The sequence below is a fragment of the Sminthopsis crassicaudata genome, chromosome 3, assembly GCF_048593235.1.
Source record: "Sminthopsis crassicaudata isolate SCR6 chromosome 3, ASM4859323v1, whole genome shotgun sequence".
Taxonomy (NCBI): Eukaryota; Metazoa; Chordata; class Mammalia; order Dasyuromorphia; family Dasyuridae; genus Sminthopsis; species Sminthopsis crassicaudata.
In genome coordinates, this window is record NC_133619.1 from 363,923,391 (window position 1) to 363,995,479 (window position 72,089).

General features: G+C 38.2%; 1 long non-coding RNA gene across 1 annotated transcript; it reads left to right on the plus strand.

Annotated features, from left to right (window-relative positions):
* The first annotated feature begins 24,513 nt into the window (after positions 1 to 24,513).
* Positions 24,514 to 58,742, plus strand: LOC141561779 (uncharacterized). The gene is made up of 3 exons (XR_012488158.1): positions 24,514 to 24,678; positions 57,696 to 57,790; positions 57,927 to 58,742. It is a non-coding gene; the product is annotated as an uncharacterized LOC141561779 (long non-coding RNA).
* Positions 58,743 to 72,089: the final 13,347 nt, after the last annotated feature.

The following is a 72,089-nucleotide window of genomic DNA, read 5'->3' on the forward strand; positions in this document are numbered from 1 at the left end:
AGTGGAAGAAAAAAAAAGAAATTTACCTGATAACTTTATTATATATTAAAAGGAATAGCAAGTTGTACATAATAAATTTGTTCTAAATAAATGGTTCTCTCTGATCTCCTGGATCAAACATAAAATCCTCTGTTTGGCATTTAGAGACCTTCATAACCTAACTCTTTCCTAACTTTCCAGTCTTCTTAAACTTTATTTTTCCTCTTCCCTCTACCCACCCACCCCTAAAACCTATGTGATCCAATGATACTGGCCCCCTTGCTCTTCTCCCTGACAAGATACTCCATCTACCAATTCCAGGCATTTTCACTGATTGATTCTCATGTTACAAATGCTCCTCCTTCATTTCTCTGCTTCTTGTCTTCCTTCAAGTCCTACATAAAATCCCACCTTCTTCAAGAAATCTTTCATAGTCCTCTTTAATCTCAATGCCCTCACTCTACTGATTATATCTGATTTATCCAACATAAATTGGTCCTGGGTAAGTTGTTTGAATGTTATTCCCTTCAGCCCTTTAGATTTTAAGCTCCTTGAGGACAAAGACCATATTTTTTCCTCTCTTTGTAACCCTAGTGCTAAGCACAATCTGGCATATAATAAGAACTTAATGAATGTTTGTTGACTTATTTGTGTTGTTGGCTTATATATATTCTTATTGTGTCTTTAGATTTGGTTCATAATTTCACACCATTCCATAAACTAAAATTACACCTTTCTTTTATAAATTTGGTAAGCCTGACAGTCTATATGCATTTATTAAACATTTACCAGTACTAGGTAATGTGGTTCACACTGAAAAAACAAAACAAAACAATACAAGCAAAAAGACAGTCCCTGCCTTCAAAGAATTTACATTTTAATGGGAAAGATAACATATGGATGGAAGATGGTGGAGTTGTTGTCCCTCATGGGAACTTGATCAAGAAGTCCAGGAACCAGTCTAATGAGAAATGAGGAGGTGGCTAGAACCTTCTTAAATGGAGGTTCTAAGAGAAGTTCTCCCAGTTAGAGGGAAGGGACTTTAGGGATAAAAATAACAAGTATGACTTAGTGATAAGCCTTAAGGGTTACATGTCAATATTCTACAGGCTCTATGATCTCTTTTATATGGGTACTTTGTCTAGGGATTCACTTGTAAAACACATTCATGTCTGTTGGTCCTGTGCAATCATTGTACACGTTCTCACATTAGTTTGCAGGAGGTGTTCACTCAATGTCCTGGGGTCTTCTTTAGGTTTTCTTGATACCTTGAAGATTCCAATGACCTGCCCATGACTTATTTCTCACTCTCACCATGCTATCAATCCATCTTTTTTTGGTAATGGATTTCTTTGACTAATATCCTCATCACAGACCCTTTTATAAGATTTCTTGTTTGCAATGTGCTGCAGCTTGTTCACATGTACTATGTTCCTCTCCACGCCTCTCCATGAAAGGACTCATCAACAATCTAATCCAATTTAATTCATTACATATGCATTAAATGCTTATAATATACAAAACCAGCAATGGACACTAGATATGATAGTTCAACTGGCTAAGAATCCATTTAGCTGTACAATTATGACTACTGGACACAATGTCAGAAGATCTAAGTTAAAATCCTAACTCTGTCATTTACTAGCTGGATGAGCCTGAACAAGTTATTTTAATCTCCTGAACTTCAGTTCCCCAAACTGCAAAAGGAGAATGATAATACTTATACTACTTACATTAAGTGTTGTTGGGAGGGTATTTTGTATGCTGTAAAATGTTAAATAAGTGAGAGTTATTGCCATTAGGTAACCTAATTTCCTTCATCTTCCCAAGAATATTGTGAGAGACTTTTACAAATATCTTGGATGACATCAAACTGCATTGTGCCTACAACATTCCTTTAGACTACCAGTCTCTTAACTCCATCTGAACATGAAATGAGGTAAATTTGCCATACTATATTCCTAGGGCAACCCATGACAGCTCCTAGTGATAATTTTTTCTCTTTCTAATTTTCTTCAGAAATCAGCTGTTAAGTGATATATTTGATAATTTTTCCAGGGATCTCTCTCAAGTTCCCAGCTATGTAATCTCTGGAATATACCCTTTCCTCTTTTAAAAAAAAATAGAATATTTTTCCATCTTCAGTCTTTTCCCATTCCTTCTTCAACAGTTCCTCAAAAATTACTAGTAACAGTACATTTACCATAATTGAAAGTTCTTACAGAAAAGCACTTCTAGAGAAGAAAGCTTAAATTCATTTAAAACAATCTGACTTATGCTGGATTTTAACCTGCCTTGCACTCTTTTGAATTATGTCACTCTTTTTAAAATTTCTTGCTTACTCTTCTTCCATCTCTTGTATAAGTTCTTTTTTTTTCTTTTTTCTTTTTTGGAGGCAATCAGGATTTAGTCATTCACCCAAGGTCACAGTAAATATCTGAATCTAGATTTAAACTCCGGTCCTTCTAACTCCAGGTCAGTGCTCTACGTACTGCATTAGATAGCTGTCTCTTGTGTGCGTGTTTTTAAATTCTGAATTCATGTTCTGTGGAGATAGTGCTAGATTTGGAATTAGAGGATCCACATTCAAACACCAGCCTTGCTATCTATTGCCTTCGGGAAGTCACTTAGCCACTCTATATCTGAGGTTTGCCATCTGTAAAATGAGAGGACTGGATTAAATGGTTTGCCAGGTCCTTTCGATATCTAGCACTTGATTCTTGAGAGCCTTCTATGCAGCCACATTAGTCACATTAGGTATCATACCCTTTTATTCCCCACAACAGGCTTCTTCACAATATTATCAGGATTTATTTTTTGAGAGATTTCTATTCCTCAGGCTATTTCCATTTTTTCTGTCCCTCTAGATATAGAGCCATAAGTATTTTATCATTGAACTTTTTGAATTCTGCTTTTCCAAAGTCAAAATAGCATTTTGAACTATGCCCAATGTTCTTTTTCATAACTAAGATAGAAACAGCTATTTTCTTTCAAGGTTTTTATTTGCTTCTGTATCATCAACCTACTTCTCTTTATTGGACAAAAATCAAGATTATTGGAACACTCCTTATTGCTTCCTCCATTTTCTATGAGGTACAACTCAAGAATGATTAGAGAACTTTAAAAAGAGTTTGAGTGAATGTTAGAGATAAATGTTGTTCAGTTCCCTCATTTTAGTATTAGAAAACCAAGATCTAGAGAAAACTTGTTCCAAGTCACACAATTAGTTCATAGAAAAACTGACATTCAAATTCAAGCCTTAGACTCCAAATCCACTGCTTTTATCCCAACACTGTGTCCCAGATACTTATTAACTGATTATGCAGCATACCCAGAGCTCCCGCCCCAGCCTATTTCCCAATATGGTTATTTCCAACAGAGGCAGAAAAATCTCCAGAAATGAGAAGTTCAGCAAGCAGCAGATGATGAGAGAAGCAGCCAATTCCCTGTGATCTCCTCTCTCTCACACCCCTTACCAAGAGTTGATCCCTAAACCTTCTTTTGGGAGCAGGCCAGTAGTAGATGGAGGAGGAAGTCTCCCTGTGAGTGGTTCTGAAGACAAGGCAAGAATTCATCAGCTGCTCTGCTTTTAGTATAGTGAGATTTCCAGCAGATGTCTGCATGGTGAGAGTCCCCCATCACTACTATATTTTGCCGCCATGCCAGTCTTGTGATGTGTGTCAGGAACTCATCATCCATTTCCTCCATCTCCAAGGTCCCTTCCAACTTTAAAAGTATATGTCTATGTTTCTGGATCTGAGAGCCCAGCTTTCCTGCATTCTTGGCCCCTAACGCATTATTATCTTTTACAGGCCACTTAAGATTTCAGTGCCTGTTTCCTCTTTGATAAAATTGATTTTGCTGGTATAGAGCTACCCCCCACCAGAACAAGGGATAGCTAATAAATGATTACAAAACACTTTGGAAAAAAATTCTGTGCCCTGGAAATTTTTAATGAATGATGTCTGAAATCCTTCAAAGTTACCTTCCAATCCTCCACCTCCCAGAAGAGTCATTGCTGAGACTGGAGAAGGTACAGATGCACAACTTAATTCAGCACAGTTCAACAACAGTATATTATGTACTACACTGAGGGAAAGCACACACACACACACACACACACACACACACACACACACACAGAGCATCTTCCTTCATGGAGCTTATAATCTCTTGGAAGTGACTTTAAGTCTTTTCATTTGTATCTAACTCTTTGGGAACCCATTTGGGGTTTTCTTGGCAAAGATACTAGAGCAGTTTGTCATTTTCTTTTCCAGTTCATTTTACAGATGAGGAGACTGAGGCAATCAAGGTTAATGAGCTAGTAAGCGTCTGAAGCTAGATTTGACTCTGACTCCAGGTCTGGCACTCTATCCCCTGTGCCACCTAGCTGTCCCCAGGAAATGATAGGAATAATTAAGAAGGGATTGTAGAGGTCATTTAGTCCATCCCTCTCATTTTACAAATAAGGAAAATGAGGATCATTGAGGTTAATCCAAAGGTCACACAGGAAATCCCTACAGATGGAAATCAAACTCAGATCACATAACTTCAAGTTCAGCATTCCTTTCTTTTCATGGGGTTGTATTGGATCTTATCAGTAGCCAAGGTTTATTGATTCTACCTTCATGACATCTATCCCCTTTCCCTCATTAAACATTTTGTTGTTGGATAGCTAGATAGAAAGAGTACGAGATCTGAAATCAGGAAGATTCATTTTCCTAAGTTCAAATCTGACCTCAGGATATCTACTAGCTCTACTGACCCTGGGAAAGTCCTTTAACCCTGTTTGTCTCAGTTTCCTCATCTGTAAAGGAAATGATAAACCACTCCAATATTTGTGCCAATAGAATCCCAAATGGGGTCACAGAAAGTTGGACACAACTGAAAAATGGCTTAATAACAACAAATTGTGTCTAAAATAAAATACAATATCCTCATCCCTGGAAACTAAGGTCCTCTGCATTATAGTTCAATTTTCCTCCCTCAGCTTATTTCACATTATTATTCTCCATTCCAGAAAAACCAGAATGCTATATCTTCCCCATATACAACATTTCATCTTCCATTTCTGAGGTGCTTCCTTCCTAGCACACTCCTTACCAGGTCAGAAAACAACCCCTCCTCATTTAGGCTCTTTGAATGTCCGAATTCCTTTCAAGACACAGTTTAGATACATACAACTGTTCCTGATCCCACCAGATATTAATGCTTCTTCTTGAAATTTCTGGTTTTATTGATAGTTGGTTCTTACCTCTCTCCATTCAGTGTTATAGCCTGCTAAGTAGAATGTAAGTTCTTTGAGAGCAGGGACCTTTCTTTTTGTCTTTGGACTCTCAGTGACTAACACAGTCCCTAGATATACCAGATGCTTAATAAATGCTAATTGAATTGAATTTAAAAAGTGCAGTTAGTGTTTAAAGAAAAGAGTTCTTTGTGGACTGTCATAATCATGGAAGGTTTCACGGAGCTATTGGGACTTTGGCTAGGTTCTTGAAGGATGGGGAGGATCAGGATAGTGTGAAGAGGAAGGAAGAGAACATTCCAAGCAAGGGAACAGCATGAGGGAAGATATAAAGATAGGAATGAACATATGATATGTGTGGGAGACAGTGAGAAAACTAATATGACTGGAGCAGATAATTTATATTAGAAAATAGTGGGGAGAAATACTGGAAAGGTAAAGTGGGTCTAAATTGTAGAGACCATTGAATGTCTACACCCCATCTCAGGTATTGTCCTTTACCATCCATCCAATGGGCAGATTCTTTTAAAACTGTCCTCAAATCTTTGGCTCCTTTCACTGAGAGGAACACTGGAGAGATTTTAGATAAGACTTGGGGATATGGGAACTAAAAGAAGAAATTTAAAGGAAATTACCTTAATGGTCATCTAGCCTAACTTTTTTTTTTTTTTTTTTTTGCTATAACAGGATTCTCCAGAGAAGGTAATTTCACACACACACACACACACACACACATATATATATATATATATATATATATATATACACACACACAGATAGATGTACGTACATACATGTGTATATGTATTTGTGTATGTTGAAAGAGACAGACTGAGAGAAGGGAGAGAGACAAAAAGAAGAGACAGACAGACAGAAGAGAAAGACAGACAGAAACACAGAAAGAGAGACAGAGAGACACAAACAGACAAACAAGCAGAGAAGAGAGACAGAAAGACAGAGACAGACAAAGACAGAAAGACAGAGAAGAGACAGACAGAAGAGACAGACAGAGATAGAGGAGAGAAACAAAAACAGACAGAGAGACAGAGAGGCAGAGATAGAGAGACAGAGACAGAGAGATAGAGAAGAGACAGACAGAGACAGAGAAGAGAAACAAAAACAGAGACAGAGAGGTTCAGTGAGCAGAGCACTGAAGTCAGACAGATGTAAGGTCAAATCTGGCCATGGCAAACTACTGCAGTATCTTTTTCTAAAAAAAACCCCAAATGGAGTCATGAAGAGCTTAGACACTACTGAAATGTCTAAGAGGACCAATCTTGAAGACCAAAGGAATCAGGTACAAGCTTGGGGCAAGTCTGTAGAACTGATGGCTCAGGCGTTAGCACTGTAAGGTGATGCAAGATCTTCCAATGGGCCATAGAGGCAGAAGAGCTGATGGCTCAGGGGCTGCTGAGCCAGAGCTAAGTGTGTATCCAAAAGGGACAACCCCTCTGGGTCTCACTTGTTTTCCCTTGTGGCTTCAGATGAGGTAATGGTCCTTTGAGCAGCTTCCCCAAGATTTCAGTGGGAGGAAGGGAACCTTGCCACGGCTGCCCCTGTTTCTTTGGGTTTACTTGCATGATTTGTTGCCGGAGCAGCAATCTTATGAGCATTTCAAGGTGATGAGAGCTGGCATCTTCCCCTTTCCAGCATCCAGATAAAAATGCAAAGTGAGTGCCTGCAGCTATGGGATGTCCCAGAGGCAGAGCGATCCATCCAGCAAGATGCCATGACCTTCAAACTGACTCCACTGCCCATTGCCGTGACTGGGTGTCCCCAACGTCATGGCTAGGATCCTCCGCTGAGAATCGAAGGGACCTCAGAGGCTAGCTAGCTAGAAATCGAGCCTCAGAGACACTAAGTGACTGGTGGCCACTTTTTTTAAAAGCTAGAAAGAACTTTATTTATTCAACTTTCTCTTTACTGATGAGAAAACGGGGTCCTCATTTAAACTGAGATTAGCATGAAGGAATGACCAGATGCAAGGACATGGTGGGGAGGCGGGGAGAAGAGAAAGTAGGGAAGAATTCCTGGGGTTGGCTAAAGAAACTGTTATGCAAGTCTGTGCTTACAGAATAACAATCAGAGTATCTATCAAAGAGTCAGCATCTAGCAGAAGCATCCAGATGTTCCAGGACCAGTCCAGGTGGCAAATGAGCATTAGTCATGAAATGACTGTCAGCATGCCTGGCTTCCTGATCTGCTTAGCAACCCTGACCAGAATTAAGGGATGTCCTTGCAATGACTCCTTCAGCTAGTCCATTTAACCTGAGCCAAAACCATGGGCATGGTCGACCACCTTCCAGAGGCTGGCCACCACAGAAACGTGGTTCTGATGTGTATGTGCATGTGTGAACATCTGTGTGTGTGGATGAAGGGAAAAATAACTTGGGGATGAATAAACCCTCTTAATTTGGATTTCAGAACTGTTGGTGTTTTTCCTAAGCTTTATCTCCACCAGAGTTGGTCTTATAAAATTTAGCAATAGCACTCCCTCTTAAATATCAATTATAATGACAATTAATATAAGTATTGTCTCTTAATGTTTGCAAAACATTTTAAATAAATGGCCTCTTCTGCACTTCACAACTGCCCCATGGAGCAAAGGCTGTAGTTATATTATCATTCCCATTTTGCAGGTGAAGTAACTGAATATGAGAAAGGTCACATAACTTGCCTAATGTCATGTGGTTAATAAGGATCTGAAGTAAGGCTCAAAGTCTGGCTTTACTAATCTTTACTACGCCTTCTAACCACTGTGATACTGTGGTTCTAGAATCCAAAGACCTGAGTTCAAATCTTAATTCTGACATTTTTTATCTATGTGACCTCAAGGAAGTCTTTCCATGTTTTGTTGTTGTTGTTGTTGTTATTGGGTTTTTTGGAGGGGACAAATTGGGATTAAGTGAATTGCTCATATTCACACAGCTAGTAAGTGTCTGAGGACAATTTGAATTCAGATCCTCCAGCTTCAGAGCTGGTGCTCTATCCACTGTGCTTGGGGAAGTGTTTTGGCATTTTAAATGAATAAGCAAACAAATGAATAAATGGGTGAAAATAAATGAATGAATGAATAAATAAATAAGTAGACAGATAGATAAATAGATAGATAGATAGATAGATAGATGAATAAAAGGTGCAAATCTCTTGAAGACCTTAGCTTTAAAAAGACCAATGTTTCTCATTACCTTCAGGGCCATCTCAATCATCCTAATCTATATCTGGCCACAGGCCTAGATGACTCTGGAGGGGAAAGTGAGGCAGGTGACCTTGCACAGCCCTCCCTCCCTTAAATCCAATTCACATGCATGTCATGACATCACTTGCCCAATGTCATGGTCATCTTCCAGAACAAAGAACAAATAATAACAGCAACAACTTTTGACCTTCTCAAGACTCAGTTTCCTCTTATGTAAACTGAAGCTGGCGAATTAGATGGCCTCAATGACCTATTCTAATTCTAAGCCTAGAATATCCACAATACCGGTCTGCTAGTAGAGCAGATTGAAAAGCACTACTTTGGGTCCTTCTTGTAAAAGAGGTTTATGAGATGCAGAAATTCCCAAATCAATCAAAAGGGAGAAACCAGAGAAAGCATTTCCATTAGCATCCCCTATGTAAGCTATACCATGAACCTAGGTAGAGGGAGGGAACAGGCTGAAGAGACAATGAAGTATTACTATTTTCAAGTTAGAAACAAGGACCTTTGATAGTAAACATTTAGTAGCCTAGCGCCAGCCAGGTCACAGATCAGAAATTGGTAAACATTGATTTGGTTTAACCTTCCTGTTTACAGAAGGGTAACAAGGTCCTATGGGGGTTAATTTAATAATTTTTTAAAATTATTTTAAAATAATTTTAATATGGCTTACTATATTTTCTTCTATTTGTGTAGATGCCTTTTAAATACTAATAATTATATGGCCCATTAAATAAAGTGCTGGGACTGAAATCAGGAAAATGGAACCTCAACTCTGGTTTCAGATATTCACTATGCTGTTTGCCTCAGTTTCCTCATAAGTAAAATGAGCTGGAGAAGGAAAGGCAAGCCATCCCTATATCTATACCAAGAAAATCTCATATAGGGTTATGAAGAGTCAGACATGACTGAAAAACAATTATAATTATACTTTGAAAAATTTTCATCCTATGATCTCTATTATGCACAAATGAACTGTGTCAGTTTGGTTCTTGAAGATATTCTTAAATTCCATCCCTTCTGGTATTTTAAGTGACTTGCCCAAGATTACTCAGCAAGTTAGTAGGAGAGCCAGAGAATCTCCTGAAGCCTAGTCCATTTCTCTTTCTATAATATTATTACTGCCTCTCTTGCTGCTCCCCATTTCTATCCTGAATACATAGAGCCTTCTACCTTCAAGCTTGTTAAAGAATTGAAAAAGAATAAGGGAAATCACAGAGAATCCTTCCCTAAAGATGCAATACATGAATGATCACCATGACTAATCAGCAACAAGTTTTGTGAGAAGCAGTGATTCTCTCTCTTTTTTTTTTTTTATTAAAGCTTTTTATTTTCAAAATATATGCATGGATAACTTTTCAACATTGACTCTTGCATAACCTTGTGCTCCAAATTTTCCCCTCCTTCCCTCCACCCCTTCCCCTAGATGGCAAGTAATCCAATATATGTTATACATATTAAAATACATGTTAAATCCAATATATATATATATATATATATATATATATAAACAAATTTATACAATTAGCATGCTGCACAAGAAAAATCAGATCAAAGAGGAAAAAATGGGAAAGAAAGTAAAATTCAAGCAAACAACAACAAAAAGAGTGAAAATGCTACATTGTGAATCACACTCAGTTCTCACACTCCTCTCTCTGGGTGTAGATGGCTCTCTTCATCACAAGACTATTGAAACTGGTTTGAATCACCTTATTGTTGGAAAGAGCCACATCCATCAGAATTGGTCATCATATAATCTTGTTGTTGTCATGTACAGTGATCTCCTGGTTCTGCTCATTTCACTTGGCATCAGTTCGTGTCTCTCCAGGCCTCTCTGAAATCATCCTTCTGATTATTTCTTATAGAACAATAATATTCCATAGCATTCATATACCACAAGTTATTCAGCCATTCTCCAGTTTGATGGGCATCCACTCAGTTTCCAGTTTCTGGCCACTATAAAAAGGGCTGCCACAAACATTTTTGCACATACAGGTCCCTTTCCCTTATTTAATATTTCTTTGGAATATAAGCCCAGTAGAAACACTGCTGGATCAAAGGGTATGCACAGATTGATAAGTTTTTGAGCATAGTTTCAAATCGCTCTCCAGAATGGCTGGATGTATTCACAACTCCACCAACAATGTATCAGTGTCCCAGTTTTCCCACAGCCCCTCCAACATTCATCATTATCTTTCCCAGAAGCAAGGATTGTCCAAGAAGACCCATTTAATTATGAGCCAGCTGATTTCAGAAAAACCTGAAAAGATCTACATGAATTGATGCTAAGTGAAGTGAACAGAACCAGGAGACCATTGTGCACAATAACAAAAAGATTATGTAATGATCAACTGTGATGAACTTGGCTCTTTTTAACAATGAAGTGATTCAAGGCAATTCCAATAGACTTGGGATGGAAAATGCCACTCGCATCCAAAGAGAGAACTATGGAAACTGAATGTGGATCAAAGCTTAGTATTTTCTTATGGGTCTTTTTTCCTTTTTGGTCTGATTTTTTTTTCTTGTACAACATGATAAATATGAAAATATGTTTAAAAATATAGCACATATTTAACTTGTATCAGGTTGCTTGCTCCTATGGGGAGGGAGGGGAAAAATTTTGGAACAAAAAGTTTTACAAAAATGAATGTTGAAAACTATCTCTACATGTTTTTGGAAAAATTAAATACTATTAAGAAAAAAAGAATTTAGAAAGAATTTCAGAGTTTGCAAAACTTTCATATAAACTAATTAACTCATTGGAACAGCTATGACTATCTCATTTTATGGCTGAAGAAACCAAGATAGAGAAGTAAAGTGACTTGCCCAAGATCACACAGTTAATTGGTTCATTGTTGTCCTTCATCCTTGAAGAGGACCAAAATGAATCACTATGTTGGAATGACAGAGCTGGTAAGACCAATATGAGCTTGGAAAACTCTACTGTAGATCAGGCACAAATAGTCCATAAGAGTCCTTACAAGTCTCTCTACTCCCCAGAGCTGGTTGTTAAACATTTACTAATCTTCCACTGTCACCCCCCAGTACTGGGCTAACATCTTCCAGTGGCATCCCAGTGCTTGATACATAGCATTATTATTGCCTTTTAGTTAGGTCTGACTCTTCATGATTCTATATGGGGGTTTTCATGGCAAAGATAGTGGAGTGGTTTGCCATTTCCTTCTCCAAGTCATTTTATAGATGAAGAAACTGAGGCAATCAGATTGAAGTGACCTGCCCAAAGTCACACAGCTACTAAATGTCTGAGGACAGATTTGAACTCAGAAAAATGAATTTTCCTGAATCCAGACCCAGCACCAAATGTGGCCATCCAGTTAATAAGTTTTAGGGGTAGATTTAAATACAGGCTTTTGATTCCAAGTATATTTATATTATCTCTTTACTAAGACTCCATTTAGGTCTGGAAGTTTATAATTTATCAGTAATTGTCAATTTTAAAATTCCTTCCAATCTCCCCATTTACCCATGTCATGCTTCACCCCTGCAGAAAGCAACTGGGTGGATGGATTACTTTGATTTGTGGTTTTCAGATTAAGATCATCAATTATGGAACTGTATTCTGTCTCCTCTTTTTATAGGACATGCACTCAGCTGAGAGAATGTGAGGAAAAAGTCAGGATGCTCTGCCACAAAGGGGCCTTTGCTGAGTCTGGACACTAGCTCACTACTAGGATTGCAGTGGATGGAATCATTCTAATAGAAAAATCTAATAAGGAAGAACTCAAAAAAGAACACTGGGATTGGAAAAAGTCCTGGAGTCATATTTTTTTAAGTGCCTTTTACCAATTAAAGTCATTCCCAGTGATCCCTGAGCCAGTGGAGCATGGCAAAGAAACAATGACTTTATTAACTACATTCTCTGGAGGTCACCAGAAACTTGACCCCATCTCCCTCTGGCTTTGGGAGCTCTGATGACTTTTGTGAGCTGGAGGCCATGATTATCCCCCTTTCCCAGAAAAGGAAGCTGAGGCTTGGAGAGAATTGGAAGGAAGCTAATCAGAAAATCACCTAGTCTAAAATATTTAATTTATAGATGATGAAACTAAGATCCAGAGGGAAGAAGTAATTTACCTTAAGTCACAAGTATCAGGGGACAAGTTACATGGCCAGGATTTGCACCCAAGTATCCTAAATTCAAATTTAGGAGCTTCCCATTATGTCCCATACAATGCCTATTAGCCAAAAAATGAATAGGATGTACTTTTCAGTGATGGGGAACAAGAATACCTTATAATGAGGTCAGTTTTGACTCCCCCAACTCTGAATGCAGCCCATCATTTTTCCCCACCCATTTCTCTTCTTCCCATTCTCCCTTCTGCTTTTAACCCACCTCCTTCTTAATGCCCCCCCTTTGTTTTCCAATTTCCTTTTCCCCAAAAAAACTAAAGTATTGAATAAGGAGGAAAGGTTAAAGTCCAGGTTTTTGTCAGCAAGGTCAGAACTGAAGAGAAATGGTATGGCTGTGGAAAAAGTGAGGTCAAGATTAGTATTGAAGGTAGGGGAAGAGATGAGGGTTGATAGAAGAAGGGAGAGGATACATTTGAGGCTGTTTAGGAATAAGCAAGTGTTGGGTGGGAGAAGACATTCCAGTTCCTTTTTTTTTTTTTTTCCACTCTTAATAAGATCATAGTCAAACCAGACTGAGGGCAATTCCATTCCTACTGAACACCAGAGAGAGCTATCAATCTGTCAGTCCTTGCTGGGCTGGGGCCAGGTTTCTTTTAATGAGTCAAGTTAAGCCGAAGGCTCCAGCCCTGATGATGCCCTCCTGACAGTTACTTTCCGTTTCTTTCCACCCACAGATTTTGGCTTCCTGGATACTGCACTCATGGAAGAGGACCCAACTGTTATTCCCAGGGGCATCAGATTCAACTATACTCCATTCAGTTAAGAAGGTGGGGCAAAGCAGCCAGGTAGCCTCCCCACAAGATACCTTGGAAGGCCAATATACAAAGGAGGGCAAAGAATCAGACTCAGAAGTTCTAGACTCAGTGATCTTCCAGACCAGAAATAATCACTCCAACACCCCAATATACACACATACAGCTTCCACCCTAAATTCTAAACTTCAAGTTGATTACTCTGTGCAGAAAGTTTTCAGGTTCTGGGAATACAAAGCTGAAAAATGTCATCTGTGCCCTCAAAAACTTCATTTTTTAGTAGTAAGGGAGGAGGAAATAGGAAAAGCACAAAAATCACTATAATTACTAGTTAAAATAGGATGAAATGTACAAAAGAAGTCCAAGACAAATGTGTGGAGAGATCATTTCTGTCTAAGGGAATCGGGAAAACTTCATGCCTACCCCTTCCATTATCCTCTCTGAAATGCCTGCTCCATAATTAACAAGCTTCTTTTCATCCTAAATCTTTTCCTTTCTTGCTCTTTCCATCTTCTGGCAACTCCTTTGGTTCCCTCCTGAGGACACTGTGTCCCTAGCCACCTTTTCTGGGACAGTTTGCATTTTAACTAATACCCTCCCTTCTAAATCTTTGAATTTTTTTTGCTTTTTTTGGCCATTTCTTGACTGTTCTTCTATTACTCAGCAACATTCTCTCTGAGGTTCATGCTATCAAAATTTATCACCCAATCCCAGTATTTGCAGCCACTAATTAACTTCCTCTCCTCCCCAGGACATTCCTCTTTCTTCCTCAAGGAGTTTTATGCCTTTTTCACAATCTTTTTCTCCACTCCAGCTCCTACCTTTGTACTAAGAAACTTTAACATATATCTTATTGCTTCTTCTAAGTTTCTCAATTTACTCAGTTGTCATCACCTTGTCTTGCATTCTATCTCAATTATAGATACATAGAGATGTTTATAACTTTGATCTTATTATCAATCACTACTGGTCTGCTTTCGTGTTTCTTTTGTTGCTATTTCAGAGTTTTTGTGACCCCATTTAGGATTTTCTTATTAAACAGTGGTTTCCATCTCCAGATCATTTTATAGATGAAGAAACTGAGGCAGACAGGGTTAAGTAACTTGCCTAGAGTCACACAACTAGTCTGGGGCCAGATTTGAACTCAGGAAGATGAATCTTTCCGATTTCAGGCTATTCTATCTGATTATATTTTATCATTCCATTTTCCCCTATATCTTATGACCTCTACCTCTATACTTCTCCATCAACATAACCTCCAATCTCTAAAAATCCCTTACCTATTTCCTAGGCCATTTACCTTTGCACTGGCTACACTACCATGCTTTCCCTATCACTGCTTTTTGGTAAATCAATTCAACTCTGCTTTAAGCCCTACAGTAGAATTCCATTAAATTGCCCTCTCTTCTTATAAATGATAATACTTTGCTCAACCCAAACTGTGCATTATTCCCACCAATCACTTTCTTAATTTTTATTCTCATGTTCTTAAATGGACCTGGAGAGACAATGAACCTTAGTGATTGGGGTGTACTAAAAATGTATGTTACATAGCTTCAAGTAAACTTTTATATTTATATACATTTGTATTCTATATATAATTAAATATTGATGTAATTAATTAGTCTTCCACCATCTCCCCACTCTCTCAGATTTCTAAGTCATATTTCACACACACACACACACACACACACACACACACACACACACACACACACCAGTAGTCACACTCCAAGACCCTCCTCCTTATTCCTCCTCTTCTCACATCACTCAGAAATCTTCATTCATTCCTGCTTCCTTCACTTCTATTCCTAGTGATGACATGGCCTTTCTCCTTGTCAAAGGCAAAACCATCCACATGTGAGCTTCCTTTCTTTGCCAGCAGATTGCCCCCCATTATCATCCCCACTTTATTTAATCCCCAATCTCTTCCTATTTATTGGCTCCTTACCTATGACTTACAAACACACCCATATCTCTCCCCATTCTTATTAAAAACAAAACAAAACAAAAAAAAAACAAACAAAAAAAAAAAAAAACCTTTCACTAAATCCAATAATCTTCGGTAGCTATTGTCCTGTATTGCTCTTGACATTTCCCTGGCTAAACTCCTTGGGAAAAAAAAAAAAAAAAAAAAAGCTTTTGACATTAGATGCTTCCAGTTCCTGTTCTTTCATTCACTTCTAAGCTTTTTTCAGTCTGGCATCAATCTTCATCATTCACCTGAAACCTTCCTCTCCAAAATTACCCAGTGATCTTATAATTGTCCGCTCTAATGACTTTCCTCAGTTCTTCATCTTTCTTAACCTTCCTGCAGTTTTTGACCCAATGGTTCACTATTTCCTATTACAATCAGGGGCACCACCCTCCTCCCAATCATCCAGGTTCCAAACCTAGCTGTTACCTCAATTCCTCACTCTCACTTACCCAACATTTTCAATTTATTGTCAAATCTTGTCATTTCTACCTTTTACCTTATATATGTCAAGTATATACATATTCTATATATAACCCCTTTACATATATGTATATCTTTTTTATATTTATATATATTTATATTCTCTATATAATTAGATATGTATGTAATATCTTTATTTATACATTATGTGTGTATGCTATATATGTATATATTATATGCTTACATTGTATGTTATCTATATATTTATGTCTATATTATACATTTACATTATATATACATTGATATAGATGTATGTACATATATACAGTGTTTTACACAGTATCTGGTACCTAGTAGGGGATACTTGTACGTTTATTCCTCCTTTCCCCTTTTTTAAAAATTCTCCCAAAGACATCATCTATCTCTTGGAATGTAGAAATAGTTTCCTAATTGGTTTCTCTACCTTAGACTCTCCTCACATAAATCCTTCCTTCTCCTAGCTGCCAAGAAAATTTTCCAAGTATGGCACCAACCCCCTCAATTCAATAAGCTCTACTGGCTTCCTATTACCTCCAAGATCAAACAGAAAGTCCTCTGCCTGACATTTAAGCCTTTCACAAACTTGCCCCTTTAAACTGTCATTCTTCTTACACTTTTCTCCTATCTAGCTTGCTTGCTGTTACTCTTCATACAGAACACTCCATCTCTCAGACACTGTGTAATTTGTCCTGGCTATGCCTGGAATATCCTTCCATTTTATCTCTGCCTTTTAGCTTCCCTGGCTTCCCTTAGCACCAGCTTAAATCCTACCATTCCCAACTCCAACTGTTGTCAGTGCCTTCCCTTTAAGGTAACCTATATATTCTAAATACATCTTATAATAATAAATACTCATATAGTGCCTTAAGAAATGCAAATTACATTTCATTAGCTCCTCAAAAAGCTCTGTGAAGCAAGTGCTATTATTATCCTTATTTTACAGAAAAGGGAAACTGAGGCTGGTAGAGGCTTGCCCAAAGTTACACAAATAATCAAAGTCTAAAAGGGGATTATCCATAGATAATTTTTACATGCAATTTCTTCTCCACTAAAATATGAGCTTCCTGAGGACAGGGAACCTATTTTTACCTTTCCTTTTAGCCCAGGGTTTAACAGTGTTCCCAAAACAGAGAATAGAAAAATAGCATTTATTAAAAGCTTATAATATGCCTGGCACTATGTTAAACATTGAAAATACATATGGAAAGGGTGAAGTACAGTTATCCCTTCCTCATCATTGCAGGGGGGGAAGAGGAGGAAGAGTTAAGAGCGTGGAGTCTTCTCATTGTGGAAAATCTGCATAAAATTCTTGAGCCTCCCTTCATACCAGAGAAGAATTATTATAGTATTAAAAGACAAAATATGTTTATATTATACAATATATTTTACACATATTGTAATTTATAGATATATTACTATATATGTATACATATACACAGACACACACATATATTTTTCCATTTCTGAGTTTCTAAACTTTTTCTGTATCATCTCTTGGCCTTCCCAAAACTTCCTAAAAATTCCTATTGAATTTCTTAAGCCAATCCAAGATATATTGAAACTTCTATGAGGAAAGTCAAGATATGGAAGTGATAACTGTAGTTCTTATCTTCAAGAAGCATGCAATCTCATGGCAGGAGACAATACATATAGGGAAGTGGTGACCAGGAAGGAGATTTTTGGACTTAGGAGTCACTGGGTGCCAAATTGATCTCTAGGGAAGTAAACTGACACTCCCTTCCCCAAAGCACTTATAATCTTGACTTACTGCTAGAACCCGAGGTTAAAGGGGTGGAGGGGGAGGAGCGGGGAATGGCAATAGAAATACATGTTCCAGGATTAGTCTTTAGTTTAGTTTGACTGATACAGAGACTGAATTCAGTATAAGTAAGAAATAATAAGACTGGAAAAGGAGAGTGGAACTACAATGGGAAGGGTCTCAAAAACCAAGCAAAGTTTTTAAATAGTCATTGAGAAACAGCAGAACAACTTGATCAGACAATAAAAAGACTGACTGTCAGAAGAAAGATAGATTGGAAAAAGTGAAAGGCTGCTAGGGAAAGGAAGATTAGTTAGGAGGCCATTACAATAATCCAAGTGAAAAATAAAGAAGGTCTGAGCTACTTGGATGATAGTGAGATCAGAAAGTACATGTGTGGAAGGCTAGAAGAGGAACTGAGAGAAAGACAGACAGACAGAGAGACTCAGATAGATAGAGAGAGAGATAGAACAGACATGGAGAGAAAGAACAGATATAGACAGAACAAGATGGAAAGAGACACAGACAGACAGAGATACAGAGATCGAGGCAAAGATAGAGATAGAAATACACAGAGAGAAACAAACAGAGACAAAAACAGAGAGAGAGCAAGAGAGACAGAGAGATAGAATAGAGATGGAAAGACAAAGACAGACAGACTGAGATGGAGAGAAAGAGACATAGAGAGACAGAAACAGAGACAAAGAGATAGGACAGAGATGGAGAGACAGAGACAGACAGACTGAGATGGAGAGAAAGAGACATAGAGAGACAGAAACAGAGACAAAGAGATAGGACAGAGATAGAGAGACAGAGACAGATATAGACAGACAGACAAACAGACAGATGGAGAGAAAGACACACAGAGAGACAGATAGACAAAAACACCCAGAGACAGAGAGAGATGAAGATAAAGAGATAGACAGATAGACACAGAGAGAGACAAACAGAAACAGAAATAGAAACAGAGAGATAGAGAGAAACAGAGATAGGGAGAGAAATATGGAGGTAGGGAGGGATTGTGGAAATAGAATTAATGGAGTGGGGGTAAGGAAGAGGCATAAGTCAAAGATGAGTCAAGGGTGCGAGCTGGTAGTCCAGATTTTCAGGCTAGTAGTTCCAAAGGTAAGTTTCTGGGGGGAGAAATCAAGATTAATTAAAGGATGAAGAGATTGTATCCTCTGGCTAAGAAAACAATTCTAGAAAGTTGCATTGAACACAGTAATAGGATCACAGATCTAGAAATAGAAATAGAACCTCTGAGGCTATTTTAATCTAATTCTCTGATTTTATAGATGAGGGAAAAGGCCTCGAAATGTTAACTGGTCCATTCAAGGTATCAGAGGTGATGACTAAATTTGAATCCAGGGCATCTGACTTCAGAGCCAGAGTTTTTTCTTTGTACTCAGATCATTACAGTAACAATTCAACTAGCATTTATTAAAGGGCAGCTAGGTGGCACAAAGGATAGAACAAAGGATTTGGAATCAGTAAAATGTGTGAAGAGTTGGACACAATTGAAAAACAATGAAATAACAACAACAAAAGTCACAGCTAGTAAATGTCAGTCAGGATTTGAATCTGAGACTTCTAATATTTAAGATTAACTTGAGTCACTTTTCAAGCCCCTTAAGGACTGAGACACAAAGTAGATTAGTTTTGATGGGGATAGGGAAAGGGGGGGACTGCTACATGGAACATCCTGGGGAAATTTAATTTAGAATAGGGCCCATAATGAGTAGTGTGATGGTCAGCCAGAGGGCAGTGTAAAGGCTTTATTGTGGGGAGCTGAAGGTTCAGGCGAAGATGAGGGTGGGGAAGGATGATGATGATGGTGTAAAGATGAGGGTAGAGGTGAAAGAGAGGGTGAGAGAAAGATAAGAAAGCTTCTTTTTCCCAGATTTGCTGACAGTTGGTCCTAAGTACAATTCCCATGCAACTGACATGTTCAGAAGAATTAAGATGGGGAAGCCCCAACTGTTCAATCTAATATGTTTCTGTCCCTCAGATTTCTTCATTTGCAATGTTAAACTGTTGGGCAATTGGGATCCAGGTGGAACCAAAGCAATAAATCTGGGCTTCCTAAATATGCTGACATTTATGGGAAGGGCTGTGTGCCAAACCTTTCCCTGGCTTCCCCATTCAGTGGGTACAACAGCACTAGCTCACCTTTGTCTTCTTTGTTTAACATATCTCTTACTGTCATCTCTGTGGGCCAAGCAAATGGGTCAAAGATCACCGGCTTTGCTTTCAAAAAGGAAAGATTTAGGAGAAAATAAACAACACAGGCTGTTTCCAACTTTTATACTGAAAGCGTTTAAGCAGCCACAAGGCTTTTCACAAGAAAATCTAAACTGAATTCCTTCTAAAATGATTCAGGATTGTTTGGCTTCTGATTTATGTACAAAGACCATGGGATTTGTGATTTAGGGGAACTTTCAACAATTTCAGTAATATCATTAAAATAAGACATCTGTAACCATGGGTCCTTTAAAGAAACTAGGGGTATTTAACCTGGTGAAGGGGATAGGGACAAGGAATGGTTTGTTAAAGTACTTGGGGATGTAGATTCAGAGCTAAAAGAGACCTCAAAATTATCTGAGACCTAGAATTAGGAAAATCTGGTAACAAGTTTCACTTTGGGCACTTAGTAGTCCTGTGACCTTGAGAAAATCACCTAAGCTTCTTCATCAGTAAAATGAATTGGTCAGGCTAACTAACCCAGGAGGTTCACTTTCAGGAAGAAATCTGTTGTAAACTTACTTTCCTGTGACTTACCCAAAGTCACAGAGGTAGCAAGTGATAGAGCCAGGTTTTGAAACCATGTTCTGGAACCCCAAATTCAATACTCTTTCCAATGTACCAGCTGCCAAATAGAGGAAGACATTGGTTTCTTCTACTTAATCCCAGATAACAGAACTAGTAGCAGTGAATGGAGTGTAAAGAAAGACAAGTTTCTTTTCAGTCTAAGAAGTTTTCTGACGATTTTGTGCAACAGTGAACAACCTCCTTGGGAGTAGGGAACATTCCTTCACAAGAAGCAGCTGGATGAATACTAGTTGGAAAGTTGGAAAGGTCATCTCTGCCTGGGCAGAAAGTTAGAAGAGATGACCATTATGGTCCCTTCTAATTCAAAAATTATTGGAGACAATTATTTTTTTCAAAAGAATTGCAAAACTGGAAATTCTCTTGTAGTTTCATAGTTTTGAAGCTGAAGGGACTTCAGAGATTACCTAGGCTCAATCTCTCCTACGGATGAAGAAATGAAGTCTGGAAAAAGAAAATGATTTATTATCAGGTTTAATAGCAATTAACAAAGCCCAAATGAAAAATTAGTATTCATTTCTCATTGTAGTATATGCCTCATTCATTCATTCATTCAATCATTTAATTAATATGAATCAGTATTTATTTGTAACACACTGAGTGGAGGACACAGTTTCTGGCAAAACTTCATGAAAACAGGGTTCTAAGGCCATGAGATTATTCTCTTGTACAGAAATCTTCTTTAAACAAACCTGCCAACCCATTCCGGTTAAATATACTCTGCTCAGAGCAGCTGGAATTAACCTACAATTGGTCACGTTGACTTAAGAATGGGGCCACAAACAATATGATATTTCTATTTCCTTGGATAGCATCCAAAACCAGGTAGTCATTGAGAGATGAAAGGTTGGCTAAATGTTGTACAGTGTCAACTACCATAGTTTCTTAGGAATTATGAGTGAAGATTAAACAAAGCCATTTTTCTTTCACATTATATCACTTTAAAAATGGAATCAGTTTAAATGCTTGACAATGGGGGAAAGATGGTTTCAGTTCTGAAATCTAACTTGCCTTTTTAATCTACCAAAAGAAGAAATCCCAAAACAATATCCTCTGTTAACTCCTTCAGTAACCATTCTTCAATTCTCTCATATGTGGGTCCAGGATTTTAAATTCTATTGTCCAGGAAGCCTATAACTTGAATGATTCATTAATCACATCAGTAAAATATAAGCTCTCTGAGATAAAAATTGTTTCCCACCTTTTCTTTCTATCTCTAGCAGTCTAAATGAGTGCTTTTTGAATTGAATCCATAGGCTGGTGAATTGGATGAACTGAGTGAAGACTTCTTATAAGATTATGGCCTCCACTTATGCCCTAATTATGACATAAGATTTTACAATAACAAGTTGAGCTATAGGGTAAAAGCTGCAGGTGTTCAATTTTCTTAGATAAACTTACATTCTCCTGCCTGCCTCTTTATTCCTTTTCATTACCATTTGAGTCCCTAATGTTATTGACTGGTATTCTTTGTCTCTGTGGTAGATTTTCATGTCAGAATGGGAGACCGGACCAATGAGAACCAATGAGAAGAAAGACCAAGAAAAGGTTGGGGGAGAGTGGGGGTTTCTGTGTTAGGTTGTATATAATTTTGTGCTGTACAGTTTGTGTTTTGCACTCCTATATTGAAGACATCTTGTTGGGACTTACCTTTTTTTGCAAGATCGTAATAAGTCCTTTTATGTTTTCAACCTTGAGAGTCTCTGATTTTAATTTAAACAGTCAGAGCTGTCCCATACACTGGGAAATGGTTAAGAGGAAAGGTCATTAATGTTCATCTAGCCCAAATTTTTCACTTTATAGATGAGAACATAGGTGCAGAGAAGGGGCATAATTGCTTCCTCAGCTTGATGTTTTGAAAAACAGGATTTGGAATGAGAAGATAGGGTCTGTCACTTACAAACTGAGTGACCTTGAAAGTCCTAAAGACCTCATTTGCAAACTTAAAGTATTGGACTAGATGATCTTTAAAGTCTTTCCCAAATCTAAAATCCTATGATCTAATCTATCATCCACACCCAAATAATGTACCTGATTCATAGGTGTGATCAGATCAGTCTACTACAAGGCAACCTTCAGTGGCTCCCAATTAATTGTGGACTAAGCACCATTCTCTTCTACTTGGCATTTAAAGGTCTTACATAATTTGGTTTCAAGCTACCTTTCAATGCCTGAATTTACCATAGAATCCAGAAAGTATTCTATATTCTATCCAAAATGAGGTTTTTGGATTTCATCCTATGCTTTGAAATCTGCTCCCTTCAATCCCTAGGTCAATAATGACTTTTTCCCTGAAGGCTCTCCTGATCTTCACCCACTAGAAAATGATCTCTCTTTGCTCATATTATATTAAAATACTTAGTCTAGGCTCTACTTTCCTTTGCTTTTATCATGTTTGAATTTGTCTTATAACTGTTATGTACAACTCATTTCACCTCAGTTTCCTCCATCAGATTATAATGGACTTGAGGATTTTTGTTGTTTAACCTTTGTATCATCCCTAAAAACCTAGTGCATTCACTTTGTATTCCCCATGACAGGCGTTTATAACAATGTTTCGTGAATTCATCTAAGATGCCAAAAGAAAGGCTTCTACCAAATTGAGGAGATCTTGAATGGAGAATTTATGGGAAGAAAAGGTCATGAACTTCCCTGGACAAGAAGATATAGATGGGTTGCTATCTGCACACATGGAAAAATAGCCAAACCAGTAAAACCATAGTAACTACAAGTATGAAAGTATATTTTTGGTTATAATAATTGAATAAATAGATATATTTTCAAAAGGTATTTTCTCTGACATACAAGGTGGGTTTTTTTTTGTTTTGTTTAGTTTTGTTTTTTTTAATGTCATTTCATGATTACCAGCTACAGATCTGTTTTCCTTCCTCAATGGTTCTTTCCAATAAGTTAGAAGTACTGGCTCAAGAGTTAGGGATTTAAAGGTCCTGGATGTGGGAACCTATGAGAGCTATTTCCCAAACTACTTTCAGTAATAGATCCCACCAACAAAAGCATATACATTTATCATCCTTACAAAAAATGATGATGATGGTGGTCTCTTTCATCTAGTTGCTTGAGCTCAGGCAAATCACAACTTTCTTGTTCTTCAGTTTCTTCATCTATAGATTGATGGGACTGCATGAGGCAGATTGCTTATATGAACTCTTCCAGTTCTAAATCCTTGTTCCTATGATCTTTTTCTTTTACCTTTTTCCCATGGTGGGGCAGATCTCAAGGATAATGAGAGCCAAAAAAAGCACTTGATATTCACGTGCTGCCAAAACAGTCAATAAATATTTATCAGTCATCTACTATGGGTCAGGCACTATCCTAAGCACTAGGGACACAAAGAAAAATAAAAGAAAAAGTAAAAGATAAACACACTGCACCTTGTCCCAAAATAATGAACCCCGTATTATCTCCCGGTGTGATGCAATAGGAGAAAGCACAGGTCTATAATCAGAGCCTCTACATTTGGCTTCCAACCCCAAAGCTTTTTCTGCAGCCCTTTCATTGCATTGTAAAGGAGCCAGAACACTGGGGATGACTCCAGGATCCATAATTAACTTTCTGTATAACCTTGAACATCATTTTCTTCACTCATAAAATAAAGGTGTTTGGCATCTAAGGTTCCTTCTAAATCTAACATTCCATGAGTTTTTGTTTTTGTTTTTGTTTTTTTAATAAACTCCTTTACACTAAGGGACATTTACTCTTTTATAATAAAGGACTCAATAATACACTCTCCACCAAGCTTTTCAGTGTTAAAAGACAACCAATAAATCAATTAATCAACAGGAATCTATTAATCTCCTATTTAGAACTTGGGTCTTTGTTCAACTCTGGGAATACAAAAAGGAAAGCAATTTACATTATAATATAACAATGTTAATTTAATAAAAAACAACTGACATCACATTATTAGCATAATATATAATTAATACAATTAATGCTATTATATTATAATAATAGTAAATTAACAAAAATAATTATTATAATGGGAAGACAAATTATACAAATTAAATGCAAGGTAGTTTGCTTAACCAAAGAAATGAATCCACAACTAGTAGATTTTCAAGTTGCTGTGGTTGATGCGGAAAGATACTGTTGGGCCTCCCTTGGCACACGGACAGCGTTTTACTTTGCTTATGCAGGAGGCCAGCCATGTTGCTACCCCTCATTTGCTTCTCTGGCCCTGGATGGAGCCAACCCTCCTCAGCCCTTCCTCAGGACAGCTGCAACAGTAGGATCCTGGCTCACTTGGATCGGGTCTCTTAAAACAGGACTGTTCCCTCCTCTCCAGTTCCTCACCCCCAGGAAGGACAAAAGGTACTTTCTACACTATGCCCAGGGCTAAGGCTTGTTGGTCTCCGTCGGGGAAGGGTGGAAAAGCAGAGGAATGGGAGACACAGGGAGGAGGTCTCTTCTTCCCTGAAGAGGGGGAAGGGCAAAGGGGAAGGGGGAGAGAGAGAAGGTCATGGCAGCAGCTACAATAGACCAGAGGAAGGAGTAAGGATGGGAATTACCAGAAAATCAAGAATTAAACACACACACTCACACACACACACACACACTCACACACACACACACACACACACACACACCCGAGATCATAATTGGGAAATCGAATCCAATTAGGAAACTACTCGGCTCTGCACAGAAATAACAGCACTCCGTAAGGCATAAGATAATTGCGGTACAATCTTTTTCACGCTCTGTGCGCCATCCTGACATCTGTGGATTGCGTTATGAACCTATTTGGTGTAATTCTCGTCTCCCCTGGGGGGACAGCATCTTGCATGTGCCAGAGAGGCAGGGAAACATTGGGAGCAGCTTGCCTTCCCCTTCCCTAGCCTTCCCCTCCCTTCCCACAGGATAATCTTGCCCCTATGTATCAGTGCCTAGCGCTGGCTGGTGAGAAGGGTGGCCCGTATCTCATTTCCCATTGCCTGAAGCTGTGCTTTTTCTGCCAGGAACACGAGAATTCTTTGGACGAAATCTCCAATGGAGAAAATTTCCATCAGGGAAAATTGGGGGTGGGGGCAGGGAAAGAGGGGAAAGAGCGATGTGTTTGAAGTTCCCTGACAAACTAATGGCAAGTGCAGTCCAAACTAACCAATTGGAAGAATATCCAAGTGGGCTTTGGAATAGATACTAGTCAAGGCACATACCCTTCCTCTCTCCCCTACTCCTAAAGCTGGAGGCAGGATTATGGGGGGGGGGGGGGGGGGAAGAAGAAGAAGAAGAAGAAAAATAGCTGGGAAATTTGGAGACTATCCTGGCAATTCAGGCTCTGTCACTGACTAGTTGTGTCACTTCACCTTTGGAACTGTTTTTTTCGGGTCTGTATGGCCAAAAGATCAGACTGGATAACCATAAAGGCTCTAAAATTCTGTGGTTTCTAATTATAAAATACTATGATTCTCTCTAAAGGATAGCCCAAGTAAAATGGTATTGTTTATTCACATGCATTCATATTCTTTCAACAAAACTTAAAATTTAAGTAATATATAATTATATATTCTATGTAATACATGTATGTAAATAGAATACATATTTACATATATGCATGAATATTCAGACTGCATAACCACAAAGGCTCTAAAATTCTGTGATTTCTAGTTATAAAATTCTGAGATTCTCTCTAAAGGATATCCCAAGTAAAATGGCATGAATTTTATTCATTTGCATTCATATTCTTTCAACAAAACTTAAAATTTAAGTAATATATAATTATATATTCTATGTAATACATATATGTTTATATGAGATATATATTTTATATATGCAAGTATATTTGACCCAGATTCATATGAGGAACTCCTCTCTCCACCAAAGGAACAACTGAATTAAGATTTCTAATTTTGGAATGTTGCTTGAATTTAAGTGATTTTACCCAAAGTCAAAAAGCTAGTATGTACTAAAAGTCTCTATGGTTGTCCTGGTATTAAGTACATCACATTATCATTGCATAATTCATATATTTTCCATTTATCTAGGGTGTACTCTTGTCCTAGACTTACTCTTTTTAGGTAAAATCTCACCTCAGTGACTTCGTAAAAGTTTGCCTTTTAAGCCCCCTTCATCCTCCTCCTGTGCTGCCTTTATCCAGAATCCAGTGCCTTGCACTGCTGACACCCCCTTACTACAGAGGAATTTGATTTAATGAATTCAGTCTTACTAGAGACTTATTCCATCCTTTAATATACTATAAGCTCAGCACTATAAAAAGTAACATGAGAAATGCAAAAGAAAGAATCACTTGACTAAATCATTTCCCTTTTTCAAGCCTCAGTTTCCTCCTCCGTTAAATGAGAAGGTTGTATTAGGTAGGCTCTAAAATTTGAAGCCTTTCTAGTATTAAATCCTCTGACTTTAGTCCTATCTTTGAGTTCTCAATCAAGTTGGGGGATATGTGATTCCCATTAAATAAATAACAAGGACAGGACTATGTCCAGTGATCTTGATCTATAGCTTGCTATGATGGACACAAATGGCTTTGGAGGGAAAAGTGAGGCAGGTGATCTTGCATCTCTCACTTAAATCCAATTCAGTTTCATGTCATAGCATCATTTCCCTGATGTCATGGTCCTCTTCAAGAATGAAGAACAAATAACAGTCATGAGAAGTGAAATTGCAAAGCAAATAGCCTTTCAAAAGATATAGAGAACTCTCAGGGGAAAGAATTACAGAAAAGAGCTTGAAATGGTCTGGAATCATCACTTACAAATGTCTTTTATTAAGATTGTGTGATCTTGGTCAAGTCAATTAATCTCACTAGACCTGTTTCTACATCTGTAAAGTAAAGCGGCTTGGAAAGTATAACCTCTAAGGTATCTGCCAATTTATTTAGGTTACTTTATTTTAAAAAAGGGCAAAAGGATGGAGTATTGTAGGATTTAAAAGTAGAAGAAACTTTTAGTAACTAACTCTTTCACCATTCCCCTTACAGTTGAACATAATAAAGTCAAGACAAATTAGTAACTACCCCAAGATCATATAGTTGGAAGGGGTCAGACTTGGTGACCTCTAAGTTTCTTTCCCAATCTAAATTTATGATCTTTTGATACTTAAGTGCATGATTCGACAAGATACTCTATACATGTATATATACACACATATATATACATACACATACCCACATATGATATATAATTATATATACATTTATATATTTACATACATGCAAGCTCAATAAATATATATAATATGCATTTACATATTCATATACACATATAATTTTATATGTACATATAATATATAATTTTATATGTATGATATATAGTTTTATATGTACTTATATTTATATGTTCATATACATACAAACACAATACATATATACATAAGTATCTGTGTACATATGTACATATGTGTGTGTGTATATACATACAGTTATATATATATTGTTGATTATTGTCCTTTTTTTTTTTTTTTTTTTGCTAAAGCAATTGGGGTTAAGTGACTTGCTCAGAGTCACACCATGAAGTGTTGAGTTCCTGAGATTTGAACTCAGGTCCTCCTGACTTCAGGGCTGATGCTCTATCCACTGTGTCACCTCGCTGCTCCCAATTGTCCTTCATTCTTGAAGAGGACCAAAATGTGCTGTGGTCAAGGTACAATATGGTCTGACTGTGACTGATTACATCAATACAAGCTCAGAAGGTTCTACCACAAGTCGGACACAAATAATCCATCTGAACATTTAGAGTGGAGATCTCTAAATTTGTACATCTCATGTTTCTTTTGAGCTACTGCAATTTTGCTTTGCTCATAGAACACAGTACCTTCTTTGCTAGCCCTGTGCCAGTGTCTCCAATGTCTCCTAATCGATACCAAAGTTCTTCAGAGAGTCCTTGAGAATGTCCTTGTATTACTTCTTCTGATTTCTGTGGGAGCTCCTTCCTCGACTGAATTCTCTATAAAATTGTCTTTTAGGCAAATGTGTATTTGGAAATTTGAACTATAATAACAGCCCATAGAAGTTGCAATCTCTGCAGGATACATATATACACATACATACAATTATTGTGAGTATGTCTATATGTATACTTATATGTGCAGATATATATGTGTGTGTATGTGTGTGTGTGTGTGTGTGTGTATATATGTATGTATGTATGTATTGTGCACTATACACACATTGTTTTCCAAATTGGTTCTATGCTAAGATCTGTGTATATTGGAGTTGAGGGAAGAAAGTGTTAATTTTCTTTTCTAGTTAAAAACAAAAATAGATTGCCCTAAAATTGTCTCTGTCACTTTGGTCAACCCTGAAGGTCAGCTGAGAGGGATCCCTAGCATTCTTTTCTCCCTGAGTCTTTCTTTGGAGTGGGAAGGAGGGGAAGAAGAGAGGTTGAAGCTGCCAATTGAATCCTGTCATTTCAATTTTCTTCTTGTCAAGGGAAATAGAAGGAGAGAAGAATGTAAATATCAATGTTTGTGAACAGTGAGTGCTAGGGACATCCCTGGATGGTAAACAACCATTCAGGCAATCTAAAGAGGTTTAGTTATGTGATCCTGCCCCCATTTTCTCTATGACAGAAGGTATACCAAGGGTGTGGATAAACTGACCCCCTGCCACATGCTGATTTTTTATAATTAAACTAATCTCCCTTAAATAGTGTTTTCAATATGTCATTCCCCTGCTTAGCGACCTAAAGTAAGCCTATTGAAGCAGCTTAGATTCTTCATCCTGGCATTCAAGGCTTTTTATAATCTGACCCCACACAACCTACCCAGAATGTATCCTTGACTCAAAGCAGGTCAATTCTCTAGTTATAATCCCATGACTCGCTCATTTCTCTGTCTCTCTCTCTTTCTCTCTCTCTCTCTCTCTCTCTCTCTCTCTCTCTCTCTCTCTCTCTCTCTCTCTCTCTTTCTCTCTCTCTCTCTTTTTTTCTCTCTCTTTCTCTCTCTCTTTCTCTCTCTCCTCTTTCTCTCTCTCTTTTTCTCTGTATCTCTCTTTCTCTTTGTCTCTCTCTGTTTCTGCCTCTCTGTCTCTGTCTCTCTCTCTATTTCTGCCTCTCTGTCTCTGTCTCTAACTGTCTCTGTGTCTCTGCCTCTGTCTGTCTCTGGCTCTGTGTGTCTATCTCTCTATCTGTGTGTGTGTCTGTGTGTGTGCGTGTCTCTCTATGTTTGTCTCTTTCTCTGCTGTTCCCTTTGTTAGGAATATCCAATTCAGTTTAATTCAACAAATAATTCTCAGTCATCTACTACACTCACAGTATTGTAGTATAGTAGATTGCCAACCTTAGAGCTAGACAGACTTAAAGTTGGAAGATCCTATCCTTGATAATCTGGGTGACCATTCTGGGTACAAAGTAAGTACTTAATAAATGTTCTCTATTCCCTTCCATGGGAAAGTAACAATCTCTCATATTCCTTGATGGGGGACATCTGCCTTGATAGAGAGAGTTTCTACATTGAATTCCCCTGAAATGATGAAAACCCAGATCTGGAACCTCCTCCCCCCCCCCCACTCCCAGAAAGAATGTACAAAGCACTTTGCTAGGCCCTGGGTGGACAACAATATAAAACTTTGTCCTGATCTCAAGGTTAAAATCTAAGAACTGAAAGGAGGTAAGGAACAGAGGACATAGACACAAATAAGTGTGTCTCAAGGTAGTGATAGGAGCAAAGGAAAAAAGATTTATAGGAGAGAAGGCTGTGGAATAAGAGGACAACTGCCAACCTTCTACCTATGTGACCTTGGAGGTTGTAATTTCTCATCTAAAATAAGGCAGTCTGAAGACCTTTCCAGTTCAAGATTATTCACTCCAAAGTACTCTGAAACTCTGGGAAGGAAAATTTGAGGTTGGGGGTTCAGAGGTAATGCAAGGAGTAATGAAGAAAAGCTTAATGATAAAGTTTGCATTTGAGCTAGGCCCAGAAGGATTTCACAAATGGACAAATAAAGGTGGTTATTTCAGGCAATGGAGAGTTGGGGACAGTGTGTGGAGAGGGGGCTTTTCAAGTACAATTGATACAAGAAAAAGTCTCAAAAGGTAGCTTGAATCAACTTATAGAGAACCCTAAATGGCAGGCTGAAGAATTAGTGTAATTGAAGTTTCTTGAGCAAAGAACAGATATATTTTAGCAGCTTTATGAAGGATGAAATGAAATCCAAGAGACTAAAAACAAGAAGACTAGAGAATAAGCTATCATCATTGTCCAGTTGAGAGATGATGAAAATGGCTGAATTAAAATACATATATATAAAACACCCACACCCATTCACATGTGTATGTGGATAAGTGAAAGAGAAAGGAACAGAGACAGAAAGAGAAAGACAGAGAGACAATCAGAGTTTGGAGTCAGATAGAGACAGAGAGAAAGCTGTCAATAAAAATAGAGACAGAGAGAGAGAGAGAAGGAAGGAGGAGAGACAGAGAGAGACACACAGACACACAGAGAGACAAAGGCAGAGACAGAGACAGAGAGACAGAGTGACAGACAAAGACAAAGACAGAGAGACAGACAGACAGGGAGACAGACAGAGACAAAGACAGAGAGACAGAGGCAGAGACAGAGAGAGAGAAGGGAAGCTATGGAAGAAAGAAGGAGGAGGTAGGGGAGGAGAAGAAGGAGGAGGAAGAGAAGGAGGAGGGGAAATAGGAGAGTAAGGAAAAGGAAGAGAGGAGGAGGAGGAGGAGGAAGAGGAGTAAAGGGAGAAGAAGAACAAGAACAAGAAGAAAGAAAGAAAGAAGAAGAAGAAGAAGAAGAAGAAGAAGAAGAAGAAGAAGAAGAAGAAGAAGAAGAAGAAGAAGAAGAAGAAGAAGAAGAAGAAGAAGAAGAAGAAGAAGAAGTATTCCCTAGCATGTAAGAGGTGCTTAATAAATGTTTACTGAATTGAATTGAGTTAGTGTGGTTGAAAATCACATTTGAAATTGGAAGATTCTGGGTTTAAATTCCAGCTTTCTTGCTTATAACTTATATACAAACTTGGCACCCCTGGGCATTCATTTCCTCATTCACAAAATGAGAAGCTTGACGACATAGCTTGCAAGCCTCCCTCCAATGAAGTAAATTTTACCTGAAAATAGAAGAAGTAAAAGTGGAAAAATAGAAAAGAAAAATCCTAAAAAATTTTGTTATTCAGTGTTGTTCTCTATAACCCCAAATGGAGTTTCATTGGCAAAGATACTGGAGTGGTTTGCCATGTTCTTTTCCAGTGAGTTAAGGCAAAGAGGGTTTGCTTAGGATCACACAACTATTAAGTGTCTTAGACAAGGAATAAACTCAAGCCTTCCTAACACCAGGCCCAGCACTCTATCTATTCAGTCATCTAGCTGCTTCAGAGAGAGAGAGAGAGAGAGAGAGAGAGAGAGAGAGAGAGAGAGAGAGAGAGAGAGAGAGAGAGAGAGAGAGAGAGAGAGAGAGGAGAGAGAGAGAGAGAGAGAGAGAGAGAGAGAGAGAGAGAGAGAGAGAGAGAGAGAGAGAGAGAGAGTTGTCTAAAACTGGAATGGCTAAACATCCATTTTAGAAGTACAATCCATCCTCCCTGCTCTGGAAGATGACAACTTCTCTTTCTAAGTTGTCAAACAAAAGATGTATGAGCACTGGTGACTAGGGTATAATAGGAATTTGTTTGGAATATGTTGAGACAGATGATAGTTGAGATTATTTCCAGCTCTAGTATTCTGTGATTCCCAAACAGGTATGGGGTGAACTTTAATGTATGGTCTCTAAGCTTCCTTCCAACTTTAAACTGCTGTAATTCTTTGTCAAGAGGATGCCAGAACTCAGTGGAAATATTTGATCAAGAGATCAAGATTTGGGAGTCACCTTCATAAATATAGAAATGTGAGTCATGGAAGTATATGAGATCACTAAGAGTAAGCTCTTAGGGAATACAGTGGATTCCTACTAGGTAAATCTTCCCCATCCTTTAAGACTTCATTCAAATCTTTGAAACTTTTTCCTCTGCTTTTACAACCTACGGTGACCTGTTCCTCCTCTGAACTTCCTAAATAATTACTAACATTTGTTGTTCAATCTTTTCAATCGTGTCTGACTTTCCATGGCCCCATTTAGGATTTTCTTGGCCAAGATACTGGAACAGTTTGCCATTTTCCTTCTCTAGTTCATTTTACAGATGAGAAAAATGAGGTTGAAAAATATTTGGGGTCCAGTAAGTAAGTATCTGAGGCTACATTTGAATTCAGGTGCTCCCTCCTCCAGACCGTGTACTCTATCCACTGCATCCCTTAGCTAACATTCATATGGTGTTTAAAGTTGACAAAGCAGTAAAACAGAGAATATTTATTTATTTATTGTTCACAATAGCTTTCAGCCTCAAAAAAAAAAATAACTCTTATTATAATTAGCATACCCTCTGCTGAGAGGGTAGCACTAACTATCTGAGGGACTGACAGACAGAAAAACAAGAATATTGTACTGGAAATGAAAAATAAAATAAACACCTGATACTAACTCTGGGACCTTAAACAAATTACTTACTGGTCCTCAGTTTCCTACTTTGTAAAAAGAACAGGCTGAGTTAGATGATTCTTAACATTTCTTTCATCTGTAGCATTCTATGATCCTGTTTTATTTAACCATGTGGGCTAAGCTGCAGGTAGAGACAGCCCTTTGTAAAAAGCCAGTTTAGAAGTACAGTCCATCCCCCAGCCCATTGTTATTGATACTGTTCAAGGTCTGGCTCTCAAACTGAGCTGGAGGTAGGTAAACAAACTAGAAGCATGTGTTGAAACCTGCCAGGTGAGACTGTGGTTTCCCCAGTATCTTTATCTCTGCAATGATCTCTGGGTGTTGAGTTGTTTTATTTAGTTGGGTTCCCCCCTCCCCCTTTCCCAATTTCATTCCCTGCATGGGGGGCCTTGCTGTTAGGACTCTTGTCTTTCAAGGTCATAGGAAGACAAGGTGAGGGGTCTGAATTGGGAGGAGCGTTAGAGGTCATTTCATTCAGCCACTTGTTTAACATTTGAGGGCCCATAAGAACTTAGATGACTTGTCCAAGTAGGAGGCAGCAGGATTGTCATTTCAGTCTGAGTCTAAATTCTGGACTCTTTCCACTCTATAATATTGCCAAATATAGGATGGCATTCAATGAAAGACTTTCTATTTTTTTTTTTATTTTTTAATAAAAATAAAATAATAATAGATTAAAACAAGCATTTCCATAACATAGCATTAAAAGGATGATTGCATATGAAACTAAAATCTATTATATACAACTTAGTATTTCTTTCAGATATCTAATAAAGTTATATAATTTTTTTTTCCTTCCATCTTCCACCCACCTCCACCTCCTCCCTAGAGAGCTCCTATTATTGATCTTTATATGCCTGATACTCTTGTCTTCTCAAATAGACTATAATTTTTCTAAAGGTAGGTATTATCTTTTACTACTTTGTAAGACCTTTGTAACCATACTTAGCAACAATAGTTGTTTCAATGTTCGTAGCAGTTCTTTGTGTGGTAACAAAGAATTGGAAAATAAGTACTTGTCCATCAATTGGGGAATGACTGAATAAGCTGTGGTATATGAAGGTAATGGAATATTATTGTTCTATAAAAAATGATGAACAAACTGATTTTAGAAAGGCCTTTAAAGATTTACATGAACTGATGTTGGGTAAAACAAGCAGAATCAGAAATACATTGTACACAATAACAGCAAGAATGTTCCATGATCAACTATAAAAGACTGGGTTCTTCTCAATGGCCCAGTGATCCAGAGCAATCCCAATAGACTTTGGAAATGTCACCCAGAAAAAGATTTAAGGAGACTGAATGTAAATCAACATATGCTTTGTTTACTTCTTTTTTTTTTGCATTTTTTTCTCTCCCATAGTTTTCCTTTTTCATTTAGATTTTTCTCTCCCAATATGATTCATAAAGCAATGTATGTTAAAAAATAAATAATTAATTAAAGATAGGTGTTACATAAATATTTAATTATTAACTGGCTGATTGGGAATGACTAGTGAACTAGGTACCTGAATTCAGGAAGCAGAAAGCAGAGCCAAAGGGCCACATGGGCCCTTTGCCTACAGATGGCATATGAGCCTTGAGATCTTGGGCCAGAATTCAAGATATCCATGATGCAGTGAGAAACCCACTGGATTTGTAGTGAGAGGACATAGTTCAGGCTTTGCCACTTTCCTGTGTGATCTTATAGCTTAGGCCACAGCTTCTCATTTATAAAAGGAGGGTGTTCAATTAGATGATTTCTAAGGTGTCCTTCAAGGTTTGAATCAATGATCACTATTATGTTTTTCTGGTGGTGTATTTTGAGGGGAATATCCATAAAAGATAAGGGAGAAGTTCCAGGCTGGTATAGCAGGGTGGTATAGCAGCTGAAAATTATATAGAGCTTAAAGTTTTGCAAAGCACCATGTATTATCTCGTTTTGTTTTCACAACAACCTTAGGTGTTATTATCCCGTCTCACAGATAAGAAAACTGAGACTAAAGGAGATGAAATGATTTGGCCACAGTCACAAAACTGTTAGTAAGTGTCTGAGGCAGGATTTGGTCAGGTCCCGCTCTACAGAATCTAGGACAGGGTGCCAGCAGACCTGGTACCATTTCAGCTTTGTCATTGACCTTGCATTCCTTGATAAAAACTCATGTCTTATCTTGGCATCTTCTCTAGTGCCTTGTATCTGGGAGGTGATTAGTGTTTGTTGAAAACATGATGTTGAAAACTGAAGCTCTCTGCGGTTCAGTTTTCTCACCTTCAAAATGAGGGATTTGGACTAGATGATCTACTGAGTTTCCTTCTGGTTTTAAGGACTCCTCGATTCCAGGGTTTCTGCTTTCCCAGTCCTTTGTACCCCTCCTGCAGCAGGCTGCCAGGTCAGTTTCAGTGACAATGACAGTGATAGTCATAACAACATTCTTCAGCATTTGAGGAGCTTTCTTCTTCCAACTGATGAACTTTGTAGCCCTTCCACACACAGTCCATCATTCATTCTGACAGCATGCTGGTGTGGTAAGAAAGGGACAGGTATTATTATCCTTCCTTTATTATCACACATAAATGTATCGAGAAATCTCTGCTCATCTACTATTAGTCTGTTTAGTGGTGGTGGTTTGTTGGAGGGGCATGGAGGGGCCGAGATAGAGAATCAACCTGTGGCAAAGAGAGAATCAATCTGTGGCATCAATTGCTAGGTAATATGGAAAGTTGCCTCTCTCATTATATTCCCATTCAGCCACTGTTATTTCCAAATTAAAAACCGACTTCCCCCATGAAGCCTCTTATGAAGATTGCTCTAGAATAAAGTTGGGAAGGAAGTAGATTTGAGGCTTGCTACCCTCTTTTCTTATTTTTTCACTGTGATTTGTTTAGTAACTTTAAACTTAAAATGTAGTTTTAGATAAAGTTTGGACTTATTAGCCAAAATTAAACAAATAAAATAAAAAATTTTGCTAAATTACATGAAATTTAGTCCTGATCTAGGAGTCTAGGTCAGCCAGTCTGTGATTACAGATTCCCTGCTTTGATGAAGCAGTGGAAATCATCAGCCCTTAACAGTAGTTTTTGTTTCTTTTGATTCTAACTCTTCTCCTTTTACAACCCTCTGAATGTTTAACAAATTGTAGCATTGCATTCCCCAATTTCTATAGAAAGAAGTGATCTCTTGCTCTTAGCTCAAAGTGATATCTGTATTCTCAAACTTTTTTCAGAATATCTCTGTTAGATGTCTACTTTTCCATTCCCAGAATCTACATTGTATCATGCTTATTTGTGCTTTCCTTTCTAGTAGACTATCAGCATCTTGAGGAGAGAACCAGTCTTTTTTTTTTTTTTTTTTTTTTATGGTAAGGCTAGGGTTACTCTACCAGCTGACTCTATGATTATCCTTCCTTTTTCCTTTCTTGTTAAGTGCTTCAAAAGTATCATGTCTCGGAGGGCGGAGCCAAGATGGCGGAGAAGAAACACACGACTCTGTGAACATCCTCACTCCCTCACAACCAAAAGTATCATGTCTCATATGATTTTTGTTGTTCAGTCATATTCAACTCCTTGCAACTCCATTTGGGTTGTTTTGAGGGAACATACTAAAATGTTTTGCCATTTACTTCTCCAGTAAATTTTACAGATGAGGAATTTGAGATAAGCAGAGTTAAATGACTTATCCAGGATTAAACCACTGTCTGAGGTTGGATTTAAAATCAAACTTTCCTTATTGTGCCACTGAGCTGTCTTGTACAACATGCATTTAATAGATGTGCACTGAATTGAACTCGAAGAGATTTAAGTATTATAAAATGAATATAGAGTTTGATGATATGGTCTCCAGCCTTGAAAGTGTCAATTTCTGCCAGCTTTAGTTTTCTAATCTGTTAACAAAAAAAGGGGGGAGGTGGGCAAGTAACACCTTCCTCATAGATCTATTATTGTAAAACTTAAACTAGTTGACATATGTAAAGTACATTGCAAACCTTTTTTTCCCATTGGGGGCAGGGATTAGTGTAGAATCTTTGATTTCATTAAGGTATGGAACTCTCATTGAGTTCCATTAATGGTGATGAGTTTCTGCTTAGCAAATTACACACAGTTTGAGTTCTATCATGTTAACTTATTTGTACTGGATTACACATTTGAACCCAGGACTTCTTTCCTAAGGCTGGTTCTTTTTCTTTAGCTACTATAGCATGCTGCCTCTTTTCTCAACCTTAAAGTATTATATAAATGTTAGCTGTCATCACTGCTGCTGCTGTTGCTGTTTATTATGTGAGACTGACTGCTGAGCAGCTGGAGCTGGTGCAGAGACTCAGTAGGACTAGGGACTATCTATAGGTTTTTCTACTTTGTTGAATTTTGAAAATAGATTTGTTATTACTAGGGTTTTTTTTTTTTTTTGGAAATTGTTCAAATATAGATTTGTCCTCAATCTGTATAAACATAAATTATTTGTGATGTAAATGTGTCTATTTAAAGTGCATACTTTTTAGTCCCTCTGAGTCCTTAAAGAATTATCTGTTGCCTGGGCTGAGTATAATTCTCCTCTGCTGTGCTGGTTTGATTACTAGACCAGGACAACAACTACTACTACTTTATTGTTCCTCCTCCTCCTTTTTCTTTCTCTTCCTTTTCCACTTCCTTCACTAAGAAGAGTTATTTGGCTCTGCTGCTAATTTTGATAGTCACTTAATATTTCTGGTCTCAGTTTGCTCATCTATAATAAAATGGGGATCTGTCATATAATCAGAATTGGAGGGGACTTTTGAGGTCACGTAGACTTGCCTCCCTCCCAGTATCTCCTCAATACCATTCCTAACTTGTGCTTCCATCAGCCTCTTCTTAAACCTGTCCAATAATTCATTTGAACTTTACAATCTCACCTATGATGGTCATATGAAATATTAGGACTATGTCAATATGAAGGGTGAGCACTGCCCTGCTGGGTATTGTTATTCAACCATGTCTGACTCTTTGTGAACCAAGTTGTCTATGGAGTTTTCCTGACTAACATACAGAGTGAGTGACTATTTCCTTCTCCAGTGGATTAAGGCACATATCCACTTTTGTTTGGATTAAATGACTTTTCCATGATCATTAAGTTAATAATTGTCTGAAATTGTTTTTGAATTCGGGTCTTGCTGATTCCAGGTCTAGTGCTCTAATCACTGAGCCATCTAGCAACCTCCACTGAGTAGAGTTCAATATTCCAGAAGCAGTTTTCAACTATTTTAATCCTGATCCAATCAAGCAATTTGACTAATTCCTACCCCAAGGTGAGATTTGTAAAAAAAGTTCTCTAAAATGATGGCATTATAGATTTAGAGATGGAAGGGACCTCAGAAGCCATCTAGTCCACTACTTTTGTTTTACAAATAAGGAAAGGGAGGCCAAGAAAAGCAAAATGACATCTAAGTCATAAATTTCCTAAGTGGGAGAATCAAGATTGGAGCTGAAGTTCTCATTCCAGTGTTCAGTCCAATGTTCTTCCTAATGGGCCATGCTGCTTATGTTATGAGAAAGCTGAGAACAGTAGATAGAAAAAACCCCAATGGGTTAAGCATGAAAAATGAGAACTAATATGTCATTAAGGAGAGAGAGCTGATTTCAGAATCAATAAAATCTGAGTTTAAATAGTGGTACTTACACATAATGTTTGAACACCTTTGGGCAAATTATTCATTTCTCAATGACCCTATTAAACTAAACATTCTACAAATTACTAAATAGTTGCTGATTAGCATTGATAAAGAAAGCATCCTCATCAGGAGTTCCCTGAACTTATGAATGTATATATTTGTACACCTCCCTCCTCCCCCCCCCCCAGAAAAAGGGAAAAAATCTTAGCACAAAAAAAAATTAAAAATTAAAAAAACATCAACAGTAGTTCATCTTCTTAATTTTCTCCATTCTATTCTCTGTTGGAAAAATAGAAGTCAAAAAATAAGTGACTTGCCCAAAGTCATCCAGGTAGTTAATGATAAAAGCATGGCTCGAACTCTAGAGCACAGTCTCTCCCACCAACAAATTGGAAGTATCAATGGACTGAAAGAGATAATGAGTTATGCTGGAAAGGACACAGGATTTGGAATCAGTCCAGCCTTTTCCACTAATGAGTTGTGTGACCCTAAACAAGTCATCTAACTTCGCTAAGCCTTCATTTCCTCACCTATAAAACAGGGTTAACAATCCTTGAGCTTTTGACTTGCAGATAATATGAAAACAACCAGTTATATGAATATAATTACAATCACATTTTCCTACTCAACTTGCTTTCCAGGCTCCTTCTCTTTCTTCTGCTCCTCTTAATTTGTCCCCTCATCATCAACAGGGCAAGTGCTAAGGCCATAATGAAGGCAGATGCCCAGGAGAAAGCAGACGGTCCAAAGAAAAACCAGGGTGCCTTTCCTTCTTGATATCTCCAATTCCAATGGTAGTGCTAGGCCTACTCAGATCCTGGAGCTCCCCACCTGCAAGCTCCCTCTCCATTTCCCCTCCCCCTGAAGCGCCATTCAGAAGGCAGAATTATTTCTCATTAGTTTTCACTTTCAATCACAAAATTATGTTGGTGCCCAGAACCCAATGGTGTCAGAAGATGAAAGCGTCCCTCACTGAAGGAACATTTGGGCGGGATGATATCAGCCTAATTAAGTGGCTCAGTCTTTGCGCTGGCTTTTTTTTTTTTCTTCCTTCCTCCAAGGTCCCAATCCCCACTGCCAAAGGGCCTGGGTACTAGGGGAGGGTCGCCAGTACCTACAGAGGGGATTTTCTGGTATCTTTTTGCCCCTAGCTCCCTCTACCCTGTGTCCCCAACCCCCCTCCCGAGAGTGATCCGAGCGGATCCTCTCTCTCCCTCCGTATGTATTTTTCGGTCAGAATTGATTGATATCTTGATTAGCAGCCAGAAGGCACTGGACCAGGTGTTAACTCTGTGCAGATTGGAGGCAGCGTTCTGTGAACTTCACACCGTATCAAAGGCAGAGACATGCTCAGTCGGAGCAAGGATCCTTTGTTTGCTTTGGCAGAGTTCGCCGCTTCCCTGGGGCCAGCGCCATAAAGGGTTTCTGTTCCGAGCCGGAGTCGTCATTGTCGAAAAATTGTCCCTCGAAAAATTAGCATGGTACAGTGGAGAATGCATAACGCCGGCGTAAATGACAGCTGCTGCCCCGAAACAATGGCGAGAAAATGGCTTTTTTTTTTTTTTTTTTTTTTTTTTTTTTTTGCGGGGCACCCTCCTAGTCTAAAAATAACTCCCTCCTTGCCCGGAGTGATGCTGGAGCACCGACCAGGGAAGGGGGGGGGGCAGGTAGGAGGGCATCGAAGGAGTAGAAGGCCAGAACCTGGTGGAAGGGGGAGGGCGGGGTGAGTCCCCAATCCGGGAGCTCAGGTACCCCAATCTGTCCCTCATCCCAAGGTTTAAAAGGTTCGAAGTGAGTTCTCAGTGATGAGATGCTTGGGAAACCTCTGGTTTCGGGGGTCTTTATATGATCCTGAGCGATCTCTCTTGAAGAAGGGCAGCCAGCAAGCCTGCGCCCCCCGGAGAAAAAACTGCAGTCTGGAAGCCAGCAGCTTGCTAGAAGAATCGGGAAGGTGGGGGGAAAGGAAAGGAGACACACACACACACACACACACACACACGCACACAAAGGTTACGTGGTTAATTGAACATCAACAGCCACGGATACGATTATTCCCCTTTGTCTATTCCACCAAATGTGTTGATGGAAAAGTAACTAGATTAACAGCGCGGAAGCCTGGATTGGTGAAGAAGAAAAAAAAGTGGGGGGGGGGGGGCTCCTGAATTGCGCATCCAGGGCTATAGCAGCCATGGGAAGGAAGGAAAATAGTCAATTAGAGAGGGGAGAAAAGATGGAGTGTTGTTTTGCATTTGCATAAGGGCTCCCAGTCTAACGGCAGGGGCACAATACAGCCCCCAGCTAAACGGGAGCAAGGATTTCAAAAGTAAATAAGGTTGAGTGTTGTGTGTTCGGTTTCTTAGCCTGCCCTGTCATATTGTAACTGTTGATACTAGCTTGGGGGACGGAAAAACAGCCTGGCAGGAGGAGGGCTGGGGGCTGGGCAGGGGGTGGGGGTGGAAGGGGAATGAACAGTGGCCCGGAGTCATTAGAATCTAAAATAAAAGAAAGAATCCAGCAAAGCTATGGGGGGCATTGTCCCCGCCCAGGTCTAGGGAGGATGTTTGCTTGTGATTGGCCATTGAAACTCAAAGTCAAGGCCACAGAATATTCATAATCTTTTGGGGAGCCGGGTGGGGGAGATTGTAGAGAAGCAGGGGGTCCCTGGATTTTTAGGGATTCTTTCCTGTGGCGTATACATCACTAAACATAGAAGGGGCTAGACAGCAAGCTAATACCGGCTATTTTAGAGCAGATGAGGCCTTGATTGAATGAATGGAGACCAGGGCACGGGGGCTGCCCTAATAGCTGCAAGGATTCTAAGTCCAGTACCCATTTGTCATTCATATCAGAATTTTAGAGTCTTAGAATTGCTGAACCCTCACGTTCTCTTTCACTCCGGCCTACTCAACTATCTGCCCCTCCACCCATCATTCTCATGTGCTTATTTTCTGCCCCTCCACCCATCATTCTCATGTCCCTGTTTTCTGCCCCTCCACCCATCATTCTCTTGTCCCTGTTTTCTGATTCATCAAACCATAAACCGCTCAGATCTATTACTTTTTGTGTTTATATTGTATACCTGAATATACACCTGTACAGATAAATATTGATGAATAGAATGTTTATGTGTACTTTAGGATCTAGGACTGAAAGGGACTTTCCAGATCATATAAAACCCAGGATTTCTTAAAGTTTTTCCACTCCTAACTCTTTTTTGCCTGAGAAATTTTCATGTTACCCTAGGATATAAGTATATAAATTAGGTATACAAACCAAATATTTTCTGATAATAAATCATAAAGTAATTTATTTTAAAATAATTTTTGTATACATGTAATTTTGCTATTTTAAAGATGAAAGCAAATTTGCATCCTGAGATGGAAGTGCTTGTTTATTTTTATATAAAGAATTAAGTCTAGGCAATCCCACATTCAGTTAGGAGACTGAAGAAGTCTAAGGAGCTTTGATCTAACCTCTGCCCTGGCCCATTTTAATGGGTAAGGACACAGGCATTTAGTGATTAAATGAATTGCTTAAAGTCATACTGGTGATAAGTGGCAGAGTCAGGATTCAAAACAAATCTTCTGACTTCAAATCTAGTGAGGGAAAGTAAATTGTGTTGTAATTATATGTGGATCAATTGAAGGAATTGGGGATGATTAGCCTGGAGAAGAGATGACTCAAGGGAGACATAGTAGCTATAAACTATTTGAAGGGCTGTCATTTGGGAGAATGATTGAACTTTGATTAGCCCCTAAGGCTGATTAGGAGCACTATGTAGAAGCAGCAGAGGTGGATTCAGGCTTGGACAATTAGAAAGAGGCGTGTTCTGAACGCATTTTTTTTTTCAGTTTAATCTTCATTATTAACATTTCCCTATTAGTTTTTAAAGTTTATATAATCTAATAAATAATTAATTGAGTCCTGATTTGTAGTTTGCTGATTTCGTAGGCATAAATGCCAACCCTGAAAATTTAGCAATTGATTAGCTCTAGCAAGTCACTGATGAGATGGCTCCAGAAACTGTCCCCAAATGGATCGACTACCTTGGGATTTAATGAGTTCCCTCTCCTTAGAGGTTTTCAAGCAAAAGGAAGGTGACCACTCACTCATTAGGAAAGTTGTAGAGGACATTCTCAGTCAGTTTTAGATTGGATTGGTGTTCTCTAAGATCCCTTCCAACTCAGAAAATTGACAAAGATATCATAGAATGGGAAAAATTATTAGTATATACACAATATAACTTTTTATTCTTCTCTAATTGTTTTAAAGATGTAATTCTTGACTCCTTAGTTAAATGGTAGGGAATAAATCTTATATTACTTCTGAAGCTCTCATTGAGGCTACATAGTACTGGGTATATCAGTGCTAAATATATGTCTGGTTGATGATTGATCTTGCTTCACTAAGGTAGATGGCTTTTAAATGGATTAAACATATATCTGTGTGTGCACCAGTGCCTGAAATAGGCCAATTAGCATGTAAGACAAATAAAAATGTGTTTGTCACCCTGAACTTGGGTTAATACTCCTAAATAGAGAATATCTATGAGCTAATTCATTAAATAGGTCCATATTTACATTGCTATTGTCAACTATAATCATCTATTTGTTTGAACAAGGTTTTCTTCCTTTCTGACAGGTATTAAACCTGTCAGTAAAAATATATACTTGAATTTCAGAAGTACATGTGCACTGCAGTCTTTGACTTCTGACCAGGGACTCAGTGAAAAGAGTAGCTGGCTGGCTGGCTTTGGAGCTGGGAGACCTTGTTTCATATACCACATCTGATAGTTGGTTATTACTTGTATGACAGTTTCCACATCTGTAAAATGAAAAGACTGAGATGATTTCTGAGGTCCCTTTTAGCTCACCCTGTGATCTATCCTTAGTCTATATTTTACTATTTAATGACAGCTGTTTTCAAAAGCGAACAAATTATTATCCTTCACCATGACAATGAATTTCCTAATAATTCTCTATTCATATACTTTAACCCAGATTTGCACAATCTGGGTTAAATCATAAAGATTACTTGGATGAATAACAAAAGAATGCAGAGAGACTCCCACATAAAAGCTGCCTTAAACAATGTAGTTCACAATAATATTTTTTTTTGGTTGTTGTTCATTTTTTTTCCTCAAAGTCTTGACTTGCTCATGAATTGGTTTTAAGTGAGGCAAAATGGGGTGACATTGTTAGCCTTACTCTTTCCTCCAGGATCATCCAAGTCCAATGGCAAGACAAAAGTTTAAGATGACTGCCAATGATCCAGAGTACTGTGGGTGACATTGGTTTTTCTAATAAAACCTAACCAAAGTCTACCTTAAAGATATAATATCAATCAGCCAACCACCCATACATAACATTGTTTCTTTGGAAATAATCGCTTTCACTCCTGAAGGTCGATTCACCTAACACTGGTTTTTTTTTTTTTTTTTTTTTCCTTCATAGAAGTAGTAAATAATGATAGGAAAAGTAAAAAGGAGAATTTATTAAGCACTTACTATGTGCCAGGCACTGTGCTAAATGCTTTATAAATTTCTAAATGGATCCTCACAACAACCCTGAAAGATAGGTGCTCCCTATTTTTCAGCTGAAGAAACTGAAGCAGACAGCATTAAACAACTTACTCAGGATCACACAGCAATAACATTTGGTCTCCTAATTCCAAGTCCAGAGAGCTATCCATTTTGACACTTAGCTGCCTCACAGAATCATTTTACAATTTAGGAAACTGAGTTGGAGAAGTAAAGTGACATAGATCATACATAACTCCTTTGTGAATTGTGTAGTTCTCTGTGACTGTGCTTTATTTCCTTCCTAAAATGTAAGTTTCATTTTGTTATTGTTTAGTTGTTTTTCAGTCTGGTCCGACTCTTCATGATTCCATTTTGGAGGTTTTCTTGGTAAAGATACTGGAGTAGTTTGACAATTCCTTCTCCAGTTCATTTTATAGATGAAGAAACTGATGCAAACAGGGTTAAGTGACTTACCCAGGTCATACAGCTCATTAATATCTGAAGCTAGATTTATATTCAAGGCAATGAGTCTTCCTGACTCCAGGCTTGGTATTCTGTCCCCTATGCTACCTAATTCACCTCAAGTTTCATAAGGAAGTGTAAATATTTTAGCTAAACTTCTGATTTGTCCTAATTCCTAGTAGGTATTTAGCAAATATTAATTGAATAAAATTCACACTATAGCTCCCTGATAGTTCCTCCTATAGCTCTATCATTATGAAAATCATGTTTTGGGAGAATTTTAGGAAATCATGGTTGTCATGGAGTCAGCATGGGTTCACTAAGAACAAATCAGCCTCAAGTTTTATTTTATATGTATTTAGAAATGTTAGTCCAACAGCATAGAAACCTTGCAATGTTTAGTAATGTATACTTGGATTTCTCTGCATTCATCTGGGTGAGTAAAGGGCTAATCCCTGAGATAAATAGGTCAGAATTTACATCGGCATTCTCTACAATGTGCCTTTTGACCCCATCATTCGACAGAAACTACTCTTCCAAAATTATCAGCGATCTTGTAATTGCCAGATCTAATGGCCTCTGCTCAATCCTCATTTTTCTTGAGCCCTCTGCAGCCGTTGATACAATTGATCAGATTTTTATCTTAGATTCTCTACAGCTTTTCATAACACTAATTTCTCTTGGTTCTCTTCCATTTGTGTTCATGGCCCAGGCCATTCCTACTTATTATGGATGTCCTACAAGGACCTTTCCTAGGGTTTCTTTCTCTATAATGTCTTATTTGATGATCTCATCAATTTTCACTTCAATGATCACTTCTATGCAGAATTTTCAATTATTATCTTCATGAAGGTTATTCTCAATCCTGTCCTTTCTCCTAACTTCTAATTCGACATGAACCACTGTCTCTTACAGTGAATCAATTCCCCCCCCCCCCTTTATAGAGAGCAGAAACTGGACTGGACTCTCAGCTGATTCCACTGTGTATCTGCTACTACCTGGTTTCAGCTCCGAAGAACCTTCTCTCTTTCAATCTTTTCAGTCTTCTTATATTTTACTTTCCTCCAAATACTTCATGATCCATCTATTTTCCATTCCCTAAACAGGAGACTCCATTTCTACCCTGTACTTTTTTCACTGGCTGTCCCCCAGGCCTGGCATGTTCTTGATCCTCACCTTTGCTGCCAGGCTTTCCTGGCTTCCTTTAAAACACAGCTTAATTCCACCTTCTGTAAGATAATTTTCCCTTCCTCCCCTCCTCTCCACTGCTATTACTGGAAACTCCTGGAAGGCAGGCACCATGTTTTTGCCTTTCTAGTGCTAAGTACAGCACCTGTCATTACATAGTAAGCCCTTGCTAAATGCTAATTGATACACATCTGAGATGATGAACATAATGAGTTACCTTAGGAGGACTTAACAGAAAAATTTATGTAGGACACAGAAAAGAACCAAAACCCCAAAACATTCTGTATGTCTTTCATATGAAATAGAATTGACTAGATTAAAAAGGAAAATGAGTGGAAACCAGGCTAAAAGACACAGGAATCTACAATGGCGTGAAGGATTTTATGAAGCCATCCTGATGATGAAAGTCAGACCAAATTAATAGCATTTAGACATCTCTTTTGTGTACTTCATCAGTTCTCAATTAGAAGACTTAGTCATTTAAGTTTCTGTGACTGAAGAATAAGATGAAGAACTTTTAAAGAACCAGTTGGTGAACAGCTGTTCTTTGTGTCCATTGAACAGTATCAGGAAAAATAAATACTGTCACTTTAAATAAAGCATCTCCACAGAATAAACTCTCTTTTAAAAACCACTTGCATCTAGAAAATAAAGAGAAAAATAGAAGCAACAAATCTTTGAAAACCAGTGCAAAGAAAAATGTTATATTTCCACAAAGTGTCCCAAGTATCTACATTTATGTCTGATTCCAGAGATTTTCTGAAAGAGTTTGGATTGAAGAGAAACAACACTGATCATGTGTCATATGAAATATCTGAAACATTTGTATGCTGCTGAGATGAGATAAAAATGCAGTTCTAACAAGGATAGTCAAGGAACAGACATAGGTCCATGTGTTGGACCCATTGTATGTACAGGAGCATCCACTAACCCAACTCTCTCTGCCTTTCTGCACGAGCTTCCCATCCTCTTCCCACCCCAAAGTTTAGATTCTCTTAATTGGCTTACTTTAGAATTGGACCCATCTAGATTTAGAGGTAGCAGACATATTCAAATCAAACCTTGACCCTGAATCAAAGGTGGGCTATGAGAATGAACCTTTTCATGGATCTTATAAGCTGCAAATAAGTGTTATAGAAGGGAGTGTATTGACACAAATAGAAGTGGGTTGAACTAATAGTCTAAATATTTTTCTAGAGAAATATGTGTTCAAATTGAATGTTACAACCTGTGTTGCCTAATGCATCTCTCATCAACAGCTAACAACTTATTGGCAGTTTGGTTGCAAAATGGTACTGGAGTCATGAAGATCTGTATTCAAATGTGAATGAAGAGACTTGCTAGATGTGTGACCCTAGGAAAGTGACATAATAACCACCTGCCTCAGTTTCCCCAAGATACTAACAGCATCTACTCCCCAAGGTATTATTAAGGAACAAATGAAATAATATTTGTTAAGCACAAGGCATAGTTCTTGTCATATAATAGAAGCTTAATAAATGGTTACTTTCTTCTTTAGCACCTATTGCTTTGCAACATAATATAAGTTCCAGAGTATGCCCTTAGCATAGTAACTTCCTCTTTTTGTGATTGTTATATCCCCACAAAATAATGTAAGTTCCTTTAGAGCAGGACTTTGAGAACTTTTAAAGAACCAGCTGTTCTTTGTGTTCATTGAGCAGAATAAGGAAAAATAAATACTGTCATTTTAAATAAGGTATTCCTATAGAAGGAAATTTGTATTTATATCCTTAGCAGTACTTATAACAAAATAGCAAAGCTTTATAAATGCTGCTTGTTGATTGATTAGTTTCTCAGTGTTTTTTTTCTATAAAAAGAAGATTAGATAAGATTTCTTAAGCTTTTTCTTATGATCTCTTTTCACCCAAGAAATTTTTATGTAATCTGGTGTGTATATAGTTATATAAAATAGGTATACAAATAAAAAATGTATTGATAATAAATAATAATTTCACAACCCCCACATTCAGGTACAAGACCCCATGTGGAGTTACAACCCACAGTTTAAGAAGCTGGGAACTAAATGATCTGTAAACATTCATGAAAGTTCTATAAGCCTGATTTAATTCAAAAAACACCATGATGGTGGTGATGGTCGTGATGATGATGATGATGATGATGATGATGATGATGATGATGATGGAGGGATAGCATAACATTATGGATAGAGAACAAGACTGGTAGTCAAGAAGACCTGGGTTCAAATGTCTGAGTGACCCATAGCAAGCCATTTAACCTCTGACTGTAATTCTAAGAATATGAGTTGCTAAGCAATCATCAATATATGTTGATAGAGGGCATTTCCTCTGACAACAAAATTATCCTGAGCTACAGTTAGGAGGGTTGGCCTAGGAGTACCTTGAACTTAGGACAATTGCCCTTCCAGGGACCCAACTTTCCAATTTGAGTTGGGAGGATAGCTGATATCATAGATCCAGATGAATAATAATAATGAGAAAGAGGGGACTGATAAAGATAAGGCCAGAGACTGCCCCTGTGATTTCATAACACAATTATTTTCAGAGATGTCCAGAATGGGGTGGTTGGAGGTAGTTGTGGGAAAGAAAACATAGAGATAAGGAAGAATCCAGAGATGCAGCTATTATATCAAGAGTATGATGGCTTTGAATTCAAATCTAGAAACTTGAGTGAGCATTCTGTTGAGCCTTGAAACATAAAATAAAAATATCTGCTTGCTCTTACTGATTTTTAGGAGGTGCTTTGTAAACAATTAATTACTATATGAATAGGAGTAATTGTTATCTGGAATATGGGGAAACTAACTGGAACAATAGGGGGCACTTAATGAAGGGCTCCAAATGAATGAAAGGGATTAGGGTCCAGACAAAAGGCACAAAAAGATAAATGATGGGGCTCCAAATCCAAGCTTCACAACTCCATCCTCAAACAGCTGACCTTGTTTAGAGTTGGGGAGGGGAATGGCACATGGATAGCAAGTTGTAAATCTTAGCTCAAATTCAGAAAACCCAATGTGAGTTCTGAGATGATTTTTAAAAATAATAATAATAAAAAAAAAAAACCAGCCTCATTCATGGAGGTAATAGGACAGTTGTCAGGAGAGCAAAACAATCCTAAAACAAATCACTGGGGTTTGCGGAATGGTGAAATAAACAAACCAAAATACCATCAGGTAGTAAAAGTCCAGGAGCACCATCCCACCAGGAAAAGGAGAATTACATAGGTAGCTAAAAACCCCAACCTCACTGGAAACAGTAAAGCTTGAGCAGACTATTCACCAGCAAAGATTCAATTTTATCACCTTTGCTGCCAAACTGTTTAGAAATCTTTCTTTCACAACAGGACCATCCATAAAGAGCATGACACATGGTGCATTGGGATCACAGACTTTAGAATAAGAAGGGATGCTAGAACCAATATTCTCATTATATAAATGAAGAAACTCATCATATAGATATAGAAACTCATACTGGAAAGGACTGATCCAAAGTCACCTGGGCAATTAAGTGGCAACATTGGGATGGGGCACAGCATAGAGTAAAAGAGAGGATGCTGAGCTCTGAGTCTGGAGGCCTAGCTTTTAGTTCTAGATCTATTATTAACTGGCCATGTCAACTTGAGCAATTGCATTTATTTCTTCTCTCTGGGCCTCAGTTTACTAATCTGTTAGATAAAAGATTTGAGCTATCAGCTTTCAAACACACATGCACACATACATGCACATTCACATGCATATACAAACACATTTAGTAGGTCAACAGTATGACTATTATCATATGAAAACTGCAATATATTGAATATAATTTAAAATCAAGCAGGGATTCTTAATCTTTTGTATGCATTTGTATGTGAGAGAGCCCCTTTGAAAATCCAGTGATTCCTGTGAACCCCTTCTCAAAATAATGCAATTTAAAAATAATTGCAAGAAATGTTCAATTTCAGAGGGAGGTTAGTGAAAATAAAGATAAAATTTTTCCTTATTCAAGTTTATGTAGCCCCTGAAATCTATTAATAGACCTCTAATATAAAGTCATACTTAATAAAAAGAAGCAAACAATATGTATAACGTATATCTGACTGCTTACCAGCTCAGGGAGGAATGTGGGGAGGGAGGGATAGAATTTGGAACTCAAAACTTTAGATAAAGATATTGAAAAATTGAAAAAAATTAAACTAGATTAATACTCAAAAAAGAAGCAAATAAATGCAGTAGAATCTACCCACCCTCTTCTCTTTGCAACAGTTTATCATTTTTGTTGTAGAATAGAAAGAGTTCTGCATTTGGAGTTAGAAGAGGCTATAATATCACTCAAGAAGCTAGTATGGAACAATAGCAAGAATGTTGGCTCTGAAGTCATAGGATCTAGGTTCAAATCCTATCCCTACCACATTATTTCTGGGGAGAGAAAGGGAAGAATTGGACTAGTTTTTTTTTGAGGTCATTTCAACTTCTAAATTGAAAGAACTCCAAGAACATCCTTGGAGTTGATGCTATGTGTTACAAAAGGAGCAAACATTTGGAAATATTTGCCTCCTGCAGGTACTAGTACACTGTGGGGAGGGATGAGCATTATGAATAGTACTGTTATTATCTCCATTTTACATTTGTAGAAACTGAAGCAAACAGTGTGACTTAGACCACAAAATTAATAGGTATCTGGCCACATTTGAACTCAGGTCTTCCTGAGTCCAGGCCCAATGCTCCATCCACTGTACCTCCTAGCTGACTTACAGTACTTAACAGAAGTTCAATTAATTATTGAATTGGAATTCTCTTTTTGGAAAATGCTGTTCTAGTATAATAACACAAGGCCATCAGGCAACATCTTCTGACCCATCTCCTATCCTCTGCTTACAATCAAAAATTCTTAATCCTAAACTTTGTGAAATAAGGAAGTCACTTCCATTCTCTGGACTCCAGTTTCTTCAGCAACAATAATTAATAGCCTATATCTTTATGCCACTTTAAAGTTTGCATATCATAACAGCCCATAAAGCATAATAGTATAAGCCTCACTATTCCCATTTTACAGATGAGGAAACTGAGACTGATGGGTGAAAGCTAAGAAATGATAAGAGATTCGTGTGTTATCACTCCCTCCCCCAGAAAACATTTGTATTTTAACCTGAACTTTCAATGTCTTCATTCAAAGAAATTACTAATAGTGATACGATGACAAGCCAGAGGGAAGGTTTGGGGGAGATAGAGTCACCTTCTGATACCCCTCTAGTGAGACTTTGGTTGCCTATTTCACCATGCAGAGGTCAATGGAGAAGATGTTGCAAGGGAGATTTTCATGGAGAATACTGAGAAACTCCTTTGGAGTTAAGGAGAAAGAGAGGAGGTGGAAATGGTCAGACAAGGAGGCCCCTACCAAAGAATACCAAATAATAAGAGGCTAAAAATTATAGTTACCTTGGAACAGTTAGCTGTAGGAACTTTACCCCCTTATTTTGATAATGGCTGGTTGATTACTTTCTGGGACCCTGTCCCTGCTTAATGACAGGCCAGTCAGGGCAGTCTTATCTTTTTTGGAGCTGTCTTATCTCTCCTTTTGGTGTTTCTCTGAGTTTTGTCTGGGCTTGGATGAGGAGCAGGCTGGCAGCCTCAGTTATCTTATGTTTGGATTGTCGGAAGCGAGAGCTCTGGCAGTGCCCTTATCTCTTGCTTGTTGGGAAGACCTCCACCACAGTCTTGCCTCATCCTCATTCACTCATTGTTGGCCTAGGGTGTCTACTCGGAGGAGGTAAGTCTCAGAGCTCTCCAGCATGACCTGTTAAATATTCAGACTAAAAGCTCCTCATTATGCTTAACACATGTATGGACAAGAGATTATAGGATTTAAAAATGGGAAGAGAAATTAGGGACCAATCTGTTCATTTTACAGGTGAGGAAACTGAGTCCAGACAGATTAAGTCACTTGTCCAAGCTCACAAGCATACATAGTAACACTCACCCCTTCATTCTTTTCCCTTCCCTCCAATCAAGGAACTAAGGTAGAGACCTGGAAAGACATCATTTGAGAAAACTTGGCAATATAATATTAGTGAAAAAAGCAAAATGTTTTTTAACCCAGCTGTGCTGTGTGATCTTCATCAATCCTCTTCTGTTCTGTAGGCTTCAGCTTCCTATTTGAAAAATGAGATTAAACAACTTGATCTGTTAGATACCTTCCCTCTAAAATGGTAAGGTTTCAATGGAGTGGGAGTGAGGAGAGATCCCCAAGGAAAAGAGAATTTTTAAATGTGGAGGGGATTAACCGTGATTTTACACCATGTTTTCAAACTTATTGTTTATTTATACCATGTTTGAAGGTTGCAAAGTATTTTCTTCACAAAGATCCTAGGAGGTAAATAGTATTACTATCCCCATCTTACAGATGAGAAAACTGAGGCTCAAAGAAATTAAATGATTGACCCAAAGGTAATTTAGGGTCAGGAACAGGTCTTGAACTCAAGTTTTTAGAGTCTGGATACAGTTTTCCTTTCCCTGTGTCAGAACAGCTTAAGGGGAAAGAAAAAGGAGGGTAGCACTGGGGCAAGTGATTCTTTTCCTTCTAAAGTCTTCCTTCAAAGGTGTTTTTCATGGTGACATGATAATCAGGAGAGACAATTTGGGGGGAGGTATGGTAACCTTATGACATCCCTCTAGTCATATCTTGGTTGCCTGCTTTGTTTTGCCATAGGTGAGTGCAAGAGGTTGTAAGATGAGATATTATAGAAGTTAAGGTGAAAGCTGAGAAACACTTTGGGGAACAGATGTTTGCCTTGATTCTGTCTCAGAACAAAATTGAAGAAATTCAGCAATGGAAAAATGTGTATTTAAATCCATTTATAAGCCACAAGACTAGTCAGATTCAAAAGTCATTGCTTTTAAGGAATTCCATTATCCTCATCAAGCTATAGAGTCCTACTTTATTCTTCCTTTTCCTCCTTCCTTCTTTCCTTCCTTTCCTTTTCTTTCTTCCTTTTCTTCTTTCTTTATTTCCTTCTCCCTTTCTTTCCTCCTCCCTCCATTTTCTCTTTTCTTCCTTCTTTCCTTCCTTCCTTCTTTTTTCTTTCCTTCCCTTTCTTCCTTTCTTTCTCTGTCTTTCCTTCTTTCCCTAAGCAAACATTTATTTTATTTTTTGCTGAGGTAATTGGGGTTAAGTGACTTGCCTAGGGTCACACAGCTAGGAAATGCTAAGTGTGTAAGGGCAGATTTGAACTCAGGTCCTCCTGACTTCAGGGCTGGTGTGCTATCCATTATGCCTTCTAACTATCCCCTTTTTTATTTTTATTTTTAATTTAATTTTAATATATAACATTTAAATTTTAAAAATTTAAATAAATAAATAACATTTAATTAAGCATTTACAATGTACAAGCAGTACACTGGGATACAAAGATGAAAATTAAACTATCTCTGCCCTCAACAAGTTTTTAACCTGTTGGTGGGTAATAATGTGAACTCATAGGCTTTGTGGTATGCCTTCTACATCTGTAGAAATGAACCTTAAAGAAAGCTAAGCATCCTACAAGGTACAGGCAAGAAGGAAATACATCCTGGCATAAAGGATGATGGTCTGAGTATGAAGAAGGAAGATTTGAATGCTGAATATGGGCAACAGTGAGTAGACCAGTTTGTTTAAAATGTCAAGTAAACCTAGAAGCATAATGGAGTCCCCTGGAAAAGGATTTATATGCCAAACAGAGAAGTTTACAGTTTATCCTAGAAGTAATACAAAGTTTTACTTTGTTTCCTAACTCATCTTGGATATATAAGAGCTAAATCTGTTCTATGAGATATAGAAAGATAGGAGTTCAGAAGACCTTATTTCTAATTCCAGTTCTGCTACTAGCTAAACTATGTGAAGTAAGGCATATCACTTTCTTTTCCCACCCATAATGTGAGTCAGATTAGATCAATCTGAAGGTCCCTCTTAGTCCTAACATTCAGATTCTATTTTTAAGTCATATTTATAGAAAAGGAGAGTCCCATGGTCCATGAGCCCTTTTTGTAATGTACACAGTAACCTGGTTACTTCTAACTCTCCAAATACACCATTTAACTGAAAATCACCATTTTAGATCCTTGGAAGGAAGCCTTGACTCTTCCCATTCTTTAATGTGAAGATTCCTGGCCATAGAAATCAGATAAAGCTCTTGCAATGTTCCTTATAGAGGAGAATCAGGCTTTAATCAGAAACTAGTTAATTCTTAAGGCTTCTTCCCATCCTTAAATCTGTAATTTCTTTTATATCATCCCTCTTCATTCAACTACCCCTGATACACAAACCCCTTCTCTGAGCTTCTCCTAGGTACCCTGTACTTTTAGAACCCCTTCCATTCTGACCAAGAACGCCCAGAGTGTTTCCAAACCCTAGCCCTGGTAAGTACCTCACCCTCTGGATCAGTCAGCTGCTCCCAACATGTATACCAAATGGAGTTATCATAAGGGGTTCATGGATCTGTACCCAAATCCATAAATAAACATATCTTCTGTAGACTAAACAGTATGGCTCACACATAGAAATAAGACTATTTTTTCTAACTATGCCAGTGTTATTATGATGAACAATATATGAAATCATTTAAAAGTGTTACTGAATTCAGCATGGTTTCTATCATTGTGTATTTTTCTCAATACACAGAATGTTACCCTTTCTATCACAGTGTCTGGAATTTTTGGATCTTTTGAAAATCCAAAGTTCTTCTCTCATCTTTCCTTGACTATAATAACATATCATTCCTTAGGATCCTATTTTACATATTAAGTAAAAATGAGTAGAAATGGGCTAATTTAGTCAGGTAAATTAATCCTCGTTACCAAATTAGCTACTTAAAATGTTGCCCTTCTTAGTTGTCACATAACTCAATACAGTTAGAAAGTTCTTGTCTCCAGCAGGCCCTCCAGCAGTAACTTTAATAATCAAAATTTCAGGCACCCAGAGCATCCAGATTGGATGAAGGTATTAGAGAGGAGACAGATGTATTGGTAAGGTGGGATGAATCAGAACAAACATCCTAAGGTATAAGCTTCCAGGATAATATAAGCTCTTTGAAGACGAGACTTTTATACTTAGCACAGCACCGTCCTGGGATATAATATGACATGCCTGTTGAATTGAACTAAACTGAATAAAATCGAACTTAGCTATACAGAATTACATTGCACTGAATTGAGAGATTCCCTCTATGCTGTTGGTGGGGAGGCAGTGGCCAATGAATGGGAGGAGGTTGCACAAAGGAAGCATTTAAAAAGAGCTGAAGCTTATATACCCTACACACAATCAGCCCCAAACACTCCCACTATAACCAAGACAAAATTGGTGGGACTGCCCTCCCAGCTGCCCCAAGCATCCAGCTTCCCAGTACAAGCTTGGGAAACGTCTTTCCTTCAAGTCTGCTCTTGCTGTTCATGTTAAGCTGATGTCACAAAAAATAAAAATGGCGTGTGTGGGCTGGGCTGGGTTGGGCTGGGTTGGAAAGGAGGGGAGAACTTTAAAAAAGACTCATGAATTTGAAAATAGCTGTGACATACATCTTGCTTTTTTTTTTTCTTTTAAGGTATATAATAAATTCATTATGATACTTTCAAAGCTGTCCAGCTTATCTATGTTTCCTTCCTAACTTTTTTTTCTGTACTGTACATCTTTTAAAAATGTTTCAATGATACTCTTTTCTTTCTTTTTTTTTTTTACATTGTCACTCTTTCCTACCCAAATCTAATTTAAAAGAGAAATGAAAGGGAAAAAGGAAAAGAAAAAAAAACCCTTGTAATAAATGTACATATTCATTCAAAATCAAACCATATGTTGGTCATAGCCCATAGCCAAATAGCCATTTTTCAGTTTTCATCTCCAATCTTAACACTGATTATTTAAAACTCAAGATTCAATAAATCCTGTCCTCTCAGGCTGCTCATTCTCCTTTATTCATCCTCTTCAATCTATCTCTTCCCATTTTTAAATGTTCTCAGTGCTCCTCCTTCTCTTTCTTAGAGTACTAATGCATTCTTATTACCTCCACTCTCTCTTTTTTTGTAGATGACTCTCAAGTTTATATTTCCTTGCCCTCACTTCTTCTCAGAACTTCAGTCTTCTATCTCCAGTTGCCTGATGAATATCTCCAGTTGAATGTCATCTCAAATTCAATATGTTTAAAACTAAGCTCATTCCCAAATCCAGAATCCCTCCAAATTTCTGTATGTCTGTGAAACATACCATCATTCTCCCATATGTCTAGTCTCAGAAACTCAGGCATTCTTTGTTCTCCTATACCTTCACCCTAATATCCAGTCAATCAATTTAGCCCTAATGATTTTTTTTTTGGTAGCATCTTTAAGCATCTGTTCCTCTACTCCATTCCCAGTAGCCGCTATCTTCTGCACCTATCTCCGACCTAGCCTCCCTATCTCTGGTGTCTGCCTTCTTCCACTTCATTCTGCACACTACTAGCAAATTAAATTAGTCTTTATCTAAAATAACTCTTTGTTTGTTAATACCTTGTTCAAAAATTTTCCAGTGGATCATCACTGATCACAGAAAGTATGGCAAGGGTAAGTGAGGTATGACCTTTAGCAGTATGAATTGCACATCTTACATGTGTATCTTCTTCTGAACAAAGCTTTTATCACAATGTAAGTTCTCAATAAATATTTGATGATGGTGATAATGGTGATGATAATAGAGCCCCCATGATCTGAGCAGACAGGCTTTGCCATAGGTGGGGTTAACTGCATCACAAATCTCCACAGACTCTCTCAAATTCTACCATATGTAGGATGACAGATCTGTGCAATGAACTGATGCAAAGGTTAGCCCCTCTCTGTGACTCAAAGAGTAGGGATTACTTGTTTCCTGATGAAACTAAATCAATTGTGGAATATAACCACCCACATGGTTTGTTTTTCTGGGGGGGTGGCAGAATCAGATTATTTATACACAAAATACCAATGGATGCAAAGCAACTGACTGTGACGAAAACAGATGATGGATGCAAAGCAACTGACTGTGACGAAAACAAATGACTCACTTCCACATGGCCTTCCTGAGCTGCTGCAGGAGGTAGACTGGGAGTAAAAGTAGATGACTATGGCCACTTGAGAAAGGACATGAAAATCAGTGTTCAGGGAAGTATCCACCCAATTCTGCCACTCATTTGAGGCCTAATCTTTAGCAAGTCACTTATCTCAATGTACCTAATTTTCTTCCTATAAAAATTCAGAGTGTCATTTCAGGTCTCTGGTTCTGAAATTCTGTGGTTCCATAAATTAGCATATACAACGTCACAAAATGCTACCTTCTGAAACTGAAGCTAACAGAAGTGAACACATAATGGAAATGATTAACAGTCTTCAGGAGTTTCCAGCCCTAAGAGACGACTAAGTATGTTACTGATGATATTAGGGTGTCTTCAGCTCACTGCTATTGAAAAAGTACTGAGCTGGGAGTCAGATAAGTAAGATTAACAAATCACATTTTTATGGCACTTTGAGGCATATATTATTTGCTATTTAAACAATATTTTGAGATGTTACAAGGACTTTTGTCTCCATTTTGCAAATAAGGAAAGTAGGGGTTTCCTGTTCTTGGTAAAAGTGAAGAAATATTAAGCTGGATTGGGACCTTGTCAACTTTGAAAGACTGGAAAAGTAGACTGCAAAAAATTTGGAAACTGAAGTCCATGACTGATATTTCCAACAGAAGAGCCCACCAAGTTGCAGATTCCAGAGAAACCTGTTTGATTCAGCACAGAAGTGGCTCAAAGGCAGCCAAGGAGTGACATTCACTCATATTTGGGCTATTCATAAGGGAACCTAATAAGACAAATGTCTTTTAGCAACTGCTTGAGGTTGAAGTTGAACCCATTCTCCCTAGGGGCCAAGGTACTACCCAGTTTGGGGATTTAGTACACCTGTTCTTTGTTTAATTAAGCATTAATTAATTTAGTTAATTAAATAAATCATAAAGTAACCTTATTGGCAACTGAACAGGAAGAACTGAAGTCACAGCAGATCTTTAAATACTAAATATCTCACATTTATATAGTGCTTACTACGTGCTGGGCATTGTGCTATATGCTTTACAATTATTTATCTTATTTGATCCTCAAAACAGCTCTGGGAGTTAAGTGTTATTATTAACCCCACTTCACAGATGAAGAAGCTGAGGCATTTAGAGGCATAATTTCCTCACCCAAGGTCACACAGTCAGTAAGTATTTGAGGCTGTCTATGCACTCAGGACTTTCTTACTAGACTCAATGCTCTATTCACTGTGTTATCCAGTTATCTCATCTTTAAAAAGTAGTGACCCCATTTTTACGAATCTTTTCTGTTTCTAATTACAGGTTATATCAGGATTTTTTCTAGCAACTTCCTATGAGAAGTAGAGAAAGGACTACTCACCTTATCCCAGATCATAGCGCAACCATAAGGACATAGCAGCTAAAGACTCAATGCTGACTGACTACATATATATCCGAGCCTGGGTTTCAGGCTTTGTGACTTTTTCCTGATCTTAGGTAAAGATTATCTAGCCTGAGATGACCATATTCCATTTTGGAGGCTACCTTGAAAGCACTTTTGTAAGGTCCTTGGGTCTAAGCTGACAAGAAGCAGGGAGAGAAATCCCTAGCACTCTTGGAATAGACACTCATCCAAAAGAAGAGGAATTCACTTTCTGGCCTGGCTTGTCAAAAGATATATATCATGAGAAAAACTGTGTGCAACTGAGATAAAATATATAACCTATATAAGCATTCTGAAAACTGCTTTTTTCGTTGTTGTTGTTCTGATAAGGTTCAAATCTGAACCTCCCAATAGATTTTAACAATAGTTATTAAGTTTAAAGTTACTAATTGATTAAATTTTGTCAACGTTCACTAAATCTTTTGTGTATTTTAGCATTTCTTTTGTGGGCAGGAAATAAATACCTGTCCCATTCCTGATTTATACTGAATACCTTTCTACTCTCTCCTTTGAAGAAACCATCAGACATGAGCCAAAAGCTAAGCATCAAGCAATTTTTCCCAGGACTACAGGGATGAGGATTAGACAAGCCAAAGAGTGTGAGAAAAGGGACCCTCCTCCTTCTCATTAGAAGGAAGGCTCCTCCCAGGATTGACACTGGTGAGACTGAATTAATGAATCTAAAGCAGATGAATCCCTAACAGAGCAGGGAATGAATATGATCTGCACCCTTCCCTTGGGCTCAAGAGCAATTCTTTATTATTAGAATATCTTATGCTTGTACAACATTTTAAGCTTACAAAAGACTTGGGCTTGAGGGTGGAGCAAAGGAATCCCAATTTCCTCAACTGTAAAACTTGCATTTGTGAAAGTCATTCCTCAAGGCTGGAACACTATCCCTCCATCTCTCTGCTGGTCGAAATCCTTTTCCTCTAAGGCCCAATTTAGGTGCTTTTTTCTTCATGAATCCTTCCCTCATCCCTTTTGTGAAATGTAATCTTTCCCTTTTAAGATCTGCTTTGGATCTTTTCTTTAGCCTTATCACATTCTACCTTCTACTAAACATTTCTCTGCATCTTGAACCAGAACAAGGACTATAGACTGTTTTCATTTTCTGATTTCCCCACTGCCTACCTAGCATAATGTTCCTGCAAAAAGCATTTAATAAATGTTTGATTAATTGAATTGAACTGAACCGAATTGAGTAGAAATGACCTGAACTGAACTAAATTGATTGACCAGTATTCTTGTCATTTGTAAGTGTTAATTTATAGTGGAGATTTCTTTCTCAAGGAAAAAAAAAATGTCCCACAAAGTTATTCTATTTCCATTGCTCTGATTTTATACTCATTTCAAAACTTTCTTATTCTTAATTTACTTTCCCTACTACTTTGACAATTAGAAGGGGATAGCTCAGATGGTGGACATGAGAATTATATTCACTAGAAAAGGAGAGAGAGAGATGATATGGCAGAACACTTAGGGTTAAATTCTGCTTCCAACCCACACCAATTGATGATGCTGGGCAAGTCATTTAGTATCTCTGGACCTCAATTTTCCTCATCTGTGAAATAGGAGCAGGAATATTTGCCCTTCCAACTTCAGAGGGTTGTTGTGAGGAAAAGGCTCTGTAAACCTTAAAATACTTTACAAATAAGAGCTATTATTAGTGTATCCCCTATGATGAATAAGTAAGCTGTCGTCTTGATTTATTACAAGTTTGGTTAGCATGAATTGATTTTCCAAAACCTTATTACCCGTGGGCAGCACACTTCATTCCTAAGTGACTGTGTGGACAGAGCCGCCCACACAATTGGTGATTTGTTTTGGGGTGGGGGGGAGAATCAGGTCACTTACCATCATGTGGATAAATTCAAAGCAACCAACTGTAAGAAAAACAAATGACTCACTTGTTCATAGCCTTAGTGATCTGCTGACAAGGGTGGGTAGGGTGGGGTTGAAAGTAGACAATATGACCACCTGGATCAAGAAGTTAGAGTCAGTCCAGAAGGAACCACAGAATCCTTAATATGGTGATGCAGAGGTAAACAGATAAAATTTAATTCCTGAACAACTGAGGTCCCAAACCCTGGTGACTTCAATGAAGTGTAGCCATGCTAAGTTTTCATTTGACAAGTGAAGAATTGACCAAAGTTAATCAGGTAGCTAGTGGTGGAGTCAAAATTAGAGCCAGAATATTTTTTAATTGCTGATTTAGGCCTCTTTCCACTGTTGTACAGTTGGGACAAGCTGAGCCATTGTCTCTAAAAGGTTTCAATGACAATATACATATTACCTCGGAAAGATGAGGTGTTTAAACCACTAGTACCCAATACCTTATTAGCATATTATGCTCAATTCAATAAATACTTATTAACCACTTACTATGCACAAAATTGAGAAGCTGGGAGGTACAGTGCCTAAAATAACAGATCCAAAATCAGAATGTCTTCCTGAGTTCAAATAAGTTAATTCAAGTAATAAATGAGACATTGTGTGACACTGGACAAATCACTTAACCCTGTTTGCCTCTGTTTACTTATCTATAAAATGAGCTGGAGAAGGAAATGGCAAACTATTCCAGTATCTTTGCCAAGAAAACCCCAAAATAGGGGTCATGAAAAATTGGGCATGACTGAAACTAATGAACAACAAGTGTGCAATAATAATTAAGTGCTACCATCCCTCAATAGTTTGACCTAATAATATACACAGAAAAAATAAATTAAAATAATTCAATGAAAGATGACTCTTGTCCAGACTATAACATGGAGTTTTTAGGGTTGTAGATTTAAAACTAGAAAGAACCTTACAGGTCATAGTCCAAACTCTGCATTTTACCAATAAGAAAACTGAGGCATAAAGAAGTTAAAAAGCTTGTTCAAAGTAGTTAATCAGAAGTAAGATTTAAATTCTGGCCCCTAAGTCTCAAGGCTATGTTCTTTTCAGTGTACTACATTGCTGCCAATTAGATGGATACATCACAAGGCTTGTCTATCAGCACCTTACAAACAGATAATGAGCTGGGTCCAAAAATGACTAGAAAAAGGAAAATGAGCTGGATTTCCACCGAGGAACTATGTCATCCTTTTAATGGCCTCAAGCTTTTCCCTGAAACAAAAGTCAAATTTTTTTAAAATTGTGATTTTTTAAAATGTTGTATGGCTACCAATCATAGACTACTGCAGTCTCCGTAGAGGTAAAAATGGAGAATCATTCAAAAAGCAATGTCAAAGCATCCATTGAGCAGGTGTAAACAGGCTGTACCATGTTATAAATAAGGAATTACAAGAGAGGTGGAATAAAAGATGTTAGCAAAGAAATGTGTGATTTGGAAAAAAAGGTGCTGCAAAAAAAGTGAGGGGAAGCCAGTGAAGAGGCTGCATGCCCCATTGGTAAAAAAAAAAAAAAAAAAAAAAAAAAAAAAACATTGAGTTGAAGGGGGTGAAATGTCCTTGCTCTCCAAGAGCAAGTTTAATGTAAACAACAATGTACAAATTATGGATAGGATAAATTAGAGATAATCAATAGAAGGAAGAAAATAGCATTAAGGGGGATTGATGATTTTGAGGTAGGTACAAAACATTTAGGACACAAATTTGCAAGACAATATGCAGCCCCTTCCCTCAAGAAACTTACAATTTATTAGGAGAGGTAAAATGTGTACAATAATACCTATAAGAGAATGTTAAATATGTTGAGGGAAAGGGAGAGAGCCAACCAATATGATTTAGGAAATCTGAGATGGGATCAGGTAAGGTAATGGAGAAGAGGATAAACTGAATATTGAAGGAAGTGGAGGATTTAATAGGCAGAGATAATGAGGGTGTACATTCCAGACAAGGGGAAAACGCTGGGAATGGAAACTGGAACTGGCACGTCAAGACCAGGGAACGGCTAATGGTTCAATTTGGCAGAAACAAAGAACATATGAAGGGAAGTAAAATACAAAGAGACTGGAAAGATAGGTTGGATCCAGATTGTAAAGTCCTGAAATGCCAGTGTAATGGAGGTTAGCTGTTCTATAGAGGTCATCCCAGGGGAGATCATACATGCAGTTCCTGAGATGGCCTCTAATGGTCTGATTCAACCTCAACCACATGAGAATAAAGAATTTTATTTACTCCTATGTGAAATAGAAAGCCATGGAAGATTTTTAAATAAATAAATGGCACAGCTAACTTTATTTTGTTAACTATATGAGTATGAATTGAGAAGGAAAAAACCTGAGGGAGACCATCTAGACTAATAACTAAGTTAAGAAGGGATGAAAGCCTACACAAGAATAAGAGTGGTGAAAGTAAAAAGAAGAAATGAGATTAGAGAAAAATTGTGGAGGCAAAATCGACAAGACTAGGCAATCAATTGGATGTGGAATATGACAATAATCAAAGATGAATCCAAATTCTCAAGAATGGAGGACTGGGAAGATGTAACTGTGCCATTTTTGAAAATAGGGAAGGTGAGAGAAGAGCCACACTGTTGAGAGGAAGAGTTAAATTTGGGGCATGTTGGGTTTGAGGTGCTGGGCAAACAGTCCAAAAGAGATATTTTATAGTATTCTGGGGACAATGGAGTAAAGCTCATTGGGAGATTAAAACTGAACAGATATGTTTAAAATTATCTTCGTCAAGGTGGTAGCTGATGTAATGCGGGCAGATGTCATTGCATGTTGGTGGGAAAAAAAGGCGGCTTTAGACAATGCTCTTGGAGACAATCCCACTTGGAAGGCAGAAAGAGAACAAACCAATTTTCAGTTAGGATAGAGAGGAGAAAGGTCAGGAGATAAAACTGTATAACTAAAGTCTCGGGAGAGTATCCAGAAAACCAAAGGTGATCAATAAGGCCAAATACGGCAGAAAGGTGAATAAAAAGGAGGTCATTTAGTTTAGCAGTCAAGAGTATTGGAAATCTTTGAAAAAAATTTTTTCAATAGAATAGTGGTGTCAGAGGCCAGATTCCATGATCAATCAATCAATAAATATTTATTAAGCATCTCCTATGTGCCAGTCATTGTGCTAAATACTAGAAATAAAAAGAAAGGTGAAGGACAGGCCTTGTTGCCAAGCAGCTCACTGCCTAATAGGGGAGAAAGAATGCAAACAAGCATGTGGTACAATTATACAAACAAACATGTGTATAGTCATGTTATAGAGAGGATAGTTTGGGATAATTAACACAAGAAAGATACTAGAATTAAGAGGATTTGGAAAAGGTTTTCCATAGGAGGTGGGCTTTTATCTGGAACATGAAGGAAGCCCAGGGAAATCAGGTTTAGATGAGGAGGGAAAACATCGCAGGCAGGGCTGTTTGTGGTTGTGGTGTTATTGTTTATATTGTTTGTCCTTCTTTCATCATCAGGGAGGTGATGACATGACAGGCAAATGATTTGGATGGAAGTGAGGGATGCTGTGCAAGGTCACCTGCCTCACTTTCCTCTCCAGAGCTATCTGGGTCCAGCGACAAGATACAGATCAAGCATGACTGGAGAGAAAGGAAAGGAGGAGAAGGAAGGGCAAGGAGCTGTGAGACAGTGAGGGATCAATGATGATGCCTAAATGAGTAACTGGGAGAATGGTGTTAATTGGAAATTAATAGACCTTAATAGGGAAGGTACGAAAATGAGAGGGTTCAGAAGAATAAAAATATTGAATTTGGGGACATGTTGAATTTAAGATATTTAAAGAACATTCTGTTTGTGATGTCTGAAAGGCAATTGGAGATGAGAAATTTGAGATCAGCATAGAGGTTAGGATAAGATAGATTTGAGAATCTTTAGCAGAGAAATGAATATTAAACCATGGGAATTGATGATGAGATCACCAAACCAAGAGAAATAGTATGGAGGAAAAAGAGAAGAGATCCCAGGACAGAACCCTATGAATGGATGGTGAGATAGTAGAAGTAGTTAGTGAAACTACTCTTTCTGGGTGTTTAACAGTGGATGGTTAATAGCTTGAAGACCTGATCAAATAAAAGAAAATATTTTTTTATTTATTATATACTTTTTTATAATATTATCCCTTGTATTCATTTTTCCAAATTATTCCCCCCTCCCTCTACTCCCTCCCCCCCGATGACAGGCAGTCCCATACATTTTACATGTGTTACAATATAACCTAGATACAATACATGTGTGTAAATACAATTTTCTTGTTGCACAATAAGCATTAGATTCCAAAGGTACATGTAACCTGGGCAGACAGATATTAGTGCTAACAATTTACATTCACTTCCAGTGTTTCTTCTCTGGGTGTAGCTACCTCTGTCCATCATTGATCAACTGGAAGTGAGTTGGTTCTTCTTTATGTTGAAGATTTCCACTTCCATCAGAATACATCCTCATACAGCATTGAAGTGTACAGCGATCTTCTGGTTCTGCTCATTTCACTCAGCATCAGTTGATGTAGTCTCTTCAAGCCTCTCTGTATTCCTCCTGCTGGTCATTTCTTACAGAGCAATAATATTCCATAACCTTCATATACCATAATTTACCCAACCATTCTCCAACTGATGGACATCCGTTCATCTTCCAGTTTCTAGCTACAACAAAAAGAGCTGCCACAAACATTTTGGCGCATATAGGTCAAAAGAAAATATTTTTAATGAGGTCAGAGGAATCAGAACATATTTATAGAAACTGAGAAAAAATAATAGATAAAAAAGAGAAGAAGAAGAAGAAAGAAGAAGAGAAGAAGAAAAAGAAAGAAGAGAAGAAGAAGAAGAAGAAAGAAGAAGAAGAAAAGGAGAGAGAGCAAGAGAGAGAGAGAGAGAGAGAGAGAGAGAGAGAGAGAGAGAGAGAGAGAGAGAGAGAATGATAACATTCTTTGCTAAGGATATGGAAAATTATGGGAAAAGGTCACAAATAGAGAGCCATGCTTAGAAAGGAACCTACTCATCATCTGAGATTGTAGTAAAGGAAAGAGTTTCGGCATATGGATAAAGGGAAAGGAGATCATACTCAAACTCAGATAAATACAAACCCACATCATCTGCTGGAATAAGTGTGAAGATGGGGTGGGATCAATGGAGAAAACAGAAAGGAATTATAAAACATGGGAAGGATTTTAATCTGTATTGTTGGAAGAAATATCCACATTAATGAGATCACGTACCAGCTGAATTATTGTTCTAATTTACATGATATAAGAATGAAAAGTTATTGGCAATTCTTCAAAACTATGAAAGGACAGTATGATCCATTTGGATCATATTCTTTAACCATTGAGATTTAGAGATAATCTAGTTCAATGTCTTTGTTTCATAGATGAGAAAACTGATGTCCAGCAGAAGAAAATAGTTTGTATAAGACTATACAAGGTAGTAAGCAATAGTACAGTCAGGATTCAAATACAGACCATCTGACTTGAAATCTAATGCCCTTTTTTTTTTTTTTTTTTTTTTTTTTCTATACCACACAAAAGAACTTGGAAGGTTAGGGAGGTAGCGAAGATTACATGTCAGTACAGGATGCTGGAACCAAAAAAAGTGAGGGAAAGAGCCAAATACACATTTTGTCTACCCCACAATTTTCTCTAAGACTAACCTTATGAGTCTGTGTCATCAATCAATTCCCCCTGGCTGATGGTGTCTTGGCCTGGGCAGCAACTTGTTAGAGTAAAGCTTTCCATTGTTGTTTTCAGTCATTTTCAGTCCTATCTAATTCTTTGTGAATTGGATATTGGCTGGCATTTTCCAGATGAGGAAACTGAGGCAAAGCCCAGGGTCACACAGCTAGTTAATGTCTGAGACCAGATTTGAACTAGGCAAGATGAGTTTTCCAGACACCAAGGCCAATGCTCCATTGCACCAACAAATTGCTCATTGGATCATACTAAAAGGAAAGATGAGACAGGTGGGATGGCATGTATACTGAAGACAAATTTTCCCCACTTTATACTATCAGAAAAGGGACAGAAGGGCAAAGGGGCAAGAGATTCCAACTTAGAAAATGGTGGATTGAACTAGTTAACTGCAGTGGCAAGCCCATGGAGTGAAGAAAGTGAACTCCCATTAGGTTTGGTGATCATACTGGCGTATTGAGATTTATTTCTTTTGCACACAGCAAAATAAGTTCTTGAGAGAACAAGACAGAAGTTTGTTGTAGGTTGTAATGGGTTTGGGTTTAGAAGGGATTGATAAGGCAGGAAGTTTAAATTGGTCTGTGGGGACCTTCCTATGGAGCCTGCTCAGAGTTGCCATTCCTTGTTCCAGTCCACCATATGGCTAATCCTCTGTAACCCTGGTGGGCCCTGTGTAGTCACATCTTCTGTTCATTTTCTGTCACAGGCCAAACAGGATGATCGTGACAGAAGTAGACCCAGTAGGTCTTACTCTAGACCACAGTCAGATCACATGGCCAATGACATACTTTTCCCTTCCATGCAATGTAGATGCCAGCTTCTATCATCAAAAGGTCTGTAGAGTAGACTGTGACCTACAGAACAGAATTTAGCAGGATGATGGGAAGTCTTACTTGTGCCCTCAATTTCTCCCCAACTTGCTTAGGTTTGAACAAAGAAGACAGCTTTGAAAACCATAGATTAAAGTCATCATATATGCTAAAAGAAAAGCATGTTAAACAAAATGGAGACATGGTTTTGTGTATAATATATTCTTTCTATTCCCCTATGTGTAGAAATGTCCATTTTATTTGGTGTTTGTTTAGTTCAGAATAAAAATAAAATATATAAAAGAGTATCTGAAATACCATCATTCTAGTTCATTACTTTGGGCTCTAGGTATTACTTGCCTTACCAAGTCTATTTTAAAATGCAAATGCCACTGGGAGTGATGACACAGTAAGTTCATAACATTTTGTTATGAATGAATTTGTCATAACATCCTGGGTTTAATGCTAGAAGAAGCTTTAGAGATCACTTATTTCAACACTCATTATCAGATCCCTTTCCTCCTAGGCTGGGTAGCAGGAGCTGCAATGAGGGAAAGGGTGTTGTAAAGGGAAGCAGAGCTATTAATAGTTGATTTATAGGGGTAGCTAGCTAGCACAGTGGATAGAATACTGGATCTGAATTTAGAAAGACTCACCTTCCTGAGTTGGAATGCTCTTCCCTATAAATAATTTCCTCTCACATTTATATAGCACTTTAAGATCTGGAAAAGCAACTGGGTCTGCAGGGGATAGAATACTGTTTGGAAGGCTTATCTGCCTGAGTTCAAATCTGGCCTCAAACACTTACCAGCTGTGTGACCCTGAGCAAGCCACTTAACCCTATTTGTCTCAGTTTTCACAACTGTAAAATGAATTGGAGAAAAAAAAAATGGCAAGACATTCCAGTATCTTTGCCAAGAAAACTCTAAATAGAATCACAAAGAGATAAACATGACTAAAAAATGCCTGAATAACAACAAAAGTCATTATGTATAGTGTACATATTAACAACTAATTTATCTAGCACTAACAATGTGTCAGCTAAGTATATTATTTCAAACTCACAGCTCTGGGACATTATTATCCCCATTTTAGAGATGAGAAAACTAAGGTAAACAGGTTAAGGGATTAAGACTTACCAGTTGTGTATATATACTAAGTAGACAGCTACTAAGTACATGAGACTGGATTTAAACTCAGGTCTTCCTGACGCTAGTCCTGGAGCTCTATCCAGAATTTTTATAGTACAATGGAAAAGAGCACTGACTCTGCTTATCAGAGGAATTGGATTCAAATCCTGCATCTGATACTACCTGAATGATCTGAGTGACACTTAGCCTTTCCAGATTTCATTCTGTCTATAAATTAAATGAGGGTAAAGTTTATACTAGACAGCTTCTGAAGTTCCTTACCACTGTGAAACGATGGTCCCATGATTCAGATGGGTTAAGAAATAAGAGACTACAGTGTAAAAAATGGGTATACTCATGCTGGGAGTTGCCATTTCCCAAAGTGTCCCACTTTCATCTCCCTGGAGGTTGGTGGGGAGGGAACTGCTCAGGAGATGGCTGTCACTGTGATAGGGGGTAGTGGCCCAGGAGATAGTAGAACTGAGCAGAAATATGGGCTGGGCTGTCCAAGGACCAATAAGGAAGACAAAGGGGAGTTGGGTACTTCCGGGGAAAAGGAGATTTCCTAGATATCATTGTGCCCATGTTAGTTACATCTCTGAGAGAGAAACACTGAAAGCAGACATTATCATCACACACAAAATAGTAGTAATTTGTATAACACTTTACAATTGCAAAGTATTCTTCATACATTATTATTTCATTATGTTTTCTCACCATACAAGATAGTAGAAGCATCATTGTCCCCATTTTATAGATGAGGAAACTGAAATTTGGAAAGTTAAATTGCCCAAGATAATAAAATGAGTCTATTGTACACTCAAATTCTATTCTTCTAGTTCCAAGTCTAATGTTCTATGGTAATGCCTGACCTTTATGATCTCTGTGCTGAGAGGAGACTTCAGCTAAGTACCTTTTCTTAGTATTCATCTCCTTTTGATAGAGCCCTGATTCCTTCCTCAATAGGATGATCACTGGGAGTTAGAAAAGCCTACTGCTAACATGTATGATTTTGAGCAAATTGAAATAGATGATTTTTAAGGCCCTTCTCCAACTCTAAAAATTTCTGATTCAATGACCCCTCATCTTTCTTTCTTCTCCAAAGAGGTTTGATAGAATCTGTCTTTAAGCACATGGTAGAAGCTCTGCCACTCTCCCATCAATGTCTAATTTATTGTGATGTAAAAATCAGGCACCAGGGCAACGGGAAGCGCTACAGAGAGCCAAACACGCTCCCATCCTGTTCTGCTCCACATATTTCCAGTATTTATTGTCCCCATATGTGATGCTGAACATTAAAACATGCTGCCGAGATTCCTCCAGAAAGGACTGACATTTCACAATATTCCTCTAATACTTGGGATTACTGTTCAAGATGATGAAAATGTGGTTTATTTAAAACAGATTTGCAAGAAAACAATGCCATTGCCTCAGAGGAAGGCCAAATTTGGTTCCTGGGACTGACTACCCCCAGAGGGGAGAGTTTTAGGTCTGTTATTGGAACTGGAGAACATGTTGAATGTGGATCTGTTTGGGGAGAGAGAGGGAAAAAGGGAAGGGAAAAACTGGGGGCATAGAGAAAGAAAGGTAGCTATCCCAGGCACTATCTAGAACAGGAAGAAAGTGGGGGAAGGTTAAGGTTGAGAATAAAAATGCTACCTCACCATGCTCTACCAAATGATATTCATTCAGTCATAGGGATGTTAAGAACATATAATCCAAAATCTCAAATTTATGGATAAGGCAATGAAGACACAGAAAGGAAAATTGAATGGCCCAACATCACACAGGTAGGAATGTCAGAATTGGTATTGAAGTGTCTCCTTTTTCAAATGTAGGGATCTTTGCAATATCTCCCACTACCTCTCATTCATTCATTCATGCAACAACCATTTATTAAGACTTACCCTGTGCAAGGCACTGTGCATGGTGCAAAAAGATTATAGCAGTGTGGGAAAACACCAGAAAAGAAGGCAAATAACATTGAATCTTAACCTCACATAACTACCCACTCACTCTGTAATCTTGAGCAAGTACAACTCCTCTGCACCTCAGTTTACTTATCTGAAAAAAATGGAGGTAACAATATGTATTCTTCACTTATGGGGCTGTTTGTGAGACTCAGCTGGAAGAATGTATGTGGGTGAAGTGTGAGTCATCTTTGTAGTACCACTATAGGTACACATCAGGTACCACTACACATGATGGTGTTATCATGGCCGAATTTCATTGAGATAGCTGGCAAACAATGGATTTTAAGGCACTCACTAAGATATCAAACAAACAATGGAACAATCTGATGCATCACCTCCTCTCCCACCAGCAAGTCCCAGATCACCTAGAGTCTGACTTCTGTCTCCCTGGGGTTCCAGAATGGGTGGGAGCTGCCTCCTGGCCCCTGCATTTACACACTCCTTTTTTTCTAACACCCTTGAGTTCTGCAAAACTCCACAGCACCCTGAGCCAAGTGCTCTATTTCTTCCTCCCTTCTCTTTAAAGCCCACGTGTATTTAAAGGGAATTCATTCCATATGCCTGATTCTTCAACACTGATCTCATCAAAACCTTATTTTCTGAGAGCTCTTTCATGCCTTTGTGAAACATTGAAAGGATTTTTTTTTACCTTTTTGGAGGGGGATAGAAGTAGAGGGGAGGCTTGGGAGGAGGTGTGGAAGGACAGAGTGTAGCCCACAAAGTGCCACAAATGTTTGAAACTCAGAAAATCCCAATGCCTCTGAGCCTGACTTCCTACAAAGAGATTGGCAGTGGGTCACTTGTTTTCTCCAAAGCCTCTTTTACATCCCAGGCCTTTATTCTTCCTCAAATGTGCTGTGTGACCTTAAACAGGTTACTTAAGCTTTCTGATCCTCCTTTTTTTTTTTTTTTTTTTTTTTTTTTTTTTTTTAAAAGCTGGAGGAGGGATGGAGAGAAGGGTGTTGGACATCCAGGGTGCCAAGCTGTTCAGTCAATTCTCATGGAGGGAATGCTTAGTGATTCCCCCAGTCACAATAGCCCATGATGAACCCAGGTTGTCACCATTAATAATTTTTGCAGACACAGTCTCCAGTACAAACTAGATGCCGTCATTCTCCTAGCCTGACACCATAACTGCACACTGTTTATGAGCCTAAGATGAATTCCTCTGCTGTCTTTGGATTGTGAGGTTTGGCAAGGCCTTCAAGGTTTCCAGATTCACAGCCTCCTCCACTCTCCTCCCACTCAGGACTTATCTTCTCTCTTATCCCCACTAGAACCCCCAGCCAAATCTCTTGCTTCCTCAAAGGGAGGACTCCATAAGCAGTGATGCTAGCTGAAGGTGAAGAAATTTAGAGAGGGAATTAGCTAATTTCAAGAAGCTCCCCACCACCCTTGCACTTTCTTAGGGTTTACCCAATCTTTGATAATTTCCCAGGAGGATGCTTTCCATTAAATGACCACCTGAGGAGTAACTAGAGACATACCAGAATAGGGTTCAAAAGACGAGGCAAACACCTGTGTTCTCCACCCTCCACTGTCCCCCACATACACACCTCCAGTGCAGTGTGAGTTTGGGGTGTGTTGGGATATCAGATTCCCTTCCCTGGGTCAGAAGCAACCACATCCATGTGTTTCTGCTTGGGTCCTCAAGGCACTACTCATTGAAACTTTACAAATAGGCAGACAGACACCCCTCCAAAGTGGGAGCTCTAGCTCGGGGGCAGTGACAGGGGATGCCCTTGGCAGAACCCCTTCAATTTCTAGAACTATTATTGGCAGCTCACTCAGCCTCATTCCAGCTTATTCAATCAACAAAAGTTTACTGAGTAACTACTAAGACTGCATGAAGGAGCAGAAAAGTCCTTTGGTCTTGGAGGTTTAGTCTTGGCTCTGACAATAGAACAATGTAAGTTGGTGTACAATAAACATAGATAGATGACAGAGAAAGACAGAGACAAAGAGAAATGGAGACAGATAGACACACACACACACACACACACACAGAGAGAGAGAGAGAGAGAGAGAGAGAGAGAGAGAGAGAGAGAGAGAGAGAGAGAGAGAAAGAGAGAAAGAGAGAGAGAGAAATGATAAAGATAGATATAGTTACATAAAAGTAAGTAAGATAGAGCATTTATAAGATCCTAAGTATGAGCCAGGCATTGTACTAAGTGTGGAAGATACAAAGAAAGGCAAAACAGTCCCTTTGCTCATATTCTAATAGGGAGACAACATACAAACAAACATATTGATACAAAATATTATACAAAGTAGATGGAAGGTGCTTTCAATAAGAAAACTTAGAAGTCTGGCAAGGAATAGGAAGTGAGGAGTCAGGGGTATATTGAGGAAAGATCTCATACAAAAGGTGGCATTTCATCTGAATCTTAAAGGAAGCTAGGGAGGCTATAAAAAGGAAAAGAAAAGAAAAAGAATTACAAGTATGAGGGACAGACAGTCAGTGAAAATGTAAAAAGTCAGGAAATAAGAGTGTCCTGATCAAGAAACAGAAAGAAGGCAGCCATTTCTAGATCATGAAATTGTAGA